This window comes from Triticum aestivum, chromosome 4D (genome assembly GCF_018294505.1).
Source record: "Triticum aestivum cultivar Chinese Spring chromosome 4D, IWGSC CS RefSeq v2.1, whole genome shotgun sequence".
NCBI classification, from domain to species: Eukaryota; Viridiplantae; Streptophyta; class Magnoliopsida; order Poales; family Poaceae; genus Triticum; species Triticum aestivum.
In genome coordinates this window covers 92,975,431-93,047,519 of record NC_057805.1, presented here as the reverse complement: position 1 = coordinate 93,047,519, position 72,089 = coordinate 92,975,431, and the positions used below count along the sequence as shown (strand labels likewise).

The window sequence follows — 72,089 nt, the reverse complement described above, 5'->3', positions numbered from 1 at the left end:
TAAATCATGATATACAAGACATAATAATGCATGAAGAATTGTATTCTGTCGACCATTTGTTTCGTCTTGCCTGTAAAGCTGAGCAAAAGTTAAGAGGATGTGTATACACGACGAACAAGCGTGCGATGGAATCCCCATCAAACAAGGTTACTTCCTCCGCTACACCACCAACTATGATTGCGCCACATGGAGTTTTTAAGTTATCGCCACCGATCGTTCTTGCTTCATATGCACGAGGACTACAAGGTAACAATGAGGGTACTGATTTGCTCACACCACCTATTCTAAATGATCATCTTGCTCATTTAAGTTTACCAGGTGAATCTACCATTCCACATGAGACTGTTGTATGTCATAACGAATTAAAAGCCCGTGTTCAGTTAAATGAAATGCCATCTGTTCTGATCACACCAGTTGTTATGGATAATTGTGTTGCTACCTTGGATAAATTGTGTGATCAAACAACCGAAACGCCTATTGTTTTGCGTGCATCAACTGCTAAAATTGATTCCCTCAGTGATTTTAGTGCACCCAATGAATTAAAGGCCACCTTTGTTGAACCATGTGATTTAATACTAAAATCTGATTTGGATTGCATACAATTGATTAAACATGATGAAGTAATTGCTAGAATTTCTCATGTTAATTCTTTGTATTCTCTTTTGATGGATCCACCTATGCATTTGTCACATGCAAGAACTAAAAGTGCTGAAATTTTTAACTTAGATGTTCAAACAGATGAATGTTATGCTCTTATTTGCAAAGAAGTTTTGTATTCGTTTGAGGATATGCCTCCTTCTTTGCCTCATGTTGTCGCTAACCTTTTGCAAGAGTATCATGATGTTTTCTCAAAGGAAGTACCACCCGGGCTACCACCTATGAGAGGAATAAAAACGAATGACATATACATATACCATGAATACACCTTCTCTCTTTTGTTCGTACATTTCCAGATTATCCAAAGTCGAGGACGGCTTTGTTTTCAAGAAAGGGAGGATGATGTGGACATGGCATCTGGATACGACCAAAAATAACGCAGAATTATGGTAAAAAATAATATATATTTTAAAGGTGATTTCTATTAACAATTTCATGAATTGTTTTATGGTCGAAAACAAAGATACAACACCTCTTTTTATTACATGCAGAATTATGGAGTATTTGTATAAGCCACAGAAAATATGCGAGATGAAGACACAGAAAATATGTGCGCGCACGCGGAAATTAAACCATCAGAAATAAAGACCGAAAGAGGCTTAATTAGAGATGGAAAATGAAGATACATGTTTAAATCTACAAGGAGTAGCACTTGCATGCATGTCCCCTGCCAGACCGTGCATCATGCATGCAACGTCCACAAGACCACAAGAGCAAAACCAGCCACGTACATGGGTCAGAACTTTTGATGGCCGAGGATTGCAACAATGGGCCAATAAATTAATGCGGCCAGGCCATGTACGCCTCCCGTACGGGCCGGCTCCTGATGGATATTTGCTTCGACCGTATCTGTCCAGATGGGACACGCCGAGGTGCAGCGAGGGCGGCGGCCGTACGCTAATAAATAGTTAGCTACTGTTAGGTTTAGACTTCGGGTTTTATTGTATTGTCTAGCCATCGCTACAATTCGCATCTACGAGACGTGTAGGACTACTGCCTTCTCAGATCCACAGTGAAACCCCAACTTTTCATCAGTTCGTGTACTCAATTTTTCATCCGCAGTTTCAGTTGCAATCCACCTTTGTTCTTGCTGGTTCTTCGGTTGCTTGCAGGAACTCGAACCTCGTTGTTCAGGTTGATCGTGCCTACGGCAAGGTCAATAACCATCGGAGATTGGTTTAGCAATTGTCGAGGCGTATCGTCGGGTACGGTATAGCCGGATCGTCAAGGTCAAAATCCACCAAATCGATAGTTATCCCCACTCTCATCGTCGGGCCGCCGTCACATCAGTATGTTGACTTTTGCGTAGACTCCCCGGCAACGGCGCCAGAAATGGCTCGTTGTCGGGAAATCAAATCTTGACTTGACTTGGAGCGAATCTCCCCGGCAACGGCGCCAGAAATCCTTCTTGCTACCTCTTGAGCACTGTGTTGGTTTTCCCTTGAAGAGGAAAGGGTGATGCAGTAAAGTAGCGTAAGTATTTCCCTCAGTTTTTGAGAACCAAGGTATCAATCCAATAGGAGGCCACGCTCAAGTCCCTCGCACCTACACGAACAAATAAAATCCTCGCAACCAACGCAATAAAGGGGTTGTCAATCCCTTCACGGTCACTTACGAAAGTGAGATCTGATAGATATGATAAGATAATATTTTTAAACGGTGCTAGCAATAGCTTGTTGTCGGGAGATTCATATGATGGAAAATAGACCCGGTGGCCATAGGTTTCACTAGTGGCTTCTCTCATGAGCATAAGTATTACGGTGGGTAAACAAATTACTATTGAGCAATTGATAGAATTGAGCATAGTTATGATAATATCTAGGTATGATCATGTATATAGGCATCACGTCCGCGACAAGTAGACCGACTCCTGCCTGCATCTACTACTATTACTCCACACATCGGCCGCTATCCAGCATGCATCTAGAGTATTAAGTTCAAAAGAACAGAGTAACGCTTTAAGTAAGATGACATGATCTAGAGGGATAAACTCATGCAATATGATATAAACCCCATCTTGTTATCCTCGATGGCAACAATACAATACATGCCTTGCTGCCCCTACTGTCACTGGGAAAGAACACCTCAAGATTGAACCCAAAGATAAGCACTTCTCCCATTTCAAGAAAGATCAATCTAGTAGGCCAAACCAAACTGATAATTCAAAGAGACTTGCAAAGATAACCAATCATACATAAAAGAATTCAGAGAAGATTCAAATATTGTTCATAGATAAACTTGATCATAAACCCACAATTCATCGGTCTCAACAAACACACCGCAAAAGAAGATTACATCAAATAGATCTCCACGAGAATCGTAGAGAACTTTTTATTGAGATCCAAAAAGAGAGAAGAAGCCATCTAGCTAATAACTATGGACCCGAAGGTCTGAGGTAAACTACTCACACATCATTGGAGAGGCTATGGTATTGATGTAGAAGCCCTCCGTGATCAATGCCCCCTCCGGCAGGACGCCGGAAAAGGCCCCAAGATGGGATCTCACGGGTACAGAAGGTTGCGGCGGTGGAATTAGGTTTTCGTGGATGCGTCTGTTGGTTTGGGGGTACGTAGGTATATATAGGACGAAGAAGTACGTCGGTGGAGCAACATGGGCCCCACGCGGGTGGAGGGCGCGCCCAGGGGGGTAGGCGCGTCCCCCCTACCTCGTGCCCTCCTGGTTGCTGTCTTGACGTAGGGTCCAAGTCCTCTGGATGACGTTCGTTCCGAAAATCACGTTCCCGAAGGTTTCATTCCGTTTGGACTCCGTTTGATATTCTTTTTCTGCGAAACTCTGAAATAGGCAAAAAACAGCAATTCTGGGCTGGGCCTCCGGTTAATAGGTTAGTCCCAAAATAATATAAAAGTGTATAACAAAGCCCATTAATCATCCAAAACAGAATATAATATACCATGAAGCAATAAAAAATTATAGATACGTTGGAGACGTATCAAGCCTCTCTGATGATGTGTGAGTAGTTTACTTCAGACCTTCGGGTCCATATTATTAGCTAGATGGCTTCTTCTCTCTGTTTGGATCTCAATACAAAGTTCTCCTCGATTTTGTTGGAGATCTATTCGATGTAATTCTTTTGCGGTGTGTTTGCCGAGATCCGATGAATTTTGGATTTATGATCAAGATTATCTATGAACAATATTTGATTCTTCTCTGAATTCTTATATGCATGATTTGATAGCTTTGCAAGTCTCTTCGAATTATCGGTTTAGTTTGGCCTACTAGATTGATCTTTCTTGCAATGGGAGAAGTGCTTAGCTTTGGGTTCAATCTTGCGGTGTCCTTTCCCAGTGATAGTAGGGGCAGCAAGGCACGTATTGTATTGTTGCCATCGAGGATAAAAAGATGGGGTTTATATCATATTGCTTGAGTTTATCCCTCTACATCATGTCATGCCTAATGCGTTACTCTGTTCTTATGAACTTAATACTCTAGATGCATGCTGGATAGCGGTCGATGTGTGGAGTAATAGTAGTAGATGCAGAATCGTTTCGGTCTACTTGACACGGACGTGATGCCTATGTTTATGATCATGCCTAGATATTCTCATAACTATGCGCTTTTCTATCAATTGCTTGACAGTAATTTGTTCACCCACTGTAATATATCCTATCTTGAGAGAAGCCACTAGTGAAACCTATGGCCCCGGGGTCTATTTTACATCATATTAGTTTTCCGTCAATTAGCTATTCATGTCGCCGTTTATTTTGCAATCTTTACTTTTCCAATCTATACAACAAAAATACCAAAAATATTATCTTATTATCTTTATCTGATCTCACTTTTGCAAGTGGCCGTGAAGGGATTGACAACCCCTTTATCGCATTGGTTGCAAGGTTCTTGATTGTTTGTGCAGGTACTAGGCGACTTGCGTGTAGTCTCCTACTGGATTGATATCTTGGTTCTCAAAAACTGAGGGAAATACTTACGCTACTTTGTCGCATCACCCTTTCCTCTTCAAGGGAAAACCAACGCATGCTCAAGAGGTAGCAAGAAGGATTTCTGGTGCCGTTGCTGGGGAGATCTACGCTCAAGTCAAGACATACCAAGTACCCATCACAAACTCTTCTCCCTCGCATTACATTATTTGCCATTCGCCTCTCGTTTTCCTCTCCCCCACTTCTACAACGATTTTCAAAAACCTTTGCCTTTTCTTCGCCCCCCTTCCGTTCGATCTTGTCTTACCATGTGCCTTCTTTTTGCTTGGATCTTCGCTTGCTAAAAGTTTATGGATCCTCACCCCCTTGCTAATATTTTTAAGAGATCCAATTATGATGAACCAATTTCTAGTGATTTGAGTGCACTAGATTATCTTTATGAGGCTTTGCTTGAAATTCATGAATCTGGAAATTGTGATGAAGAAATTTATGAAGAGATTCACGATAGCTCCTTGAATAAAAAGCATGATTGCAATGATTTTACTATAAATTCTCATGATGTCAATTGTGCTAATAATATGCAAAACCCTAAGCTTGGGGATGCTAGTTTTGCTATGTCTACTACTTGGTGCAATGATCATGATTGGGGTGATTCTTCTTATGATCTTGAAAATTTATTTAAGCCCCATGATGAATATGAGATTGATAATAGTGTTTGCAATAGTATTGAAAGTGGGTTTGGAAGAGTGTCAACTTTAGATCCCACATATTTGGAGAATTTTCAATCTTATGGTATTTTTGATAAAAGTGGGTTTGGAGAGGTCATGACTTTAGTTAATGATAATCCCACTATTTTGTAAGAGTGTCAACTTCGCATGCATGTGGATCGTGTTGAGAATATGTTATGTGATAGCTACTTTATTGAATTTTCCTATGATCCTACATGTAATTATTATGAGAGAGGAAAATATGGTTTTAGAAATTTTTATCTTACTAAATTACCTCTCGTCATGTTGAGATTGCTATCGTCTCTTTTTTCTTCCTTGCATATGCTAATTTTTGCTTGTTATGATAATTTGTTTGCTTATAAAATGCCTATGCACAGGAAGTATGTTAGACTTAGATGTGTTTATCACGTGTTCTATGATGCTCTCTTTGTGCTTCAATTCTTGTCTTTGATGTGAGCATATTAAAATTATCAATGCCTAGCTAGGGGCGTTAAACGATAGCTCTTGTTGGGAGGCAACCCAATTTTATTTTTTGTTCCTTGCTTTTTCTCCTGTTTAGTAATAAGTAATTCATATAGCCTCTGTTTAGATGTGGTTTTATGTTTTAAATTAGTGTTTGTGCCAAGTAGAACCTTCGGGGAGACTTGGGGGAAGTGTTTGCGATCTTGCTGTAAAAAATGACACTTTAGCGATCACGAGATTAGCTGCCATTTTTTACTGGAGAGTGCTTTTAGGTTGATTATTTTTTCAGATTATTAATAGATAAATTCCTCACGTCCACCAATTTATTTCAGAATTTTTGGAGTTCCATAAGTATTTATATGATCCATATTGCTACAGACTGTTATGTTTTTGACATATTCTGCTTTTCGTGTGTTGTTTACTTATTTTGATGAATCTATGGCTAGTATAGGGGGGTATGAACCATAGAGAATTTGGAATACAGTAGGTTTAACACCAATATAAATAAATAATGATTTCATTACAGTACCTTAAAGTGGTGGTTTGTTTTCTTATACTAACGGAGCTCGTGAGATTTTCTGTTGAGTTTTGTGTTGTGAAGTTTCAAGTTTTTGGGTAAAGATTTGATGGATTTTGGAACAAGGAATGGCAAGATCCTAAGCTTTGGGATTCCCAAGGTACCCCAAGGTAAAATTAAAGGACAACCAAAAGCCTAAGCTTGGGGATGCCCCGGAAGGCATCCCCTCTTTTGTCTTCGTCTATCGGTGAATTTACTTGAGGCTATATTTTTATTCACCACATGATATGTGTTTTGCTTGGAGCGTCTTGTATGATTTGAGTCTTTGCTTTTTAGTTTACCACAATCATCCTTTCTGTACACACCTTTTGGAGAGACACACATGAATCGGAATTTATTAGGATACTCTATGTGCTTCACTTATATCTTTTGAGCTAGATAATTTTGCTCTAGTGCTTCACTTATATCTTTTTAGAGCACGGTGGTGGTTTTATTTTGTAGAAATTATTGATCTCTCATGCTTCACTTATATTATTTTGAGAGTCTTTAAGAACAGCATGGTAATTTGCTTTGGCTATAAAATTAGTCCTAATATAATAGGCATCCAAGATGGGTATAATAAAAGCTTTCATATAAAGTGCATTGAATACTATGAGAAGTTTGATTCTTTATGATTGTTTTGAGATATGAAGATGGTGATATTAGAGTTATGCTAGTTGAGTAGTTGTGAATTCGAGAGATACTTGTGTTAAAGTTTGTGATTCCCGTAGCATGCACGTATGGTGAACCGTTATGTGATGAAGTCGGAGCATGATTTATTTATTGATTGTCTTCCTTATGAGTGGCGGTCGGGGACGAGCGATGGTCTTTTCCTACCAATCTATCCCCCTAGGAGCATGCGCATAGTACTTCGTTTCGGTAACTAATAGATTTTTGCAATAAGTATGTGAGTTCTTTATGACTAATGTTGAGTCCATGGATTATACGCACTCTCACCCTTCCACCATTGCTAGCCTCTCTAGTACCGCGCAACTTTCGCCGGTATCGAAAACCCACCATTTACCTTCCTCAAAACAGCCACCATACCTACCTATTATGGCATTTCCATAGCCATTCCGAGATATATTGCCATGCAACTTTCCACCGTTCCGTTTATTATGACACGCTCCATCATTGTCATATTGCTTTGCATGATCATGTAGTTGACATTGTATTTGTGGCAAAGCCACCTTCATAATTCTTTCATACATGTCACTCTTGATTGATTGCACATCTCGGTACACCGCCGGAGGCATTCACATAGAGTCATACTTTGTTCTAGACATCGAGTTGTAATATTGAGTTGTAAGTAAATAAAAGTGTGATGATTATCATTATTAGAGCATTGCCCAGTGAGGAAAGGATGATGGAAACTATGATTCCCCCACAAGTCGGGATGAGACTCCGGACTATAAAAAAATAGGCCAAAGAAGCCCAAATAAAAAAATGAGAGAATAAGAGAGAAGGGGCAATGCTACTATCCTTTTACCACACTTGTGCTTCAAAGTAGCACCATGACCTTCATGATAGAGAGTCTCCTATTTTGTCACTTTCATATACTAGTGGGAATTTTTCATTATAAAACTTGGCTTGTATATTCCAATGATGGGCTTCCTCAAAATGCCCTGGGTCTTCGTGAGCAAGCAAGTTTGATGCACACCCACTTAATTTCTTGTTGAGCTTTCATACACTTATAGCTCTAGTGCATCCGTTGCATGGCAATCCCTACTCACTCACATTGATATCTATTGATGGGCATCTCCATAGCCCGTTGATACGCCTAGTTGATGTGAGACTATCTTCTTCTTCTTGTCCTCTCCACAACCACCATTCTATTCCACCTATCGTGCTATGTCCATGGCTCACGCTCATGTATTGCGTGAAGATTGAAGAAGTTTGAGAACATCAAAAGTATGAAACAATTGCTTGGCTTGTCATCGGGGTTGTGCATGATTTAAATATTTTGTGTGATGAAGATAGAGCATAGCCAGACTATATGATTTTGTAGGGATAGCCTTACATAATTGCTTTATTAGTATGCTTGAAGTATTATTATTTTTATGTCAATATTAAACTTTTGTCTTGAATCTTTCGGATATGAGCATTCATGCCACAATAAAGAAAATTACATTGATGATTATGTTAGGTAGCCTTCTCCAACGTATCTATAATTTTTGATTGTTCCATGCTATTATATTATCTTTTTTGGATGTTTAATGGGCTTTAATATGCCATTTTATATTATTTTTGGGACTAACCTATTAACCGGAGGCCCAGTGCTAGTTGTTGTTTTTTGCCTATTTCAGTGTTCCGCAGAAAAGGAATATCAAATGGAATCCAAACGGAACGAAACCTTCGCGAGCATCTTTTTTGGAACAAACGCAATCCAGGAGACTTGGAGTGGACGTCAAGGAAGCAACGAGGCGGCCACGAGGTAGGAGGGCGCCCCCAGGGGGTAGGCGCGCCCCCACCCTCGTGGGCCCCTCGTGGCTCCACCGACCTACTTCTTTCGCCTATATATACTCTCATACCCTAAAAACAACCAGCGGAGCCACGAAACCACTTTTCCACCGCCGCAACCTTCTGTACCCATGAGATCCCATCTTGGGGCCTTTTCCAGCGATCTGCCGGAGGGGGATTCGATCATGGAGGGCTTCTACATCAACACCATAGCCTCTCCGATTATGTGTGAGTAGTTTACTTCAGACCTTCGGGTCCATAGTTATTAGCTAGATGGCTTCTTCTCTCTCTTCGGATCTCAATACAAAGTTCTCCTCAATTTTCTTGGAGATCTATTCGATGTAATTCTTTTGCAGTGTGTTTGCCGAGATCCGATGAATTGTGGGTTTATGATCAAGATTATCTATGAACAATATTTGATTCTTCTCTGAATTCTTATATGCATGATTTGATATCTTTGCAAGTCTCTTCGAATTATCAGTTTAGTTTGTCCTACTAGATTGATCTTTTTTGCAATGGGAGAAGTGCTTAGCTTTGGGTTCAATCTTGCGGTGTCCTTTCCCAATGACAGTAGGGGCAGCAAGGCACGTATTGTATTGTTGCCATCGAGGATAAAAAGATGGGGTTTATTATCATATTGCTGGAGTTTATCCCTCTACATCATGTCATCTTGCCTAATGCGTTACTCTGTTCTTATGAACTTAATACTCTAGATGCATGCTGGATAGCGGTTGATGTGTGGAGTAATAGTAGTAGATGCAGAATCGTTTCGGTCTACTTGACACGAACGTGATGCCTATGTTTATGATCATGCCTAGATATTCTCATAACTATGCGCTTTTCTATCAATTGCTTGACAGTAATTTGTTCACCCACCGTAATATATCCTATCTTGAGAGAAGCCACTAGTGAAACCTATGGCCCCGGGGTCTATTTTACATCATATTAGTTTTCCGTCAATTAGCTATTCCTGTCGCCGTTTATTTTGCAATCTTTACTTTTCCAATCTATACAACAAAAATACCAAAAATATTATCTTATTATCTTTATCTGATCTCACTTTTGCAAGTGGCCGTGAAGGGATTGACAACCCCTTTATCGCATTGGTTGCAAGGTTCTTGATTGTTTGTGCAGGTACTAGGCGACTTGCGTGTAGTCTCCTACTGGATTGATACCTTGGTTCTCAAAAACTGAGGGAAATACTTACGCTACTTTGTTGCATCACCCTTTCCTCTTCAAGGGAAAACCAACGCATGCTCAAGAGGTAGCAGTCACAAGCTCAATCGAGGGCGCCTCACGGAGACCAGGGGAGCGCGCACGCACGCACACCTGTCCAACCCCCTCGCGAGGCGTGCGAGGGAGAGCGTCGGGCAACTGCCGCCCTCCCTGGCGCAAAACAAAGAACCGAGGGAAGAACCAGAGACAAGAGGAAATTCAACCAAGCCATCAGGAAACGCCAGAACTTCAAATTCCATTAAAAGAGGGGTGCAAGCCAACTACAGAAAGCAAATGAACAGCCGCGTCCGGCACCTAGTCTAGTCTTCTCACTAGCGTGCAGCTAAGTGCTGCCACTAGGACCTGGGAGGGAGCCCCCGAGGCCCGAGGGCGGCACTCAGGAGACTCCGGGGCGTGTACAGCCCCACTCATTATTACGTGAGAGTGTCACGAGCGGAGACCTTCACTGGCACTGGGCCTTGCTTCATGGGTAGAACTTCCGGAGGTGCTGGATGTTCCAGGCGTTCTGGATGGGAATCCCGTCCTGCGTCTCCAGACGCGCGGCGCCAGGCCTGGAGACGTGGGCAATCCTAAACGGACCCTCCCACATGGGTGAGAGCTTATGCAGCCCTTCCCTGGAGAGCACCCGCCTCAGGATGAGATCGCCCACCTCGAGCGTCCTGGAGCAGACGCTGCGGCAGTGATACCATCGCGGCGCCTACTGGTATCTTGCCGCCCGAAGCGAGGCTTGACGGCGGCGCTCCTCCCCCAGCACGAGGTCCATCCCCCACATGGTGTCTTGACGCGCCTTGTCAAACGCCAGGACCCGCGCGGAGCGATGCTTGACCTCATGAGGGAGGACTGCTTCAGCTCCGTAGACGAGGAAGAATGGGGTCTCGCCTGTTGGCTTGGTGGCGGTGGTGCGGATGGACCACAGCACGGACTGGAGCCCGCCGTGCCAGCCCTTACCGCAGGCTTCGAGCTTCTTCTTGAAGGTCCTGGTCTTGAGGACCCTTAAGACCTCTGCGTTGGCGCGCTCGGCTTGGCCATTGCTCCTGGGGTGTGCCACCGAGGCGTAGCATATATGTGTTCCAAGGTTAGCACAATATGTCTTGAAGAGATTGCTAGTGAACTGCGAGCCGTTGTCGGTGATGATGCGGTTAGGGACCCCAAACCGGCTCATAAGGCCCTTGATGAACTTAACTGCGGACCCGGCTGGGATGGTGCGCGCGGCCTCCACCTCCGCCCATTTGGTGAACTTGTCGATGGCGACGTAGAGGTACGGTAGCCCCCGGGCGCTGGAGGGAACGGACCCAGGATATCCAGCCCCCAGACCACGAACGGCCACGAGAGTGGGATAGTCTGGAGGCCCTAAGCCGGCTGGTGGATTTGCTTGGCATGGAACTGGCAGGCCTCGCAAGACCTACCAGCTCGGTTGCGTCGTTGAGTGCCGTGGGCCAGTAGAACCCGCTGCAGAACGCCTTGCTGACCAGGGTACGCGATGACGAGTGATGCCCGCAGTCTCCGCCGTGTATGTCAGCTAGTAGCTCGCTCCCTTGCTTCCTGGAAATGCACCGCAAGGAAACATCATTTGGTCATTTCCTGTACAGCTCACCATCTTGGATGCAATACGCCGTAGCCTGCCGGGCCACGCGCTCCGCGTCCTCCTTTTCTGGCAGTGTTCCTTGCATCAAGTATGCCCTGAACTCCTCGGTCCAGCACCCCTCCTGAGGCTCAAGTGCAAGGAGCAGGCGAGCTCCTGAGGTCGGGCCACAGGCGGGGGCCCCTGAGGTTGGTGAAGTCAATGCACATGTGTTCCTTTCCGCCTTTCTTGGGCACGACAACAGGGTTCGCCAGCCACTCGGGGTATCGGACCTCGTGGGTGACGCCAGCCGCTTGTAGCTTGCGGGTCTCCTGGACGATGAAGGACTGCTTCTCCGTGGACTGCCATCGCGCCCTCTGCTTCACAGGGCGTACGTTGGGGCACACCCTTAAGTGATGCTCGATTACCCCCCTCGGGACCCCTACCAGCTGCTTGGGCTCCCAGGCGAATACTTCCTTGTTCACGCGCAGGAACTTCACCAGTGCCTCTTCTTGGCCCGGGTCGAGGTTGGCGCCTATGGTGAAGGTGGCTCCCGAGGCTCCGTCCTCCTCGACCGGCACTTGCTTCATTTCGGCCCGATCTTGGGTGAATAGCTACTTCTTTTTTGTCGGCGCGGCCCCCTTAGCCCATGGGGTAGCCTCGGCGGCTGGGCGTGCTACCTCGGCGGCCCTGAAGGTGAGCTTGAGAGCCGTCAGAGCCTCCTTGGTATCTCCCGCCACGGTGAGGACGCCATTACTCCCCAGCATCTTCATGAGGTTGTAGGCCGGATGGGTCGCTGCCATGAACTGAGCCAGGGCTGGGTACCCGAGGATGGCGTTGTATGGGAGGCCGATACGGGCGATGTCGAAGTCGATCTGCTCGGTGCGGTAGTTGTCCCGGGTACCGAAGGTGACCGGGAGGCGTATTTGCCCTAGGGGGCTGGTGGATCCGCCGCCGACTCCGGAGAAAGGCTCGGTGGGGCGGAGCCGGCCGTCCGGCACGTGAAGCAAACCGAAAGCCTCCGCGGAGAGCATGTTGAGGCCAGCTCCGCCGTCGATGAGGGTCTTGGTCACAGCGACATTGCAAATGGTGGGCGTGCAGAGCATTGGGAGCGCGCCCGAGCCAGCAGTGTTAGCGGGGTGGTTTTCTGAGTCGAAGGTGAGGTCGGCTTTGGGCGCCGCCCATCCTGGAGGGCCCCCCTGTTGCACAGAGGCGGCGCCGATCTGGCGGAAGAACTGCTTGACATGGCGGTCTGAGGCCTGTGCCTGTGAACCACCAAGGATGGCTGCGACGGCGACTGGCGCTGCCGCCGCGAAGCGTGTGACGAAAAGACCGCGCAGCTCCTCCCAAGAAGCCACAAAGGATCCTGACAGGTTGAGCAGCCAGGCGCGCGGCACACCAGTGAGGGCCATGGGGAACCAGTTGGCCATGACCTTGTCGTCGCCTCCAGCCTCGAGAACGGCCTCCTCGTACGCCAGCAGGAAGGCCGACGGATCCGCCGCGCCGTCATAGCGGGGCGGCATCTCTGGCCGGAACTCGGGCGGCCACTGCACCCGCCGTAAGGCGGGGGTGAGGACCCTGAGCCCCATGGCGCCGTCATGGGCGTCCGTCAGTCCAGTCGGAGGAGCGGCGCCGGCCATGGGGGTCGAACGAAGAGGTGAAGCCGACGGAGGAGCGGAGCTTCGGTGCACCCCTACCTGGCGCGCCAAATGTCGGATTCTGGGTTCCGGCAAACCCTTGAGGTTCGAACACTAGGGTGCGCATGAAGATCTCTCTCTCCCTAGCTCGCTCTCGCAACGATCTCAAGGCCTAGCTCGACGAACCCAACGAACAAGGGACACAAGAGTTTATACTAGTTCGGGCCACCGTTGTGGTGTAATACCCTACTCTACTGTGGTGTGGTGGATTGCCTTGCAGGCTGGGGATGAACAAGTACAAGGGAAGAACAACCTCCTGGAGTGAGGTGTTCTTGAGCTCGGTGAGCTTGTGTATGCGAGGATGATCTGAATCCCGGATCCCCCCATGGTGGTGGTAGTCCTATTTATAGAGGCCCTGGTCCTCTGCAAATGTAGGCGGGAAGGGATCCCACAACGGACAATTTTGAAGGGAGACAACTAGTACAAGCTATCCTGACAAAAGGTGGTCTTCGCCTACCAAAGGCGTAGCTGTGAGCTCTGCGATGACCTCCGTCCTGTTGGTCTTGGTCTTGTTGCACCAATATGGAAACCTTTACCTGATGCCTCGGGACTCCTCGCCTGCGCCTGCCTCTTTAGCACCAAAGAGGAAACGGGCACTCTGCGCCCGCCTGGCTTCGACCGTCATGGCTCACGTCATGTGAACCTCGCGAGGTGCCCCTCCGCCTTGATATTTCCGCTCCTCGTGAGCCAGCCTAGCGAGGCTGCCCCTGAGGAGGTCTTGTGTCGTCCGCCTCGCGAGACTTGGCCCCTCGTGAGGGTCTTGAGTGGTTGTTGATGAAGATGGGCCATACCTGGCCGCTGAGAGAGCCACACCATGGGCCGCAGGCAGGCAAGTCTGGGGACCCCTGTTCCCAGGACGCCGATAGTCTCGGGAGGCAAGGACCCTCATCGAAGATCTGGAGGAAACATTTGCCAGTCTGCGCAAGGTGGATCTGCGGCTTAACCCGGAGAAATGCGTGTTTGGCGTCCCCTCCGGCAAGCTGCTGGGTTTCTTGGTGTCACACAGAGGGATCGAGGCCAACCCAGAGAAAGTCAAGGCAATAGAAAGGATGAGCCCGCCACAAACCCTCAAGGAGATGCAGAAGCTGGGGGGCTGTGTGACCTCGCTGGGGCGCTTCATTTCCAAGTTGGGGGAGCATGCCCTCCCGTTCTTCAAGCTGATGGAAAAGAAGGGACCATTCGAGTGGACTCCGGAGGCTGACGAGGCTTTTCAAGACCTCAAGAGATACCTCACCAGCCCGCCGGTGATGGTAGCACCACATCCCCTTGAGCCCTTGGTGCACTACCTAGCTGCCACGCCTCACTCTGCCAGCGCGGCATTGGTGGCGGTAAGGGAAGAGCGCTCTACCAAGGGCCCACGGCGGGACGCCTCGTCACTAGACGGGGCGCCGCGGTCCCAGGATGGTGCTCCTGAGGCCCCGGCTACCCTGCCGGTCAACATCGCTCCTGAGCCCCAGCCGACCCCCTAGGCAGCGGGGCTCCTGAGGACGGTGCTCCTGAGGCCACGGCTGGCACGACAAATGACAAGACCCCTGAGGGCCAGCAGACTCAGGAGGTACAAGACCTCACCAATACCTCCTCCCTCGTCGAGCACCCGGTGTACTTCGTCAGCACGGTGCTACATGAGGTGCGGGCGCGCTATCCCATGCCGCAAAAGCTCTTGATCGCGCTCCTCGTCACCTACCGGAAGTTGCGCCACTACTTCCAAGGCCACCCCATCAAGGTTGTCTCAGCTTACCCGCTGGAGAGGGTGCTCCGGAGCCCCAATGCTGCGGGAAGGGTTGCAGAGTGGAACATTGAGCCACAGGCATTGCAACTGGAGTTCAGCACAACCAGGGTCATTAAGGGCGCGGCTCGTAGATTTCGTGGGAAGAATGGACTGACGTCCTGGCCGTGAAGTATGCGAGGACCGTTCTCTCCTTCCCGGAGACAAGGCGCCAGACAGATGGATCATGTACCTCGACGGCGTGTTCGCGCGCCAGGGCGCGGAGGCTGGAGCAGTGCACCCACCAAGGACAAGCTCTACTACGTCGTACAACTTTGCTTCCAGCAAGGCGAAAAGGTCTCCAACAACATTGCGGAATACGAAGGCCTAATTTCCGGCCTCAGGGCTGCGGCGGCGTTAGGGGTGAAGCGTCTCACCATCAGGGGCGACTCCCAGCTCCTCGTCAACTTCTCCAACAAAGAGTACACACCGAAGGACGAGCACATGGAAGCATACCTGGAGGAGGTACGCAAAATGGAAAAATGATTCTTGGGCTTGGAATTGCAGCATGTGCCACAAGGCACAAACAAGGAGGCAGACGACATCGCCAAGAGGGCGTCCCGGCGGCTGCCTCAGGAGCTAGGCGTCTTCGAGGAATGACTCTTCAAGCCGTCAGCAGCCCCCCCCCCCACCCGCCGTGGAATCAGCACCACCTCAGGAGGACCTCCCCCGAGCCCCTACGACAGGCGCCCCAGCTTGCCGCCCAACCTCGGGGGCCCGTTTGCTCCTCGCACTCGAGCCTCAGGAGGGGTGCTAGACCAAGGAGTTCAAGGTGTACTTGCTTCAGGGGACCTTGCCGGAGAAGGAGGAAGACGCGGAGCACGTGGCTCGCCAGGCCACTGCATACTGCATCCAGGACGGTGAGCTGTACCGTAAACGGCCCAACGATGTTTCCTTACGATGCATCTCCACGGAGCAGGGGCACGAGATGCTGACCGACATACATGGCGGGGACTGCGGGCATCACTCTTCATCGCGCACCCTCGTGGGCAAGGCGTTCCGCAATGGGTTCTACTAGCCCACGGCGCTTAATGATGCCACCGAGCCGGCGAGATCCTGTGAAGCCTGCCAATTCCATGCCAAGCAGATCCATCAGCCCGCTCAAGACCTCCAGACCATCCCGCTCACATGGACGTTCGCGGTCTGGGGGCTGGACATCTTGGGGCCATTCCCTCAAGCGCCTGGGGGCTACCGCTACCTCTACGTCGCCATCAACAAGTTCACCAAGTGGGCGGAGGTAGAAGCCGTCCGCACCATTCCGGCCAGCTCGGCCGTCAAGTTCATCAAGGGCCTCGTGAGCCGGTTCGGGGTTCCTAATCGCATCATCACTGACAATGGCTCACAGTTCACCAGCAACCTTTTCAAAACATATTGTCCAAACGTTGGAACGCAGATATGCTATGCTTTGGTGGCACACCCTAGGAGCAACGGCCAGGCCGAGCGTCCCAATGCAGAGGTCCTGAGAGGCCTCAAGGCAAGGACCTTCAAGAAGAAGCTCGAGGCCTGCGGCAGGGATTGGCTCGATGAGCTCTAGTCCATGTTGTGGTCCATCCGCACCACCGCAACCAAGCCGACCGGCGAGACCCTGTTCTTCCTAGTCTACGGAGCTGAAGCGGTTCTCCGTCACGAGGTCAAGCATCGCACCACGTGGGTCTTGGCGTTTGACGAGGCACGCCAGGATGCCACGCGGGGGATGGACCTTGTGCTGGGGGAGGAATGTCACCGTCAAGCCTCGCTCCAAGCGGCAAGGTACCAGCAGGTGCTGCGGCGGTACCACTGCCACAGCGTCCGCCCCAGGACGCTCGAGATGGGTGATCTCGTCCTAAGGCGGGTGCTCTCTAGGGAAGGGCTGCACAAGCTCTCACCCATGTGGGAGGGCCCGTTTAGGATCGCCCGTGTCTCCAGGCCTGGCGCCGCGCGCCTGGAGACACAGGACGGGATCCCCATCCAGAACGCCTGGAACATCCAGCACCTCCGGAAGTTCTACCCATGAAGCAAGGCCCCATGCCTGTGAAGATCTCCGCTCGTGACACTCTCACGTAATAATGAGTGGGGCTGTACACGCCCCGGAGTCTCCTGAGCGCCGCCCGCGGGCCTCACGGGGGCTCCCCCCCCACATCCTAGTGGCAGCACTTAGCTCCGCGCTGGTGAGAAGACTAGTCTAGGTGCCGGACGTGGCTGTTCTTTTGCTTACTTTCTGTAGCTGGTTTGCAACCTCTTAATGGAATTTGGAGTTTTCGTGTTTTTTCTTCGCCAGAGTTGGAATTTTTCTCCTCTTACTTCGCTCGCCTCTCCCTTGACCCAGGAAGAGCGGTAGTTGCTCGTCGCTCCTCCTCGTGCGTCCCGCGCGCGGGGCTAGGCAGGTGTGTGCGTTTGGGTTCGCCTGCACCGCAAACACACCTCGCCGAAGCCTCGGCTTCGTTAATCCTCGCGAGACGCTCTTGAATGAGCTCGTGGGCATGCGCACCCTCTTAAGTCCGTGCCTCCGGGCAGTGCGACGCGGTGTGCCTGCCTCAACCAACCCATGCTTGGGGGCTCGCACGAGGAAGAGTGAGACGCCTCGTCAAGCTTTCTAACAACTCTGCAGCTCTACAAACGCCTCCTGAGGCCCTACGGCTCCTGAGTCGTCAGGAAGGGAGCTTCGTCAGACGCTGCTGGAAGGGTGCGCCCTCGTGAGGCAGGAAACTGCCGCAAGCATATCAAGCTAAGTTACCTTAATCGCACCTACTTGGAACATGGATGTCATGGCACAATATCTGAATAACAAACATAGTAGAGTGGCATAAGTGCCATAGTTCATTACACACCCCATAGGGGCCCTCTACTTTTTTCAAATGCAGCTGAAAGGAAAGGTTAAACAAAAGCAGGCCGCACAGCTACGACGGCCCCCAAGGTCAGCCTCCGGCAATGCCCGACGCGGCGAGATGGCCCGTCGCCTTCCCCTATCCGAGCCCGGCGGCGGGGCGGCTGATCATAGCCGCCGCTGCTGGTGCTCTCACCGGAGGAGCAGCCGCCACCGTTGGGGGAGGCGCGGCCGTCGGCAAGGGCAAGCTCACCCTCGTCGTCGTCACGGCCGTCATCAAGGCCAAGCTCATCGTCGCTGCTGCCATCCTCGAGGCAGCACCCCGCATGGCGGTCGTCCTTCCTGAACACCCGCACGTAGAGGGACACGAGGCCGTCTTACCTGAAGTGGAGGGTGCACCTTCCGCTCAGGCCTCGTGCGCGGGCAAACGCTTGCCAACCGCAAGTCAAGGCCACGTTACCTGCGGTGGTGACCTCGACCCCAGCCCACGAGGCCCTACTGCAGCAGCCGTCAGCCTGCAGCCAGAGGCCGTCGAGCCCTGTGGCCGGCAGCTCGCCGGCGAAGAAGCGTGGAAGCTGGAGCTAGGTGCTGGCGGGCCTCTCCGACCACACGACAAACTCCGGGATCACATCCGCCGAGTGGAAGCATGGCCAAGGAGGCCGGGCGACCACGGCGCGCCTCCCCTCATCGCAGGGGCTGCCCCATCCTCGGTGGCCCCCACCACGAGAAGAAGCACCGCCGCGGCTGCCAAAAGAGACGCCGGCCCCCGAAGAAGTGCGCCCGTGCACCCGAGGAGCTACCGCCGGGGTCGCAGCATGCTTGCAGGGACGGCTGCGGCCTCTCTTGGGCGGCGGCGAACCCGGCCCCTCCTTGGGGGCCTTTCCCTTCTCGGCGGCGAAGAACCTCCTCGTCGGTGCCATGGACACTACAGCAAGACGGGGAGATGATGAAGAAGAAGGAGTAGGCAGCAAGAAGATGGAGATGAGAAAGGGGGCTCTGCCCTCCCCTCATTTATAGCCGGAGGAAGCCCAACCGCCGGCCTCCACGATCCCACGCAATGATGATTTCTCTCTGCATGCAGTAGGGACTCGTCAAGTCGAACGGTTGCTGAGGCCGCATGGGGAAGCGGAGACGCCCACGTCCCATCAATCACCACACGTCGGCCAAGGCCGCAGACGGTTAGGGCCCGCAGCGCTCCGCACTTGCCCTTTGGCTTCGCCTCGAAGCCAAGTCCGAGCGCGCCTTGGGCCCGGGGGCTACTGTCGGTGTTTTGGGAATGGGGGTACCCATACTTGCCTGCCTGCAGCCCACGACGTGGCTCCATCGATGACCTGGTACAGCCCAGCTTCGACATCGACAACTCAAGACCCTCGCGAGGCGAGCGACACCAAGACCTCCACGAGAAGCGGCCTCCTCAGGCTGGCTCCTGAGGAGCGGAGATCTCTATGCAAGCCTCACCTCGTGAGGTTCGGGTGCCGTGAGCCATGACGATCAAGGCTAGGCGGGCGCCAGCGGGCGCAGTGCAGCAGTTTCCTCTTTGGTGCTAAAGAAGCAAGCGCAGGCGCGGAGTCCCGAGGAATCAGCCAAAGGTTTCCATTCCCGTGCAACAAGACCAAGACCACCAGGACGGCAGGACGGAGGTCATCACCGAGGCCACCACGGCGTCACGACCAGAGGCTTTTGCAGGCGAAGACTACTTTTGTCAGGATAAGATGTACCAGTTGTCTCCCTTCGAATTTGGCCGTTGTGGGATCCCTTCCTGCCTTCATTTGGGAAGAGGACCAAGGTCACTATAAATAGGACGTAGCCACCACCATAGAGGGGGATCGGATCCATTCCACCCAGACCAGTTCACCAGCTCACTTGAGCTCAAGAACACACCTCTGAGGTGGTTCTTCCACTGTACTAGTTCATTCTCAGCCCCTCGAGGCCAATCCACCACAAAGCAGGAGTAGGGTTTTACACTGCAAGGTGGCCCGAACCTGTGTAAATTGTTGTGTCTTCTTTCCTTTGAGTTCGTCGAGCTAGGCCGTGAGATTGGCGAGTAGGCAGACTGGGGAGGGTGAGTTCTTCGCACGCACCCCAGAGTTCGAACCTCTCAAGGGTTTGCGGAACCCGAAATCCGGCACACATCATAAGAAGCCAACAAGCAAAGTGACTAATGAGTTAGTTATAGGATGATGTATTACGGAACGAGTAAAGAGACTTTCTGGTAACGAGATTAAACTAGGTATGAAGATATCGACGATCGAATCTCGGGCAAGTAGCATACCGATGGACAAAGGGAATTACGTATGTTGTCATAACGGTTCGACCGATAAAGATCTTTGTAGAATATGTAGGAGCCAATATGGGCATCCAGGTTCCGCTATTGGTTATTGACCGGAGAAGTGCCTCGGTCATGTCTACATAGTTCTTGAACCCGTAGGGTCCGCACGCTTAACGTTCGTTGACGATATAGTTATATGAGTTATATGTTTTGGTGACCGAATGTTCTTCGGATTCTCGGATGAGATTACGAACATGACGAGGAGTCTTGAAATGGTCGAGAGGTAAATATTGATATATAGGACGATGGTATTCGGACACCGGAATAGTTTCGGAGTGCATCTATATATATGTGGGGTGCCACTTGGGGGAAGACCTCAAGTAGGATTCGACCTACTTGGGGGCACCTCCTGGCTGCTCCCTCCACCCCCCACACCTATATATATGTGGGAGGAGGGCGCCTACCACACCAGAACATTATCTTAGCCGTGTGCGGCGCCCCCTCCATCGTTTACACGCCCGGTCATATTTTCGTAGTGCTTAGGCGAAGCCCTGCGGAGATAGCTTCACCATCACTGTCACCATGCCGTCGTGTTGTGGGAACTCATCTACTACCTCGTCGTCTTGCTAGATCAAGAATGCGGAGGACGTCACCGAGCTGAACGTGTGCTGAACGCAGAGGTGCCGTATGTTCGGTACTTGATCGGTTGGAGCGCGAAGAAGTTCGACTACATCAACCACATTGTTAAACGCTTCTGCTTAGGGTCTACTAGGTTACGTAGACACACTCTTCCCTCTCGTCGTTGTGCATCTCCATGGATAGATCATGCATGTGTGTAGAATTTTTTTTCTTTTCCAGCAACATTTTCCAACGAACTCTAGATTCACGAGGATGAAATTTAAACTCTTTAGTAAATGATTCTGTGAGACTGAGGTATTGATTGCACTTACCTTCAATGTAGGGGCCGAGCTTAGCATTGTGAACATATTGATCAAATTCTTCTTTAATACCAGCACTCACCATAAAATCATCGCACGGCCATAGGCAGGATTTGGTAGCAGCTTCCCTTATTGAACTTGCGCTTGGTTCAACATAAGATTGACGGGTTGAGCCACTACTAGAAGATGCATCCGAGGACCTCCGCCTCGAAGAACTCCTTCCAAAGAACTTCGTCATATCTACGTACAATTTTCTAAAAAAAATTGGGTCACAAAAATTTTGTCAACAAAACTTTGCAAGATTGATACCAACTACTCATAGAGATGTATAGAGGCCATATTGAGCATTCAAACTACATAGAACTCTAAGAATTCAACATGCAAGCTTATCTATAGCAGCACCAAGAGTAGCTAATGATTCAAAATATAATCCACTAAAGCAAAAACTAATTGGACAAATGGAGGAGTCACATACCAAGTAGCAATCCCCCAAAATAGTTCCGGAAACGGAGCTTCGAGCAAACAGATCAAAATCCGCGGGTTTGAGAGCAAGACCACGAGAGAGAGAGTGCAATGGTGATTTTTTTCTGGAGGTAGGTGGTGACATGGGCTAAAGAGATAAGTGAGGGGGGCACGTGGGGACGACAACCCACCAGGGCGCGCCTGGGGATGTTGGCGTGCCCAGGTGGGTTGTGCCCACCTCGTGCACCCCCCTCTGATGTTATTTGCATCAAAAATTCATAAATATTCAGAAAAAATGTATTAAATTTTCAGGGCATTCTAAAAACTTTTATTTTTCGGTCATTTTTTATTGCACGGGAAATTCAGAAAATAGGATGGACATGGCATTTTTATTTTATTTAACTAAGAAAAACAGTAAATAAAAGTTGGGAGTAGAAGGTTGTGCTTACTAAATTCATCAACCTCATACCTCTCAAAAATGATCCATTAATAAGGTTGATCAAGTCTTATTAACAACCACTTCCGATTGGCATGAAACCGAAGAACTTTCGTAAAACACTAAGTTACCTCAACGGGGATATGCATGTCCCCAACAATAAGCATGTTGTATTTCTTCTTGGTAGTATGTAGAGGTAATTGAAAACTTCCAATAGTGAGTGTCGGAGAATTTTCAATAACATTAATACCATTCACTTGGAATTGTTTCTTCGAAAAGTGACCCGTATGCTCATTACCATTGATATGAAAAGTGACCTTGCTTTTATTGCAATCAATAACAGCCCCTGCAGTATTCAAGAAGGGTATACCAAGGATAATCGACATGTTCTCGTTCTCGGACATCTCAAGTATAACAAAGTCAGTTAAGATAGTAACATTTGCAACAACAATGGGCACATCCTCAGAAATACCGATAGGTATGGCAGTTGATTTGTCAGCATTTGCAAAGATATTTCAGTAGGTGTGAGTTTATTCAAATAAAGTCTTTTATATAAGGAGAAAGGCATAACACTAACACCAGCTCCTAAATCACACAAAGCAGTTTTGATATAATTTGTTTTTATGGAGCAAGGTATAGTTGGTATTCCCGGATCTCCAAGTTTTTTAGGTACTCCATCCTTAAAAGAATAATTAGCAAGCATAGTGGAGATTTCATCTTCCGGTATTTTTCTTTTATATAGAGATGATGTCTTTCATATATTTTGCATAAGGGGCCATCTTTACTATATCAGTCAAATGAGTGCGCAAAAAGACTGGCCTAAGCATTTCAGCAAAGCGTTCAAATTCTTCATCATCTTTCTTCTTAGTTGATTTAGGTGGAAAGGGTATGGGTTTTTGAACCCATGGTTCTATTTCTTTTCCATGTTTTCTTGCAACAAAGTCTCTTTTATCATATCTTCTATTTTTAGGTTGTGGGTTATCAAGATCAACAACAGGTTCTATCTCAACATCATTATCTGGTTGTTTATCATTGTCTGGTTGAGTGTCTTCATGAACATCATCATTATATTTTTCATTATCACTAGGTGAATGTTCATTACTAGATTGAGTTTCAACATCAGAGTTAAAAACATCATTATCATTATTAGGAGGTTTTTCTATTTCAGGTTCACTAGAGGCATGCAACGTCCTATCATTTTTCTTTTTCTTCTTATTTTTAGACGGACTAGGTGCATCAGTGTTAATTCTTTGAGAGTTTTGTTCAATTCTTTTAGGGTGACCCTTAGGATAGAGTGGTTCCTGAGTCATTCTACCTCCTCTCGTTACTACTCTAATAGCATGATCATTGATATTATTATTCATTTCCTAAAGCAATTCTCTTTGAGATCTAGCAACTTGTTCTAGTTGAGTTTGAACCATAGAGGCATGTTTTCCTACACCTCTAACATCATTGGAGATTCTAAATAACAAGTCACTCAAGCGAGCAATCATATCAGAATTATATTTCAATTATTTCATAACATTTTCATTGAAGTGATCTTGCTTCCTAATGTAATTATCAAACTCATAAAGGCATTGACTAGGATGCATATTATAAGGATTGTCCCTTTCATTGAACTTCATTAAAGAATTTACCTCTACCACCTTGGGTGGTGGTGTGTCAAGTCCATGTATCTCTTCAATAGGAGGTAAAATTTTAACATCCTCTGCTTTAATACCTTTTTCCTTCGTAGATTTTTTGCCTCTTGCATATCTTTCGGACTGAGATATAAGATACCCCTCTTCTTTGGAGTGAGTTTATGCGGTGGTTTAGGAAGAGTCCAATCATCATAATTTTTCAATATATTATTCAATAATTCCTCGGCTTGTTCAATAGTTCGTTCCCTGAAAACACAACTAGCACAACTATCTAGGAAGTCCCTAGAAGCATCGGTTAGTCCATTATAGAAGATATCAAGTATTTCATTTTTCTTAAAAGGATGATCAGGCAAAGCATTAAGCAATTGGAGAAGCCTCTCGCAAGCTTGTGGGAGACTCTCTTCTTCAATTTGCACAAAGTTAAATATTTCCTGTAAGGCGGGTTATTTCTTATGAGGAAATATTTTTCAGAGAAGTAGTAAATCATATCCTGGGGACTACGCACACAACCAGGAGCAAGAGTATTGTACCATATCTTAGCATCACCCTTTAATCAGAATGGGAATAGTTTGATAATATAATAGTAGTGGATCTTCTCATTATGAGCAAATAGGGTAGCTATATCATTTAATTTAGTAAGGTGTGCCACAACAGTTTTAGTTTCATAACCATGGAAAGGATCAGATTCGACCAAACTAATCAACTCTGGGTCGGCAGAGAATTCATAATCCTTATTGTCAACAAAGATAGGTGAAGTAGCAAATTTAGGATCACATTTCATTCTAGCATTCAAAGATTTCTCTTTCATTTTGCATAATAATTTATTAAGATCATCTCTATCATTACAAGCAAGAAAATCTCTAGTTGTCTCCTCATCCATAACATAACTTTTAGGTACCTTAGGCAATTCATATCTAGGAGGGCTAGGTCTAATAGGTGTTTCAAGATTTTCAGTTTCAGGCATTTCATCAGTTTCAACAATTTCATCAGTTTCAGCATTCTCAATATATTTAGCTCTAGCAATTTTTTCATCAAGAAAATCACCTAGTGGCACACCATCATCAAGCAAGGTACTAGCATCATCATGAGTAGCATTCATAGAAGTAGCAACATCAATAACTTGTCACATATCAGGATTAAGAGCATGTGGTGGTGTTGCAAGTCTACTCAAAATAGAGGGTGAATCAAGTGTAGAGTGTGATGGCAGTTCCTTACCTCCCCTTGTCCTAGAGAGAATGATCTTGGTTTTTGTATCCTTCAGATTCTTCATGGTGATAAATTGATAATAATCCCAAGTAACTCAACAAATATGGCTATGCTCCCCGGCAACGGCGCCAGAAAAAGGTCTTGATAACCCACAAGTATAGGGGATCGCAACAGTTTTCGAGGGTAGAGTATTGAACCCAAATTTATAGATTCGACACAAGGGGAGCCAAAGAATATTTGCAAGTATTAGCAGCTGAGTTGTCAATTCAAACACACCTAGAGATTAATTATCTGCAGCAATATGATTAGTAGCACAGTAATATGATAGTCTTGATAGTAGTAGTAACAGTAGTAGTATCGGTAACGGTGATAGCAATGATTTTGTAGCAGTTGTAACAGCAGTAATAGCAATAGTAACTTAGTAGAAACAATATATAGAAATTCGTAGGCATTGGATCGGTGAATTTGTTGGATGATATTCATCATATAACAGTCATAACCTAGGGCAATGCGGCACTAGCTCCAGTTCATAAATATAATGTAGGCATGTATTTCGTAAATAGTCATACGTGCTTATGGAAAGAACTTGCATGACATCTTTTGTCCTACCCTCCCGTGGCAGCGGGGTCCATAAGGAAACTAAGGGATATTAAGGCCTCCTTTTAATAGAGAACCGGAACAAAGCATTAGCACATAGTGAATACATGAACTCCTCACACTATGGTCATCACCGGAAAGTATCATGAATACTGTCACTCCGGGGTTTACGGATCATAACACGTAATAGGTGACTATAACTTGCAAGATCGGATCTAGAACATAGATATAATGGTGATAAAAAACGGTTCAGATCTGAAATCATGGCACCCAGGCCCAAATGACAAGCATTAAGCATAGCAAAGTCATAGCAACATCAATCTCAGAACATAATGGATACTAGGGATCATGCCCTAACAAAACTAACTCAATTACATGATGAATCTCATCCAACTCCCTCACCGACCAGCAAGCCTACGAAGGCATTACTCACTCCCAGTGGGGAGCATCATGGAATTGGCGATGGAGAAGGGTTGGTGCTGACGAAGATCGAAGATCCCCCTCTCCGGAGCCCCAAACGGACTCCAGATCTGGCCTCCCGGTGAAGAACAGGAGGTGGCGGCGGCTCCGTCTCGTGAAACGCGATAATTCTTCCTCCCTGATTTTTTCTCCGAAAATAGGATTTTATAGCGTCGAAGATAGGGACAGCGGGGCCACCAGGTGGGCACAACCCACCTAGGCGCGCCAGGAGGGGGGCGCCCTGGTGGGTTGTGCTCACCCAGGGGGGCCCCTCCGGTGGTTCTTGGCTCCAATATTTTTCTTTTATTCCATAAAAATTCTCTAAAAAGTTTCGTTCCATTCCGAGAACCTTTGTTTTTGCACAAAAACAACACCATGGTAGTTCTGCTGAAAACAGCGTCAGTCCGGGTTAGTTTCATTCAAATCATGCAAATTAGAGTCTAAAACAAGAGTAAAAGGGTTAGGAAAAGTAGATACGACGGAGACGTATCACCCCCTTGGGCGCCTTGCCTTCCAAGCAAAGGGGGCCGGCTGCCCTAGGGGGGGCGCCACCTCCCTGGCCGAGTGGGCTACGGTGCAGGGAGCCGCCCAACCCCTTGTGGGCTGGTGCACCTCCTCCCCTGGCCCATGAGGGCCCCCTTCCCGAACACTTGTCGCCTCCCCCCCCCCCCCGCGCGAAACCCTTTTCGGCTCTCCTCACGATAACCCGGTACCCCCGGAACACTTCCGGACTCCGATACCCTTCACCCTATATATCAATCTTCACCTCCGGACCATTCCGTACGTCCTCGTCATGTCCGGGATCTCATCCGGGTCTCTGAACAACCTTTGGTCACCAACAGAATAACTCAATCATACTCATGTCGTCACCAAACGTTAAGTGTGTAGACCCTGCGGGTTCGAGAACTATGTAGACAACCGAGACATCTCTACGGTCAATAACCAATAGCGGGACATGGATGTCCATATTGGTTCCCACATATTCTACGAAGATATTTATCGGTCGAACCTCGATGTCAAGGATTCAGCTAATCCCATATGCAGTTCCCTTTCTCCATCAGTATGTTATTTGCCCGAGATTTGATCGTCGGTATCTCCATACCTAGTTCAATCTCGTTATCGGCAAGTCTCTTTACTCATTCCGTAATACAAGATCCCGTGGCTAACTCATTAGTCACATTGCTTGCAAGCTCATTATGATGTTGTATTACCAAGTGGGCCCTGAGATACCTCTCCGACATACGGAGTGACAAATCCCAGTCTTAATCCGTGTCAACTCAACAGACACCCTTAGAGATATCTGTAGAGCACCTTTATAGTCACCCAGTTACATTGTGATGTTTGATACACACAAGGTACTCCTCTGGTGTCAGTGAGTTGCATGATCTCATGGTCATAGGAACATATACTTGACATGCAGGAAACGATAGCAATAAACTTGATACGATCATATGCTACCTTTATAGTTTGGGTCTTGTCCATCACATCATTCTCCTAATGATGTGATCCCGTTATCAAATGACAACTCATGTCCATGGCTAGGAAACCACATCCATCTTTGATCACGAGCTAGTCTGGTGGAGGCTCACTAGGGACATGTTGTTATCTATGTATCCACACACGTATCTGAGTTTCCAGTCAATACAATTATAGCATGGATAATAAACGATTATCATGAACAAGGAAATATAATAATAACCACTTTATTATAGCCTCTAGGGCATATTTCCAACACTAAATACATGAGAAACATATACTCTCCCCTCTTGTAGCTATGCATCTACATGGATAGATCTTGTGTGTGCATAATTTTTTTTTTCAATGCAATGTTCCCCAACGGTTACTACCTCCGTCCTGGTTTATTGGTCCTCTTTGTATTTTCTTCCAAACTTTGACCTCAGATTTAACTAATAAAATTTTAATGTATATTATAAAAAATAATATCATTGAAAACTATGTTCAAAAGTGAATCCAACGATATAATTTTTTGTGACATGCACTAACATTTTGTTAGTTAAATCTATGGTCAAAATTTGGCACAAAATACGAAGGGGAGAAATAAACCAGGACAGAGGTAGTAGTACCAATGGCGGGTGGAATTTTTGGCTCGCCACTCGTATCTGTCTAAATTACCAATGGCAGTATCCACAACATGCCCGCCACTAGTATTACTGTTGGGGAACGTAGTAATTTCAAAAAAAAATCCTACGCACACACAGGATCATGGTGATGCATAGCAACGAGAGGGGAGAGTGTTGTCCACATACCCTCGTAGACCGAAAGCGGAAGCGTTAGCACAACGCGGTTGATGTAGTCGTACGTCTTCACGATCCGACCGATCAAGTACCGAACGCACGGCACCTCCGAGTTCAGCACACGTTCAGCTCGATGACGTCCCTCGAACTCCGATCAAGCCGAGCTTTGAGGGAGAGTTCCGTCAGCACGACGGCGTGGTGACGATGATGATGTTCTACCAACGCAGGGCTTCGCCTAAGCACCGCTACGATATTATCGAGGTGTATTATGGTGGAGGGGGGCACCGCACACGGCTAAGAGATCAAGAGATCAATTTTTGTGTCTATGGGGTGCCCCCCTTCTCCGTATATAAAGGGGGGAGGAGGAGAGGGCCGGCCAAGGGCAGGAGGCGCGCCCAAGGGGGGCAATCCTACTCCAAGTAGGATTCCCCCCTCTTTCCTAGTCCAAGTAGGAGAGGGGAAGGAAGGGAAGGAGAAAGAGAAGGAAGGAGAGGGAGGAAAAGGAGGAAAGGGGGCCGGCCCCCTAGTCCAATTCGGTTTGGGCTAGGGGGGGGCGCGCGCCCTGCCTCCTCTCTTCCACCACTTGGCCCATGAGGCCCATTGCTTCTTCCTCGTATTCCCGTAACTCCCCGGTACCCCCGAAAATACCCGAATCACTCGGAACCTTTCCGATGTCCGAATATAGTCGTCCAATATATCGATCTTTACATCTCGACCATTTCGAGACTCCTCGTCATGTCCCATATCTCTTCCGGGACTCCGAATTACCTTCGGTACATCAAATCACATAAACTCATAATATAATCGTCATCGAACTTTAAGCGTGCGGACCCTACGGGTTCGAGAACTATGTAGACATGACCGAGACACGTCTCCGGTTAATAACCAATAGCGGAACCTGGATGCTCATATTGGCTCCCACATATTCTACGAAGATCTTTATCGGTCAGACCGCATAACAACATACGTTGTCCCCTTTGTCATCGGTATGTTACTTGCCCGAGATTCGATCGTCGGTATCTCAATAGCTAGTTCAATCTCGTTACCGGCAAGTCTCTTTACTCGTTCTGTAATACATCATCCCACAACTAACTCATTAGTTGCAATGCTTGCAAGGCTTATAGTGATGTGCATTACCGAGTGGGCCCAGAGATACCTCTCCGACAATCGGAGTGACAAATCCTAATCTCGAATACGCCAACCCAACAAGTACCTTCGGAGACACCTGTAGGGCACCTTTATAATCACCGAGTTACGTTGTGACGTTTGGTAGCACACAAAGTGTTCCTCCGGTAAACGGGAGTTGCATAATCTCATAGTCATAGGAACATGTATAAGTCATGAAGAAAGCAATAGCAGAATACTAAACGATCGTGTGCTAAGCTAACGGAATGGGTCAAGTCAATCACATCATTCTCCTAATGATGTGATCCCGTTAATCAAATGACAACTCATGTCAATGGCTAGGAAACATAACCATCTTTGATCAACGAGCCAGTCAAGTAGAGGCATACTAGTGACACTCTGTTTGTCTATGTATTCACACAAGTATTATGTTTCCGGTTAATACAATTCTAGCATGAATAATAAACATTTATCATGATATAAGGAAATAAATAATAACTTTATTATTGCCTCTAGGGCATATTTCCTTCAATTACTCCACCTATAATCACTTTCCCGGTAGTGTTTTTGTACAGGGTCTGCCTTTGCCATAGTATGCAATTGAGGTATGGAATGCATTTCAGGACTAACCGTGTGTGATGAGGGTGTTAGTAGGCATGTTCTTCAGTAGTGTGAACCATTGATATTCATGCCTTGGTCACTCTTCCTCTACAAGTGTGGATCCACTAACTTCAGGAAAGTATGGCAACTCTCCACCTCCGGGCTCAGCCAACTCCGTGAGTGGAGCTAGGCTGAATGGGGTAAGTTTGTGGAGTCAGATTGTGGAGTTGGGAAATCCTGAATCCAAGAAAGTTGGTGGGCATGAATTTTCCACAATTACCCATGTTGCCACCACCAAGTGACCAAGTGACCTCCCAAAATATCGATTTGAGCCTCTCTCTCTCTCTCTCTAATTTTCATCTGAACCCTAGTGTAGCCACGTGTCGTGCCCCGACTTCACAGTCACCACGCTGCCCCTAGGCATGTCCCTCTCAACTAGCAATTTCTTCCTCCCTCTTAGTTGTAACCCTTGTGCAACTCGTCAATCCCTCCAACCCTAGCACCGTTATGGGACGCGCACGGCCCCCCTTTTCCAAACTACCATTACATCCTCCGGCCACCCATCATCTCTGAATTGGGCCTCTTCCTAGCCTTCCTTCCCTTTGAGTTGGGCCAAATCCTGTGTCATATGGGATGTAAGTGAAGGAAATATGCCCTAGAGGCAATGATAAAGTTGTTATTTTATATTTCCTTATTCATGATAAGGGTTTATTATTCATGCTAGAATTGTATTGACTGGAAACTGAAATACATGTGTGGATACATAAAGAAATATCGTGTCCCTAGTGAGCCTCTACTTGACTAGTTCATTGATCAATGATGGTTAAGGTTTCCTAGCCATATACATGTGTTATCACTTTTGATAACGGGATCACATCATTAGGAGAATGATGTGATGGACAAGACCCATCAGTTAGCATAGCATTTGATCGTTCAAGTTTATTGCTATTGCTTTCTTAATGTCAAATACATATTCCTTTGACTATGAGATTATGCAACTCCTGGATACCGTAGGAATACCTTGTGTGCTATCAAACGTCATAGCGTAACTAGGTGATCATAAAGATGCTCTACAGGTATCTCCGAAGGTGTTTGTTGAGTTGGCATAGATCGAGATTAGGATTTCTCACTCCGTGTAATGGAGAGGTATCTCTGGGCCCACTCGGTAATACACATCATAATAAGCTTGCAAGCAAATGACTAAGGAGTTAGTCACGAGATGATGTATTACGGAATGACACTACTAGGGAAAACCTTATACACAGAACATTAGCAGTAGCACTGGATAAAATGAGGCGCTACTGCTACTTAGCAGTAGTGCGTGGCAATAGAAGGCGCTACTTCTATGTACATAGCAGTAGCGCGGCTGGGGCAAAGGGCGCTACTACTAAAATTGCCCCACCGTTGCCGCCACGCTAAGTATAGTAGTAGCGCTTTCCCTTGAAATTCTCTACTGCTAGGTAGTTTAGCAGTAGCGCTTTCCCCTAACACGCGCTACTGCAAAGTAGTTTATCTTCTCCACACTATCCGTCCCTCACTCTACCCCACTCCCACTCTCACTCTCCCACGCACCCCGTCGTCCACCGCCGCCGACGTTCGGCCCTCCTCCCACCGCCCTCCTCCCTCCTCCTCCCACCGCGCCCTCCTCCCTCCTCCTCCGGCCGCACCCCTCTCCCTCCTCCGGCCATGACCCTCCTCCCTCCTCCTCCGGCCAAGCCCTCCGCCGACAACCCTCCTCCCACCGCCCTCCTCCCCCTCCTCCTCTCTCCTCCCTCCTCCTCCTCCCTCCTCCCACCCCCTCCTGCCTCCCCCTCCTCCCTCCTGCCTCCCTCCATCTCTCCTCACTGATCTGTTCTTGTATAATGTAGTTTTTTTACTGTTTTTTAGTAAGTGTTTAATAGAAATAGTTTATTTAGTAAGTGGTTAATAGAACTAGTTTATTTATAGTAAGTGCTTAATAGAAATAGTTTATTTAGTAAGTGGTTAATAGAACTAGTTTATTTAGTAAGTACTTAATAGAACTAGTTTATTTAGTAAGTGTTTAATAGAACTAGTTTAGAGAGAGAGACCTATATTGGCAAATTTAGTTATGTTAGGATTATATATAAGATATTTTGAAATGTTTTTGTTCATATTTTCAACCATTGAAATGCAATGACCATCAAGTTTGAATGTTCATATGATGTAGATATAAACATGTATATCTAGTGTTTCTCAAATAGGGTATGTGCTTGCCCAAGTGGCCATGTTTGCAGGGAACACCTCCGAGTGGCCTATGTTTTGCCGGAGTGTTGATTAATTTCTGCTCCGGCAAATTTCAGGCGCTCGATCTATCCTTTTTTAGCAAAGGTCATGCCGGATTTTTCCGTGAATTTTGGCATGACTTGTGCTAGAATATGTAGGAAATATCGAGTGGCCCGGATTTTCTGGAAAGATAATTAAACGACATTTCGGGTTGACTTTAAGTCTGTCGAGACTCCACCATATATGAGAGAAGAAGAATCCCGACTGTTGTCGTGGGGGTAGCTTCTCCTTCGTTCCCATGTGCTAGACAATTTGCTGTAATGCACTCGGGAACGAAGGGAGGAGCTACCATCACCGACGGTCGAATATATACACCACGTGAGCTTAGAGTTTTCAAGAAAATACAGACAGACCGATAGTCAACCAGTGATGAATAATAATGATCTAATTTAGTTTTTGTAGTACATATATTTAATTTTAGAAGTTTAATCTTTGAATTATGAACATAGGAAATGTCGTCCGATGACGATAGGCTCCCGGAGTGCGACTGGTGCGGCGACGACCGGGGTCTGTGCGACAGGCCTCACCTGGTAGAAGGTCGGCGCTTCGGTATTAAGCTCCAGGAGACCTTCGATGTTGAAACGGTATGCAACGACGACAAGTGTTTTTTCGTAATTAAGCACGACTTCTGCTTCTTCAACGTGTAATTTCCGTCTTTTACAATTCGACTAGCTTATCCCATGCCATGCAAGACACTATGTCTTGGAGAAGCTGGATTTTGAAGATCATGAGAATATGGAGACCAAGATAGTTCACCTAAGGACCCATCATGGTTATGATTTTGCTGTAAATCTATACAATTCTGAGAGCGTATCCCATTTTGGTTGCCTGAATTGGGAAGCACTTTGCAAGACGTATGATTTTCATGAGGGTATGCTTGTCACATTGGATCTTGGTGATCCTGACATCGACGAAGAGAATATGGACATTTGGGTCCTTGTTGATACGCTTCCAATTCTACCGCTATGTGAGTTTCTCAAACATATTTATTAAGTAATTTATATTGTTTATTTCAAAATAGTTGACAGCTTATTTCCATTGATAGCTTATTTTCATTCTTCAAAAAATGTACGGAAGATGGTAGACAGAACCTACTACACCAATGGCGCAGAATTAACTTATCAGGAGAAAGATCATCTTATCTCATTTATTATTGATGTTGAGAATTACAATATCAATTATCAAACTCCTGCACATTATGGTCAATACGTGCCACTAGTGCACGTGTTGAACTACGGTAACATCTATGGAGATGGCATGGTAAGATTTTTTACTATTACGACATCCGTGCATCTTTTGCATAAATTCTTGTAAAGCTAAACTACATTGCTAACTACGACGTTATTACTATGTTTTTCAACAGAAAATCCCGAAGGATTGTGTGCCTCATCTGATGTTTCTGAAAGGTCGCCTTGATGTTATTAGCTTACGGCCAGGTCATCCTAGGCTTCACTGCTGTTCATACCGGATTTCTAAAACCGATGAAGACATGACAATCAAAGCATGGAAAAAATGTATGGACAATCGTAGGGAGCTACTTGGAACCAACATTGTGCGAAGCGCGAGAATTGGAGACTTACCTTAGAGAGGGTAGTAGGTCCTATGAGAGAGGAGTAGGTCCTAGGTACAATGTGTTAGAGTTGATGATGAGGAGGAGGAGGAGGACGAGTTGTGATTATGACTAGTGACCAAGTTGTTATATGATGTCTCATGGACGAAAATGATGATCATGAGGAGTTGTTATATGACAATGATGTATTATGATGATAAGTTGTTAATGATATGATGATGATGATGATGACGACGACGATGACGATGATGATGATGAGTTATTGTATCATTGGGTGAAAGAACCGCGGACTAGTTTCAAGTGGATGGATCCTAAGTGATCAAGTCATGGATTATCATGATAATCCATGACTTGGTCACTTAGGATCCATCCACTTGAAACTAATCCACAGTTCTTTCACCCAGTGATTTAATAACTCATTATGATGTAAAAACAATCTCTAAATTGCTACTGTATGAAAACTTGTATAATGGTGAATACGACATAAAATAAAATAAAGAAATAGAATACGGAATAATAGTAGTAGCACGGGCAGAGAGGCGCGCTACTAGTAATTACCACTAGCGCTTTCTACAAGAAGTGCTACTACTAAGTAGCTACTGCTAACCTTTAGCTGTAGCGCTGTAGCAGTAGCGTGATCCCCCGCGCTACTGCTAGGCCAAAAACCAGCGCTACTGCTAGGCTTTTCCCTAGTAGTGTGAGTAAAGAGACTTGCCGGTAACGAGATTGAACTAGGTATGAAGATACCGATGATCGAATCTCGGGCAAGTAACATACCGATGGACAAAGGGAATTACGTATGTTGTCATAAGGTTCGACCGATAAAGATCTTTGTAGAATATGTAGGAGGCAATATGGGCATCCAGGTTCCGCTATTGGTTATTGACCAGAGAGGTGTCTCGGTCATGTCTACATAGTTCTTGAACCCGTAGGGTCCGCACACTTAACGTTCGTTGATGATATAGTGTTATATGAGTTATATGATTTGGTGACCGAATGTTGTTCGGAGTCCCGGATGAGATCACGGACATGACGAGGAGCTCCAGAATGGTCCGGAGGTAAAGATTGATATATAGGACGATACTATTCGGACACCGGAAGAGTTTCGGGGGGTACCGGGTGGTCATTGGATCGCCGGAAGGGGTTCCGGACACCCCGGGAGGTATATGGGCCTAATGGGCCAAGGGGAGAGATACACCAGCCCACAAGAGGGCTGGCGCGCCTCTTTCCGTGGCCGCCAGCCCTAGGGAAGGAAAGGGTAGGGCTAGCCCCTCCTGCCTTCCCCTTCTCATGGGAGAAAGGAAAGGGGGGCGCCACCCTCCCCTCCCTTTCCCCGCTCACCTAAAAAGGCAAGGGTGGGCGCGGATAGGGGCAGGACCCCAAGTGGGATTCGGCCCCACTTCGGGCGCCTCTTGGCTGCCTCCCCCCTCATGTGAGAGGGGGCGCCACACAAAGACACGACAATCTCTTAGCCGTGTGCAGCGCCCTCCTCCACAGTTTCGTCCCTCGGTCATATTTTCATAGTGCCTAGGAGAAGCCCTGCGGATATATCTTCACCATCACCGTCACCACGCCGTCGTGCTTCTGGAACTCATCCACTACCTTGCCGTCTTGCTGGTTCAAGAAGGCGAGGACATCACCGAGTTGAACGTGTGCTGAACGCGGAGGTGTTGTACGTTCGGTACTCGATCGGTTGGATCGCGAAGAAGTTCGACTACATCAACCACGTTACTAAACGCTTCCGCTTATGGTCTACGAGGGTACGTAGACATACTCTCCCCTCTCGTTGCTATGCATCTTCATGGATAGATCTTGCGTGTGCGTAGAATTTATTTTTTCCATGCAACGTTTCCCAACAGTAAGTTGGTTGGCCAGTGACTGGATTTCTGGAGCGGTTGCGCCTAACGGATTTCAGATGTGCACGTCTATTTCTTACATATTAGAGCATCTCCAATAGATGGTCCAAATGTAAAAATAACTAACTTTTGGACCGTCTGAGGCTAAAAACGCAGCTCCAACACACGGTCCATATGTAAAAAAAATTGGACCGCGGCCTCCTCGTGGTGTAAAATACAACACCTCGCGATGTAAATATACATCACGAGATGCATCTGGTCCAAAACTAGCCGCCGCCCGCGAACGCCCAACCGCCACTTCATTTCCTTTCCCGCCCGCCCGCCCGCGACCTCCCGCCCGTCCGCCGCTGCCACACCCCGCCGCCGCCCCGCCACACGCCGCCCGCATCAGATCCGTCGCCGCCCCGCCCCCCGCCGCTGTTTCCATGCCGCCCCGCCGCCCGCCCGCCCGCCGTAGCTCCGTCCGCCACCACCCCGCACGCCGCCGCCCCGTAGATCCGTCGGGCACCGCCCCGCCCGGCTCCGACCGCCACCGCCCCGCACGCCGCCGCCGCCCCGCAGCTCCGCCCCGCCCGGCTCCATCCGCCACCGCCCCGCCCGGCCGCCGCCGCCGCTCCACCGCTCTCCGATGGCGCCGAAGAAGACGCCGAAGGGCAAGTCGGGCTTCTTCGGCGTGAGGCAGAAGCCCTCCGGTAACTGGGGTGTGGAGTTCTCCGACGCCGGAAGGTGTTGGTGGATCGGCACGTACCCCTCCGCCCACGAGGCCGCGCGTGCCTACGACGTGGCGGTGTGACGTGCCGAGAGGCCTCAGTCGCACCTCAACTTCCCAGAGATTGAGACTCGGGCGGAAGCGGAGATGCTTGTGCCGCAGGGCATCAACATGAAGGAGATCACGACGAAGAAGAAGAAGACGAAGAAGCCGTCGGTTGTCGTCAGTGCTGGCGAGACCGACGAGGAGGCGATGGCGAGGTTTGCTCGGGAGCATCCGGAGTACGTCCAGGCCGAGCTGGAGTACTACTGGAAGCGTGAGGCAGAGCAGAAGAAGAAGGGGCCGAAGAAGGAGGACGAGGCCGGTCCCTCGACGGTGATCCCCATCGAGTCCTCTTCCTAGGAGGACTGGGCAAACTTCTCGGATGAGGAGGAGAAGGAGGAGGGGTGCGACGACCCGACGAAGGAGGAGTTCTGGGCGCAGTTCCGCAGCTCTGACGATGAGGAGTAGTTTATCTAGTACTTTGAATAAGTAGTAGTTGAAGTTCATGTATGAAACTATGTTGAATTTGATGTTTGAACTATGTTGAATGAACTAGTAGTATGTCGTTTTAAAAAATTTACATCTTCATTTTGGACCATCTATTGGAGTTGCTCTTTTGGACCATCTGTTGGAGTTGAGCTTTTTTCGGAGCTCCAAAATGTACTTTTTGGCGGTCCAAATTTTACATCTCCGGTTTTGGACCGCCAAATTTTGGACCATCTATTGGAGATGCTCTTAGGAGGGCTATGCCAGCTTCGCCTGCTGCATCCTCGTAAATGTGTGAGGCCCCTCGCGGGACAGGAACGTCAGCAGCGCCGTATATGCACATACGTTTTCCTTTTATTTTTTCCACCTTCTGTTTTTATTGTTTATTTTTGTCAATGTTTTAAAAAAAATTAGTGTATTAAGGTTAAAATATGAGGATAAGTTTATAAAAAAATCACATGTTTAAATGTTCATAAACTGTAAAACATTGTCCTTGCAACTTTTTTTAAAAGTCCACGCCGGTGAAAAAAAATGCTTGTGACACTTTAAAAAATTACTTGCTTAAAATTATGGTCATAACATTAAAAAAATGGTCCTGAACGTATAAATTTGATCATCTAATTCTTAGAAAATATTTATTCTAGTCGATATAATGTTCCTGGTATTTTTATAATGTTACATGTTTTAGTAAATATTGATAAAAATGTAAAATAATGTTCACATAATCTTGAACAACAAATATTCATGTTGTTGTAAAAAATGTTCACTCATTTTTTACAATAAAAACATGATTTTTTTCTAAAGGGAAAAAGAAATGGGAATATAAAAAGTAAAAGGAAACCAGGGGAAAATAAATAAATGAAAAGTAAAAATGGGACAAATACACTAAAACCAGGTAGAATGAAAAAAAACAGAAAAGGAAGAAAGAAAAACCGGAAAGAAAACCCACGCATACAGAAAAACCTAGGCGGAAAAAACATTTTTCACGTTAAAAGCACGGAGTTATTCTTTGGGGCGGGCAAGAGATCTCCTCGGGCGGAAAGTGTCTCGCCAATTGGAAGCTGGTATGACGGCCAACTGATTTCGGCGGCCTCGGTGTCCTTGACCTAACTAAGCAGAGTGTGGCCCTACGTGTGCGATGGTTGTGGCAATTATGATCTAATTCAAACAAGTTGTGGCTTGGAATTGAACTCGCGGTTGATCCTAGGGTAAGGACCATGTTCAATGTGGGAGTCATCTTCCACCTTGGGGATGGGGCATGCTTATCCTTTTGAAGGGAGCCATGGCATGATGGGGTGAGCTTCCAAGTGCGTTTCCCCTCCCTTTTCGGTGAATGCACCAGGAAGAACCTCACTGCCGTGCAAGCTTTGAATGGTGGTAGATGGATCACGTATCTCAAGCGAAATCTCTCTCCCGAGGCCACAAGGGAGTTCGCAAGGCTTTGGACAGAAACAAATCTGACTGTGCTTGGGACGGAACCGGATTCTGTTTCGTGGAGGTGGAAGGCTGGCGGTGTCTACAACTCAAAATCGGCGTACCACATCCAATTCGAGGGGAGTTGCCACACCAGTTTCGACAAGTTCATTTGGAAATCTGATGCCCCTGGGAAGTGCGAGGTTTTGAGATGGTTGGCGATCCTTGGGTGTTGCAACACAGCCGACATGCTCGCCAAAAGGGGTGGCCGCACGACCCACCTATGCTCTTTGTGCTAGCCCGATGGAGGACGCCCCGTACCTGCTTGCTTCGTGCCCGTTCTCTATCGCCATCGGGCAGGGCGTTATTCCACGGTGCAATCTTCCGGTCAGTCTTGTGCCCTCGGCTACCACCACCTCCCTGCTGGAATGGTCCAATCACACCACTGGCACGTTCCCGACGAAGGGTAGGAAAGCATGGAGCTCCCTGGTGCAGCTCGTATGGTGGATCACTTGGAACGAACGGAATGCGAGAATATTCAAAAATCTTCGCACTCCAGCCACGATATTGATTTGCAGGATCGTCGAGGAAGCTAGAGTATGGAATAGTGCGGGGCAGGCGGAGGGCCATCTCGCTGATGAGTAGACCTAGAGAACCGGAATAAGCTAATGTTGTTGAGACAGTGGCAAACCCTAATAGTAGCGCGGGTTTTGAGGCTATCAGCAGCGCGGGTAGCTGCGCTACTACTACGGCGCTACACCTAATTGTTAGTAGTAGCGCGGCGCGCTACTACTATTGACTATATCAGCAGCGCTTTTCTGGAACGCGCTATTATTACTTAGCTGTAGCGCATTCCTAACCCCACGCTACTGCTGTATCTTTCATCATTTTCCCCCCGCTTCCTACCCCGTTCAGTTTCACTAAACTGCAATTTCCAGATACTAAGTACTACTAGATACAATTTCATAAAGCATTATAGGTACTAGGTAGTACTAGATAACAATTTCATATATAGTCAACATGCATCCTCAAGCAGTACTAGGTAGTCTTACAGCCACACATATATAGCAGTTCTACTAGGTATATATAGTCATACAGCCACACACATATGTAGTTCTAGATGATATCGACGACGATCATCATCCTCAAGCCTGGGCGGTGGGTGTTCCTGATAGTAATTAGGATGGCATGTCCAACACGAAGATTCTTGCCAACGAGGAATCTCTTCCACCCAACCGAGTTTAAGTGTGTGCGACCGTCCGTGTCCATGCGGTAAGTACAAGTGGTGACGGAGCCCCTTGTGGTAAGGCGTAGTCCAGCTGAGCCTTCTTCATCAGGCTCGATACCACAACTCACAGATAGGCTCTTCGGCAATTTCTGAATAAGAAAAACATACCAATTAATAAATAGCCTCGCACATACTCTTGCAAATATATTTCTATTAAGTATAAATTTCTACACTATCAAAAGACACAGTACTACACATTTGTACTAAGCATGAATTCTACTAATAAATATATATGGATTATCTACACTATTAATAGTTCCTTGAATTCTACACTAATAAGCATGTGATGGGACTCTACACTAAAGCATATCATCGACTAGATTCCACACAGCACATCATTGGACTCTACACTAAGCATATCATCAGATAATTTGCATTTGTAAGTATAACAATAAAGCATATATATATCATCAAATTACTACAGTTAGTATAACATACCATATCATGCCGATCGGCCATGGTACTTGTCAGGCGGGTCACGAATGGCACCCCAACAAAGTCATCACGTGGCGGAATTATGTCCCATAGGTTGCACACCTCCTCCTCGCTCAGCCTCATTCTTTGAGCTACGATGGCTTCATGAAGTGGGTCCTCATCATCTTCCGCCAGGTTGATATAAATGACAGCCAGCTTGGGTCTTTCCACTCTGAAGAAGAAGCTGATCAACTCACCACCAGTAAGACGCATGCGGGTGAGGAAACGGGCCCATGCATCTCCTCCAATCTGCGACATATTGCGTCCTTTCTCGACCTCCATAGTGTAGGGCCCCCGGGAGCCTCAAATGTCACAATGTCTCCTGTCAGCTTGTTGAATTTCAACCTCACATTGCATGGGACGATATGTGTAAAAAAAGCAAAATGACACAATGCAGTAATGCCAACACTAAAAATAAAATAGTTGTTACATTTCATATAATTACTTACCGCCGCATGATGAAAACTCGGCTGGAAGTAGATGTCGAACAGCTTGCCAGTTGCAAGGCTGCTAGCGCACCTTGACTTGCACAGTCGACATGGTGGTGGTGGTGGTGGCGCCATTTTCCTAAAGCAATATGAGCAAAGGATTAACGATCCACTTCACAGGAAAGAAAAACAGTAGCATGTGATATTAACGATCCATTTTCCTAAAGCAATATGAGCAAAGGATTAACTAAATTGGCACCTACATTTTGCCAAAAAATAACTTATTACAGAAAAACAAAAGCATCTAGCTATCCATGTACAGAAAAAATAACAATAAAAGGGTGCATTTCTTTCCAAGCATCTAGCTAGGTCGTGCCAAATCTTCAGAGCTATCAACTAGCGTACTAAATCAACTAAATCAAAATGTTCTAAATCAACTAAATCAACTAGCCTACTAAATCAACTAAATCAAAATGTTCTAAATCAACTAGCCTACTAAATCAACTAAATCAAAATGTTGCATAGGAACTAGCCTACTAAATCAAAATGTAGCAGGGGGAGGGGTTGTGGATGGAGGAGGGAGGGGGAGAAGGAGGGGCGACTGGAGGAGGGAGGAGAGAGTAGGACGGAGGAGGAAGGTGGAGCGAGGAGGGGCCGGCCGGCGGGGAACGGAGGAGTGGAGGGAGGACGAAGGAGGAGGGCGGCCGGCGAAGGATTACCGAGTCCAGCGAGGAGGAGGAGGAGGAGGTGACGGCGGCGCAGAGGGAGGAGGGGTAGGCGACGGCGGCCGGCGGGGGAGGACCGGCGCGGGGGGTTGAGGGGGAGATCGAGTGAGTGTGAGTGTGAGTGTGAGTGTGAGTGGATCAGAGAGAGGAGAGTGAGGGGTGGAAGATAGAGTGGCTTAGCAGTAGCGCCGCGCGCTACTGCTAAACGACCTAGCAGTAGCGCCTTTCAGTCAGAACACGCTACTGCTATGTGTCAGCATGTAAAAATAAACATCAAAAATACATTGATCATCAATGATATTTTTGTGTACAATCTGATTTGTCAACATGAGTCCTCACCGGTTTACGAACCGGTGAAGACTCATATTGCGGCCACAAATTCTACACATAGAGTTCAATGAAGACCAAGTGCTTGTGATAGTTTGAGAAGTAACATATTTAAGGTGGTAGAAACCCTCTTCGCGGAGTGAGGTGGGACTAAATTTTTGTAGTAAACTTAGTAGTAGCGGGTATTGTAGGAATGCGCTACTGCTATGATCTGTAGCAGTAGCGCTCTTCGTATTGACGCGCTGCTACTAGAATTAGCTTCACGGCGGGGTCGTGGAAATTATAACAGTAGCGCGGCTTACAGGCGCGCTACTGCTACATTTATTTCAAAAGCGAGTTCTGTAGGAGCGCGCTACTGCTACGTAGCAGCAGCGCCTTATTTTAAAACGCGCTGCTGATAAGATTCTGTGTATAGACTTTTCCTTAGTAGTGTGTAGTTGTCCAGCGGTGGTTTTCCGCATGTAAATTCTTCGCCAAAAAGGGGTGGCCGCATGACCCAGCCTATGCCCTTTGTGCTGGCCCGATGGAGGACGCCCCGCACCTGCTTGCTTCGTGCCCGTTCTCTATTGCCATCGGGCAGGGCGTTATTCCACGGTGCAATCTTCCGATCAGTCTTGTGCCCTCGGCTACCACCACCTCCCTACTGGAATGGTCCAATCACATCACTGGCATGTTCCCGATGAAGGGTGGGAAAGCATGGAGCCCCCTGGTGCAGCTCGTATGGTGGATCACTTGAAACGACCGGAATGCGAGAATATTCAAAAATCTTTGCACTCCGGCCACGATATTGATCATGCGGGCAGGAGGGCCATCTCGCTGATTGGCAGTGGCCTGTAGTTGTCCAGTGGTGGTTTTCCGCATTTAAATTCTTTGTGTTTGTCAACTTTTTCATCAAAAACCCACGGAGTTAAAGGAAAATACGGCACCGCAAAGAAAAGCTGCTCCCGTCCTAGCTACTGGGCCACAGCCCACGTCGGAAGCTCCTGAGGCTACTCTCCAATAATAAGCAACAAATAGCATTTGCGATTTTCTCCACCCCTCAAATCTTTTTTTTTTCGATTTTCTCTTCAAAAAAATGCATTTGCGATTTTCGATCGCTTGATTGGGCATGGGGAGCGGAGTACCGGAGCTGGAACAGTAGTTGAGTTCTGGGATCTGGAGAGTTATACATGGTCACATGGATGCAAAACATTAACGTCTCATGCACACGAGTGCTGTAGTGCTAGTACAGCTATAGTACTTCTCATTAAGCAGCCCAACGATCTCCCTGTTGGTTTAGTTGGGGAGTGAATTGAAACCAAGAGATTTCAACCTACGCGCACTCGATCGTGTCAAATCAATAAATACAAGATAGGTGGACGTGACAAGATAAGGTTATGTTGTCCTTTCATGTCTTGCTCCAAACAAATTAATTATACTTTTCGTTGTCGATCGATCAATCGATTGATCGATCTAGCTGCAGCAGGAGGTCAATTAGCATGATGCTGCAATTATTAAGCGAGTCACTATAAGTCACTGAACTAGTTTTCTTGGGGAGTTTGAACAAGCTTGTATCCGTTGTTGTTGGAAATATCAGATCGGTGGCCCTCCTTCTCTATCTCCTCTATTTCGCCGCCCCTATGTATCTCCACAGCTTCGTCCCCTCTTCTAGTCTAGGTTTCATTGGGGGAGGGGCAGCAATGCCACAGGCCCGCGGTGGGATATGAGAGGAAGTAGGGCTGAAAGAGATACACCCCAACTACTCCCTCCTCCGTTTCTAAATATAAGAATTTTTGAAAATTTCAATGCGGGCAACATATACGGATATATACATGTATTTTAGAGTGTGGATTCACTCACTTTGCTTCGTATGTAGTTTATATTAAAATTCTAAAAAGGCTTATATTAAGAAACGCAGGGAGTATTTGCCAAGAAAAATGTTATTATACCCCAGGCTGAAGTCCCCAGGTGCCGGGTGCTTGTCTCCGATGGCACCGTTTTTCAGACCCAACCGCGGATCCCTACACAAATGGAGCCGAGGAAAATGTTGTGTGCATCTGTTGATATAAAAAACTGTAAAAGGTCAAAATATCAAAGAGTGAAGATATTTTTTTGGTTTCTAAACAGCTGTGATTTTTACTAGACCTAAGAGAAGTTAAGAGATGAGAGCATTTTTAACATTTAAAGGAAGACAATATTTTCCACTAGAGTAGACGTTAACTCTTAGTGACAAGTTTACTTACCTAATTTTAATCACCACACATATTCTTTATGTTTTTATGCAATCGTTGGCTGGTGGACATAACAATCTATATTACATGTCAGCACGAGTTAATCAACTCTGATATACAAGCAAATTAATCGCTATCCAAACAGGACAGTGACCTCCAGATTAAGGTGCCTGACTGAAAGCACCAAAACGAGGGGGACATGCGTCCCAAAATAGCGTATTGGATGTGCTCTATTGCAGGACATGCATGTATACATCTGCCAACCGTGGCTGCGTGCAGAGCTATCATCAGTCACACAGTCGAGTTATACCATCAAAATTGAAGCTAATATTCTTAGACGGGAACAACATGCACTGCCTCTATCTCTGTCCATCAAGATCATCGCCATGCATCCTCTCCAGCAGCACGTTCTCCAGCTGTTGATTGTACGTACTATTGAGGCACACGATCGACGTTACAGCAGTAGATTAAAAGCTTGGACTGAAAAAAATTTTGAAAGAAGGATATACCTCGGCCTCTGCATCTGAACGATGCATGCAGTCATTTTATTAATTATTCACAAAGATCATACAAACTAATACATCAATAAGCCTGAAACCACCATCTAGGCAAACACTTGTTGTTACTCCTATCCCTTTGATGAAGGAGTGCCAAATGTCCGAGCCAAATACCAAACAGACATCGCATCAAAGCCTAACATCTAAAGCCGGATGCCCAGTCCAGCCACATACCAAGACTGGGTCACACACCGAACCGACGCACTCTCAGAGGCTACCGCCGCCATCTTCCACCGGCCCATCTCCAGAGCAGGAACTGACGCATCGACCTCGCCTGGCCTGACGTCGACGCCAGACAACCCCACCACCCTGCATGTGTCCGTCCACACGCGTCTGTCACCGAACCTCCGCAGCGCCATGCCGCCGGGATCCACCGTCGGCCTTGCGGTAGATGTAACACCGCTCCTCCTCTTGTCCCCTCCAGCCATCACTTGCTCCAAAACGATGCCCCCAGGAGGGAAAGCGATACTGCGAAGGCCATCATCGTCCCATACGGTAGACCCAAATCTAGGGTTTCCCCCGGAGCATCCCGAGCTTGATGACGCAAACTACAACGACGTTGCCTCGAGAAGGGAACGACGTCACAGACGCTGCCATCGTCCGCCATGACCGTAGTCGGCATGATTTTCACCGGCAGTCGCGACACCAGGCATGCGCCGCCGGCATCATTGGTCCCTTTAGCCGGAGCAAACTCCAATACGATGCCCTGAAGAGGGACTATGACGCAAAAGCAACGCCATCGCTTGATCCCAAGGAGACATAGGGTTTCCCCCGAAGTTGCCCGTGTTGTCATGGACCAGACAAGGGTAGAATCCTGGTGGATCCGCCCAGCTGCCGACGTGTCGCACCCGCCACCGCGCCGACCGCAGTCCACTGACCATGGCCCATGCTTGGGCCCAGATCCGGCCGCGCCGCCGCCGTCCCTGATGACCGCAATGCACTAAACCGCGGAGCCGCCTGCCGCAGAGGAACAGAATCACCGGAGCGCCGCCACCACCCGCCGTGACGTCCGGCCCGCGCCAGTCCCACACGAGTGGGAGGACCCCGAGTCCCCGCCGCCGCCGGCGACGGCAAGGCTTCGCCTAGCCGCGCCCCTGGGCGGCGGCGAGGGAGGAGGAGGAGGAGAAGAGGGGGAGTCCAGCCGACGAGATCTGGGGGCCTCCCAGCCGCCACGCGGGGGGCGACTCGGGCTGTTGTTGGTTTTTCTTTTCTGGTCTTCTCTTGGACTGAAAAACTTAACCAGCAGTTTTAGTCAGCCCCTGACACAATTCAGCATGCAAATCATGACATGGGACAGGAGAGGAGAGATCATGTCACAGTGCATGCTAGAGACGGTGGTGTGACATGACCCTCTATTTCAAATACAAAGAGCACAGGCATAGCTAGAGACAGTGCACGAGCTGTTGTTTCCCGTCCATGTCCATCTAATGCATTGCATCCAAACCGACAGACCCATCGGCATTCACCCCATACGTCAACCATTGATCAAATAGATGGGAGGGGGGCATGGCCGTCACGTAGGACACCTGTGTATCCCACTACACTAATTAATCAACTGTGATTATATGTCCTTGCAGAGAAAGAAATCAGTGCATGTAGATGTAGTATAACTAGTCTGCGCTGTTTGGGCGATCTCTTCACTGTTTGATCCCCATCATTCATCATCATCTTGGAACTCGTCGAATCCACTTCGTGCGTGCGTGCGTGCGTGATCTTCGTATATCTGTTGTGGGACAGTGTCAGGCTGTCGGGATGCCTCTCGGATCAGTTGTCTCCAGTGTTTCCCGTTCGGGTTTACAAGCACTAGGTCAAACGTCCTAAAAGTCGAATAGGCTTTCCCGTTTCAACATAGGCATGCATTGTTCCGTCTGTGACTCCTGTAAATTTTGGATTCATTTTTCACTGCGTATGTGATGTTTGGCCCTTAATTAGTCAAACATCCCATATGACTTTGAAATGAAACCACATGCGGTAATTAAATCACACTGTCACAAGGGTTTCGTGCAGTGGCGGAGGAAGGGGTGGCCCTGGCCCAGGCCAACATGCAGTATTTTACATTAGAGTGGTGATTAGTTGCTGCTAAATCTGGGTATTATGATGGTTTGTCCCTCCCAACTTTGTTTAGAGCACTTGGCCCTACCTATTAACTTTTCCTAGCTCCGCCACTGGTTTCGTGTCATAGCATGGCAAGTGTGGTAAAAACTTAGTGTTAAGACATCTTAGCACCGACTCTAGTTGGTGCTAACCATTGTAGAGTGAGGTGGTACTAAAGGCATCTTCAAGGCGGACCCTCAAACCTCCTGCAAGTGTCAGGATCATGATGTCCGGATTTCGGACGCAGTTTGTCATCCAAGGCGATCCTGTATCGATCCGTCGAGCGATCTGGACCATGTTTTTCCGGCAAACTGAAACCAAATGTGAAGGGTTTTGTGGGAGTCCGAACATTCATCAGGTCAATCAAAAGGCACCACGTACCGTCTCTACTCTGCCTCTACTCTGCGTCCATTTAGAATGGCTAGCATTTGGGAGAAAACTTTGTGCTAATTGCATTACATTTAGCGAAAGGTAGTGGAAGACGTTTGTGCATTTGGCGGAAGGTGCTAATTATGCTTGATTAGGTGGCCATTGCTAGATTAGGCGAAGCTTAGTAGCTTCATTTGGTGAAAAGCTCTACTGCCAAATGCTTACGAGTTTGGCGGAAACTAGTAGCTTAGCTATAAAACAAATTATATATCATAGTTGCTATTTTTTTAAGGTGAACATTTGCGGTATAGGGTTGGATGGATGGCTCCCGTATCCGTGTCCGGACACCAGTCCGGACTGGTTTTCGAACAAATGTCGTGTCCTTTTGCGGGTCAGCGTTGGAGATGCCCTAAGAAAAAAAAGGCTGGAATTGTGAGAGTTTTCTTTTTGTTTGGTTTTTGGAATTGTAAGAGTTGATTATATGTGTGTTCCAAGTTAACTCACATTGTTCCCCTCAAAAACAAAGTTAGCTCAAATTGTGAGAGGAAGGTAGATGATAAAGAATATAGGATCTGGTACGTGCAGAAATACCCGGTGGGTCCCGGGTCCCAATGGACCTGAATTGGAAAAATAATTTAGAAAACTCAAAAAACGTCAAAAATTCCTGAAACTTTTTGGAATCAAACATGATCAGGTATTACACTCGTGTGAAATGCTTCGAGAAAGAATGGCTTCATTTGCGAAAAAAATTCACACAAGTGTAATGCTTGATCATGTTTGATTCCAAAAAGGTTTAGAATTTTTGACTCTTTTTTAATTACTCCCTCCGTCCGAAAATACTTGTCATCAAAAAGAATAAAAAGTGATGTATCTAGATGTATTTTAGTTTTAGATACATTCCTTTTCATCCATTTTGATGACAAGTATTTTGAGACGGAGAGAGTACTAAATTATTTTTCCAATTCGGGTGCATCGCCACCCTAGACCCAAGATCTGCGTCGCTGATACGTGGGGCTGAAAAAAAAGGTGCTATTCTTTTGCGAAGGATTATAATACATCTGATACATTTTTGCCAAAAAGGGAAATTTCAGTTTTGTAGAATCGGGTTGTAACGATTTTCTTAGAGCCAACGATATTGCTCATGCTCTGAGTATGCCAGGCCGGTCTGAATATATTTCTTCCTGGACTGCGACTTTTTAGCCGTCATGAGAGACTACCGTCCAGAATAGGACTTGTGAGCCGGTTTGGGACAAGGCTTTCTCACAGCGGTGCATGCACGTCCTGTAGATTTGCGATATGGCTCGAGATTCCGTTGCCGGCCAAGTCAGTCAGATGGAGCGCAAAGTGCTGGCTGGGAGGATCGACGCTCCAAGACAAGTGTCCGCGGACAATGACGCCAGGTGGTGCGTCATCTTTCCGGTGCATGAATTGAGATCTTTTCCTCTTTGCGCTTTTCGTGGCAATGGAGAGTAATTAGGACACCTAGCAACTACCCGTTAACTCCTAAGCTGCTGCTACTTGCCCTACTACTAGTAAAGAGAAGTCAAGTGTTGTCGTTTCATGTGGCCGAAAAGACTTGGACAATGACGTCGTACAGCTCATGTCTTGTCTCTTTTTTTCTTTCTTTTTTCTTTTCGGAAAGATCTGGAGCTCGTACTAAGAATCGGGATATCTCATCGTCTAGGCTACTAGGCTATAGGGTAGGCATAGACTTGTTGTTTCTGGGCCCACAGAGCACTGTTAGTTTTAGATATATCGGAATTAATATCGTCGAAATGACACTAGTTCTTGATCGGTGGATATATGCATGCTAGGTAGGATTAGATTAGATAGCCAGCTACGTACTATAGATGAGAACACTGATCCCGCAAAAAAAACACTGAGCTGAGAAGAGGCTGGTGAGATGAGAGAGCGAGAGCGACGGGGCAACCACCGCCCCAATCGTGCTTTACGATTCGGGAACAGTGCGATCTGACCCCAGATCGAGCACCGGCAGGCATACGAGTCGAATCAACTTTTAGCTCGCACCAGTGCACCTTTCCATACCTGACCTGACAGTCGCCATTCATTCTCCTTTTCGAATTCTTCCAATATTTTCGTCTTAAGGAATCGTAATTTTTCGGTGCTAATAAACGTCTCATCAACAACGGATCCGCCTCAGCTGAACGCACATGCATCTGTTGGCTTGGGGACGGCAAGATAAGGGCAGGGCAGGGGGGAGAAGACATCCGTGGACAAAACTCAATCTTTGTTTCATGTGCAGTCTTTCCTCGTTCGCTTTCAAGGAGCAACTGGTAGCTTATCTCCAGGTAGGGGGTATCGCCAGGATACATGGGTCGAGTTAGTTAACCAAGGATGGAAAGAAAGTTCATGGAATTTAGGAAGGCAAGAAGACAACGGTGCATGTCCATGTCCGTCGGATGAAAGCTTCGATCTGTCCAAAGCAGTGACGATAGGTACTAGTACAGTTTTCACGTCAATTTTCCAACCCAAGTCATCATTCAACTGCACATACATACCAGACACGTCCGGAACACAGGAACAGATCTCCATTTCCTGCGGCAGCCAAAGAGCTACACACCAGTAAAATTCATGCGTTCCAAACGGGCCGAACATTCTCAGTCACAGAGATACACCAAGGCAAAGTTCACGATGCTCCATTGGATTTGGATGCTCATCTCCAGAGAATGGTCTGATTTCCTCAAAAGAACACAACATGCGGCAAAATGGTACAGCTATACAATTGAATCTCTGCACAACTTACAAGCCTCGGTCTAAGCGAATAACTTACGGCCTAGGCAGAAAGAAAAATAGAATAAAGAATGATGTGGTACAATACTATTCCTAGTAGTACAACTCTGAACTCAAAACTCCTCGCTCTAGATTGCATCAGGGTGCCTAATTTACATACCTCCTCCTGATATACAGCTGTACATATTTTAAGTGGGGCACCAACCAATCCCTGGATCCAGCTCTGCTGTCAAAATCCATTCGGGCAATACGTCACCGACGCAGGCTTAGAATTTAAAAGGTGTATCAAGATGGTCTCTCACCATTTCAGTCAAAGTTGGTAAATGAACGAGGCTTGCTCCTTGCGACCCTTCTCATGGATGCCTTCTATGAGCTTATGAAGCTCAGGGAAAAGTGTCACAAGCACCTGTTCTATCATCGCGTAAGTGAGCTGCTTCACGCACACGGTGGACTGCAGCACAGCATGAGAATCATGGAAATCAGAATGACATCGCACCATATCGCTGTTTTGATGCTAGGTTTTGGATTTTTACTTACCTGCAGGAAGTAGTAGATGTCCCTTGCACTGCGCTGGTACTGCTTGTACCCAATTATGCTGACTAATGTAGATGGAGTCCCACCTGGACAGGACATCGAGAATTAGGTTAGTTGGACCACATGTACTGACCAGAATTTTGCGTATTTGTTGCTTCTATCACATATCTGAATTTCCATGCAAACACCGCCCAATGTTTGCAGCGTAGATTCAGAAATAGAAAAATTACAAAAGCAATGCGATAAAATATGTCAATAGACTCACCTAAAAGAAGTTTCTTAACTTCACTGGCATTTCTAGATGCCTCCAGTTGAAGCTCAAAAGAGCTCGTGTTGCTCTTTCTGTTGCCAATAGTCTCATCGGCACTCCCCGATGGGTGCTTGTCAAATTGACTGCTACCTGCATTTCCTTGATATCCATCCAACTTGGTGAAGAATACACCATTAGGCCAGAGGGTCTGTAGGATGGTAAATTTGTTAATTACACAAATGGAAGACCAGAGTAGTTGTCCATTAGGTACAACTATCTAAAGCGCTCTTAGTTCTGGCATGCACCTACATTGGGACACAATATGGTCCATATGACAGTAGTAACATTTTATATTTGACCCTAGCATATAAGAATAATTTGCTAATTACTCCCTCCGTCCGGAAATACTTGTCATCAAAATGGATAAAAGGGGATGTATTTAGACGTATTTTAGTTCTAGATACATCTCTTTCTATCCATTTTGAACAAGTATTTCCGGACGGAGGGAGTACCTTGGTATTTATGTTATGCCATCGTTTAGCCAAAAAGTGATTTGGTACCAAGTACTCCCTACCCAAAATCTTGGGCTTTTTGCATGCAATCCCATAATCTAAGGTGCACGTACCTTCTTCTCCCATTCACTTACAGCCATAACGAACTATCGCTATTTTTCTGGAAAGGAAAACATATCGCTGGCTGGGTCTCTCGTGAGGTCAGCTCACAGCGCCTTCCTAGTATGAGATTGGATCACTCAACTAAACCTGCCGCAATTTTCGTGCTGAAACTAATACGCCTAAAATTATGGAAAGGAGGGAGTACCAAGTAACAATTTGGATCATATGGAACTTTTTTTCTAGTTGGAACAACTTTTTAACATGGTTTCATGCAGATAATACAGCAAATTTTAGTCTGGCAGCGGAAAGGGTATTAGAACACTTCAGTTCAGACAAAAATATACAGTGCCTCCTTACATCTTGAATCCAACGGATTCCTTGTATAATGACCTCATCTCGTCGGAGCCAATTGATCTGTCTTAAAATCCAATCATCAATCGCATCTTCCATGACTAACTGCAAGATTTGTTTTGATATCCAGAAAACTTGTTTTCTGCAGATAACATAAGTAACACAAGTCAAACATAATGTTCTGCAATTGAAAGCTAGAAACAATTGGATTGTAGAAGTATTGTGAACCCAATCATGGATGGTGAAAATATATCTGACTTGCGCAGAAATATCAAACAATCCCTGAATAAACAATGGCATATCTGCACAAACTTCCCTCTCGGATTCCATAATGATGTTAATTATCATCATCCAGTATACTGCCATAATATGTGAAGTGACAAGTATCAATGATATCTAGCAATCGGCCCAAGCAGCTCCTATCGCGATCCTCATGGTGTCTACAGTACTGCATTTACTTCACTCATGGCTACATAACAACAGTAGAAAACTAGCAGGCAAATTATATAGAGGCACTAGAAAAAGTTTATGAAAAAGAAATAGCAAACCTTATCCAACCCCGTCGCTTCAGTTGGAACACTTTGTCTACAAGATTCAATAGAGGCACACTGACATTTGTTGGCACCCACTGCCAAATGAAAAGAGAAGTTTTAGGGCAAAATGGAAAAGCTTTTAGAACAGAAATTCCCTGCAATTTGACTTAATATAGCTACATAGTGGAAATACATACCTCGGGAGGAATTCCTGATGGATCCTCAAATGGTTTTACAGATGACATGTTTGTAGAATCCGAATTTGCCCTTGCAGGTTTTTCTATTTGTTGGTTTACTTGTACATCACAACCAGTTGCTTCATTGTGCTTAATATCACTTGAAATGTACCCTCCATTGCTCAATTCATTGTCCGAGTGGCATGCACTATTTACAGATGAGGGGCGATCTTCACAGTTACTATCACCATCAGAGAGACTATGTGAACTTCCCAAATTTCTATTCTGCGGATTCTGATTATCTGTCTCTTCCTGGTTCCAAGATAGAGACATCCTATTATCTGTCAAGTGTGAATACGGCGCGCTAGGGGACGATGTGCCGACTGCGCGTTTTAGACCATCTGAAACTCCTTTAACATGTCGAACGATGTCATCCATGGCATCATCAACGTTAACTAGTGATGCAAAATAAATAGATAAATATCTTGAGTGAGAAAATATTAAATACACGAGTTCATAATTGTGAAAAAAATATAGAATGAGAAGAGGTACATACCAGCCAAGGTTTTGATAACAGAGGTGGACTTTCCAGCTGAGTAATTCTACAAAATGGAAAAAAGAAATGAAGCATATAGAATCACAGGAAAGTAACACAAAATTATGTGTTCATCTTTCTCTTGCTAAGGAGAAGGCACAAAGAATTTTTGTTGGCTTCATACACACCTTTGAGGACTCACTAAGAAAATCCCAAACTTCATGCTGTTCTGCGATATTAGCGATCGACAAGAGATCCTATTGGACAGAACAGATTATTATAACCAAATTTGAAGTAAAAAAGCTGGATGAATGCTAGAGGACAAAAGCATACTTGAAGATATCTGTCCAGTAGAATGCATCGTTGGTGCACAAGGTAATCATCAATACTAGACGAAAGGAAACTCTTTGGAGGCAAGTGCAGTGAGTAATTTGGTATTTCCTTCAGTTGTCTATGAAGACGCTCAAAATTCCGGTATCTACAAACAGAAGTTGAAAGTCAGCAGCATATATTATAAGTAGTGATACTGAGCTATTTCAAAGCTGTTCAGAAACACATGCCTTCTTTTCACAAACCAGGCCTTGTTATCTGCACCAGTCACAGCAATAGAATAAACTGCAAAAGATTTTGAACCAAGTTTCTCGAAATATGCACCCACTACCTGCAAAGAAAAATAAAAAACCACAACTTGAGTAACCCGATGGTCGGCGTGCTTTTTATCTCACAAAAATTAGATCCAATTTTTGTTCAGAAATTCCGTCAGTTGGTGGTATTTCAAGTAAACACCCCCCACCCGATTTAAAATTTTAAATCCGGTAGCCAATTCTCATTGGACAGCTAATGCTAAGAAGTAACAGAACCACAGAAAACCAGATGCTATTCTTTATAGATGTTAAATAGAAAAAGAAAGCAACTGACATAACAATGGTTACTTAGGTAATGATGCAAAATACAACATATGAAGTAAAACACGAACCTCACACCCATAACAATTCTATTAGTAATAGCTACTCCCTCTGTCTCAAAATGTAAGACAGAGGGAGTAGAAAATTACCAGGGGCTTTCAAAACAAAAAACAGCGATTAGCATGTGATTGTTATCAATGTCTGAAACTATCTCAGAACAGATTGTGCTTACTATTATAACTATTATAGCAGCCTTCAATACAGAAATAGTTTAGTCATTGGTGAGTGCTAATTACACAATAGTATTATATGGTTTAAATTCATTTATTCAGTAGTACCAACCAATCATATAATTCTCAATTTCTGAAGAAAAAAGGATATTGAAAAGAGTGGCTGTGATGGGATCAGCAAAACTTACCCGACACCTTATCTTTGGAGCATACATTAGTACCTCACCATGCGAGGAAGGAACAGAACCTTTGTCCTCTTGAATGGTCCTTGCATTTAAGCTTTCACTGGATAGCGCGGTTTGATTACTTTTGGCCAAATGTCTTTTCTCCATATCAGGACTACTATTAGACCGCTTTAGCTGAGCTTTTGTGTTCTTGACAGCTTCAGGGTGCTCTGACTTTACTTCATCTGTATTTTGCGAAACAAGTGGGTGACTGCCTGTGACAAAAGTGGACTGAGCATTCCTATTTGAACCTTGCATCAAATTAACCATGTATTTGTCATCAACCGATGTAACTCTCTCGTTGAAGTTAGGGGATAACTCTTTTCCGGCCACTACTGCATTTCGAACGCTATCTACCGCTCCAGCACCTTTTCCTTTTGATGGACGTTCCACTTTCACCATATTCTTTTGGTAGTTTCTCCCAATAGCCCACATGTTCTCAAGATTCTCCGGAGCAAGAACCTGAGACCGCCTTTTAGTAGCTGCATCTAATACCAGTGCCCAATCTGCCTGACGAGGCTGGACGGTCTTCCCATGGTCATCCACTAACACTTTTGATTTATCACCCTCAAGGGAAGTCATCCCGGAGCTACTTGCTAGTACTGAGCCACTTGATTCTGCAGACAACTTTTGTGATTCCATTTGACGACCCTGCGAACCTCCTTTATAAGATGAATGATCATTTGTTACTGCGACTACAGTACTAGTCTTGTTTACGCTGCCTCCAATGTTTGTGTCTTTGTTGTTTAGAAAGTAGATAATTAGCTCGTTCACATAACTAGGAAAAGAAAGAAGATAAATTAGGAATTGGTTTAGTGCAGGTTAGAGAAAAAAACAAGGTTACATCTAGTTAACCAATCAATCCTAACAATTTGAAACAACAGCTTATTAGACGTACTGAATACTGATTGCATGCGGCACTTTGTGAATAACTGAATATTAAGACGGTGGTGAAAATAACCAGGAAGAACTTGAGAAACAAAATGCACTGATTTTCTTCTGAACATGTCATGACCTCATGAACAGAAGCATGTAGTAGAGCTCAATAAAAAAACGAAAACAGAGTGAAGAATTAAGAGCTTACATAGGACTTGCGAAGTTCATCACTGGCTGCAAGACTAAGCAAGTCAGAAGTTCCCTGGAGAAGCAGCGAACCAATGGACTCTGTGCATCTTGTGGTCTCAACACTAGGGCCATAATGCCCCCAACTAGTTCTTGAAGAACCTATAACCCACTTTAAATATTATTTGTTGGATAAATGGACTAGAATGAAGCTAAAAGTATTAGCACTCACCTTGTATTCGTGCTCCGAAGATAACAATGCAGGGTGAAGTTCCTGTGAAACTATTAGGTGTTGTTTCAGTCGCTCATCTCTTTCCTCGGAAGACAATGTTCCCATGACATCAACACCAATTTCAGACTGGTTTTTTCGGAACATATCCACATGTTTTCCAATCAAATCAGACATATCCCTGCAATAGAGAAAAATGAGAACACTTTCATTCTCAACGGAGATAATTATTACTAAATAAGTACACCCCAGATAGTAGATCCATTATTCACTCACCTTGTTAGCAAGTCAACTAGGTTCATCTCCTTCGCCCTGCCTGATACTTCACCAAGGGCATGGAGTATTAAGCCACGTATCAGTTCTGGGGCCTCTCTATCAGGAGTAATATCAGAATACCACAAGTCCATGACAAAGTCCCGGAGAACATTATCAATGAAACTTTCAAAAGCAGCCTCAACAGCAGGCGAATCAACTTTCCTTCTCCATCTTGAAACTGGTGGCACAGTTGAAATCCGATGATCGTTAGCAGACAACTGCCGTTTTGACGCTTGAGACAAATATGTCTGCTTAGATACAGGCTGACTTCTCCAACGGAACTCCACTTTGAAGGAGACGTAACGGAGAAATGCAAGTATAAGAATCGACATGGGGACATTTGTCCACATTGATTTACTTGTATCTATTTCAAAGAAAGAAGATGATAAATGTTAGCAAGCCCGTATATGCGCAAGATGGGAGCTACAGACGATGTAGAAATCAATAGTTGCATGAAAATGCGAGAACAAACCATAAACAATTTATGCTAGAGATCTCTTGCTTGTCAATAAAATAGACTGAGAAAATATGTTGCACATAATTCACACATTGTCTACTCATAGGAAATGCTAGAAGCCTATCTTGCCTCATTCATCACGAACAGATTGTTGTATATAGGTTTGATTGGCCTCATCTACTGATCCAAAACAAACACCGTAAAATTAGAAGATCAGCAAAGAAGGCATCATTTGTACACCAACCACTACTTCCATTCTAGCGCATTTAGAGATTCATCAAACGACTTGCAAAAATACAGTATCGCACAAATTTAAGATTTTTTTTTAAGAGTTTTGATATATCCGGGCAAATTTCCTTGCTGATGATCTCAAGTTCTCAACTCTACCGCTAAAAGCAGTAACCAAATCAAGGGCAAGCAGAAACTAGCAGCTTAAAAGCCCCCACGTAATAGCGGTCAAAACTCCTAGCTGTCAGATGCATCGCGTAGCAAATGTACACACAAGTTCTAGTTATCCGGGTAGCAAAATTGTCTAGATTTCAGACGCATTATCCGCCGAATTCCCTCACAATTCCGACACATGCATCCAACAGCAGCAGCCACCCAAATTCTCTCCCGAATACATCCTCGTGTAGCAATAATCTCCGGTGCGTAGCTCGGAAAAGCATGAAACGACATGACGATCCAATTCCAGACAGAGAAATCCAATCCCGCATCGAGGTGGCGCTCGGCAATTGCCGCGTACTTTGCGAAAATCGAGGGTAGCATACGTGGAAGGGGAGCGGAGCGTAGCTTACGTGTGAGGAAGTAGGAGATGGCGAAGATGCCGAGAGCCCAGGCCACGGTGCGCACCTTGGCCTCCTCGATCAGATCGTCCACGCTCCCCATCGCCTTCCGCATCTCTGCCCGCCGCGAGGCGCGGGGGGGCGCGCGGCGCAGAAGACGGCGGTGGCGGGGGATCGGCGTACGCTGGGATCACGCAGGGGCTCCCAACCCTAGGGTTTTGCCGCCGCCGCCGTCGCCGGAGAAGAACTCGGCGGCGTTTTATTTTTTATTTTTGTCTCCTTCCTGTTTCGGAGGCGTACCCGAGTTGAACCCGCGTCGCTGCGTGCGGCCCGGACGGAGCTTGTCTGCGGCGCGCGCCTGGCTGGCATGTGGACCAAGTATGTCAGTGGGAGCGGGGAGTGTGACGGTTTTAGTTGGGGGGCCCGCGTGTCATCCGGTCTGATGCCTGGACAGGTTGGCTTAACGGTTGATATCTTGTATATAACGATATAATTGTGGCGGTTGGTGTCACTGACATGCTGGGTCCCCTTGGGGCCAACGTACTTGCCATCACCACGAACAGAGACAGCTAGATTGCGATGTTAGATTCGCATCATTTCGAGCAAGGGTTTCTGAATATATATTTTTTAACCCCACCCATATACGTATTAATTAACTAGCAATATTCTTACAATTGAGCATTAGAAGGTTTGCCACGCAGGGCAGAACACTATTACAATAAGCACCATCAAATCTGGTGTCAAAACTAAATTTCACAATCTCATGCGCCACCCTATTGGCCTGCCTATCAATTTTCATGATTTTGAAACCCTCGATGAACTTAGGACGATTTGCGCCTCCTTTTTCAGATCCACCAGAGGAGACCTATTAATGGGTTCCTTTGCCAGAAAATAAGCAGCAAAAGAACAGTCAGTTTCCAAAATAAATAGATTGTGAAGTGTAATACCAATATATAACCTGGCGAGACACGCCCGAAATTTCGCTTCATCCATGCAGGTACACGGACGGATGAAATCACATGAAGAAAACAAAACTTCCCCCAGATGATTTCTGGCGATAACCCCAACACTAACAGATCTCATGCTTCCACAAAGCTAGCATCCATGTTTATTTTAATATACTCAGGATCCGGCGGCTTCCAAAGAGCACGACTATTCGAGGGCGGGGTAACGCACCTCCAATTATCCGCCACCCCCTTGTCCTTGTTGCTTAAGTACAATTGTACAGAAGTGTTAGCTACCGATAAGGTTTTTCAATAATTTTCCACATAAATAGTAGATGCGGACAAAGATTCTTTTGCCTTTCCAAAAATCAAATCGTTCCTCAGATGCCAGGCTCTTCAGAACATGAATAACACTTGTTCACGTACCAGTGACCCTAGTTGGTCCAGCAGAATGAGGAACCAGTCAAGCCCCGTAAATCCATAAAACTCCTCACCTGGAATGCTCCACACTTCCCTCATGGTAAAACGAAAAGCGCATGCCTTCGGGCACGTCACAAGGGCATGAACAATACTTTCATCCTCAACACCACAGATAGAACACATCTCTGACATTGTTTGATGATGAGATACTCTATTTATTTGTACCACCAAACTGTTTGACGCAGCACACCGTGCAAAAATTCTTACTTTTTACGAAACTTTGGCCTTCCAAATAACATCCAACAACCTCCTTTCCTCATTAATGACACTGCTAGACATTTCATTCTCGCCCTTGCCATCTTTTAGACTTAAGGCTAGTCTGTATGCACTTTTAACGGAAAAACACGCCGTTTTTCTCAAAGTGCCAAGCAATTAGATCACCCTCTCCAATAGGCCGAATACATAAGTTTAGGATCTCCTCAGCATCATGGTGATAGAACAAGTCCCTAATCAAATTTTCATCCCAACATCTTGTTCCGCTCAAAAATAATTCTGAAACCCATTTCAGTCTAGATCGTTTTTTTTTCAATAACTTTTAGGCCCAAATTCCTAGGAAGCCAGTTATCTCTCCAGATATTAATATTGTTACCATCGAACACTCTCCAGATGACCCCTTCCTTTAGCAGGTCCAGGCCATGCATAACACCTTGCCAATTCATCGACGTGGACTGCGGGAATACCATACCCAAGATGTGACCGCTGGGATAATACTTTGCCTTAAGAGAGTCCGGGTACACCAATAATCTCCACGCCTGCTTAGCCAAGAGTGCTTGATTAAATAACCAGAGATCTCAGAAACCCATGCCTGTTGAGAAACGTAGCATGCAATTTCAAAAAAAATCCTATGCTCACGCAAGATCTACCTAGTAGATGCATAGCAACGGAGGGGGAGAGTGTGTCCACGTACCCTCGTAGACCGAAAGCGAAAGCGTTTGACAATGCGGTTGATGTAGTCGAACTTCTTCTCGTTTCGACCGATCAAGCACCGAACGTACACCACCTCTGAGTTCTGCACACGTTCAGCTCGATGACGTCCCTCGAACTCTTGATCCAGCAAAGTATCGAGGGAGAGTTTCGTCAGCACGACAGCGTGGTGACGGTGATGGTGAAGTGATCCGCGCAGGGCTTCGCCTAAGCACTACGTGAATATGACCGGAGGCGTAAACTGTGGAGGGAGACGCCGCACACGGCTAACAGATGTTGTTGTTTCTATTAGGCGCCTCCCCCCCTCATATATATAGGTGGGAGGGAGAGGGGGCAGCCAAGGGGGCGCCCAAGTAGGAGGAATCCTACTTGGGGCCCTAATCCTATTCGCCCCCCCCCCCCACCATATTTCCCGAAGGGAGAAGGAAGGAGGAGGGAAGAGAGAAGGAAGGGAGAGGCTGAATCCCTCCCCTTCCTTTCTCTCTTCTCCTCTTTCCTCCCCCCTCTATTTCGGCCTACATGGGGCGCACCAGCCCCATAAGGGCTGGTCTGTCCCCTTCTTGGCCCATTAGGCCCATGTAGTTGCCGGGGGGATGCCCGGAACCCCTTCCGGTGACCCGATATGTACCCGGTACCCCCGGAACACTTCCGGTGTCCGAATACCATCGTCCTATATATCAATCTTTACCTCTCGACCATTTTGAGACTCCTCGTCATGTCCGTGGTCTCATCCGGGACTCCGAACAACATTCGGTCACCAAATCACATAACTCATATAATACAAAATCGTCACTGAACGTTAAGCGTGCAGACCCTACGGGTTCGAGAACTATGTAGACATGACCGAGACACCTCTCCGATCAATAACCAACAGAGGAACCTGGATGCTCATATTGGTTCCCACATATTCTATGAAGATCTTTATCAGTCGTACCGTAATGACAACATACGTTATTCCCTTTGTCATCGGCATGTTACTTGCCCGAGATTCGATCGTCGGTATCTTCATACCTAGTTCAATCTCGTTACCGGCAAGTCTCTTTACTCGTTCCGTAATGCATCATCCCGCAACTAACTCATTAGTCACATTGCTTGCAAGGCTTATTATGATGTGCATTACCGAGAGGGCCTGGAGATACATCTCCGATACTCGGAGTGACAAATCCTAATCTCGATCTATGCCAACCCAACAAAAACCTTCGAAGATACCTGTAGAGCATCTTTATAAGCACCCAGTTACGCTGTGATGTTTGATAGCACACAAGGTATTCCTCCGGTATCCGAGAGTTGCATAATCTCTAGTCAAAGGAATATGTATATAACATGAAGAAAGCAATAGCAATAAAACTTAACGATCAATATGCTAAGCTAACAGATGGGTCTTGTCCATCACATCATTCTCCTAATGATGTGGTCCCGTTCATCAAATGACAACACATGTCCATGGTTAGGAAACTTAACCATCTTTGATTAACGAGCTAGTCTAGTAGACACTACTACAGGATGCTGCTAACGCGACACTACGATCGGAGACCCTTCGAAAAACTGTGTGCGATGAAATAATCGCAAACGGTGGTGTATGAAAACCGTCAAGAATGTATAAAACGTTTGCGATGACGGATGCATCAAACACGGTTCAGATTTTAGTTGCGTATGCGATGAAGGGCATACGGTTCAGTTCAGTTAACTATTTGTGATGAGGAGGAACAAAAGAAACGGGCAGCCAGATGAAGGCGTGTGCGATACACAGCAACGGTTCACTCGGATGAATTGTTTGTGATTAGACAACACAAAAGAAACGGGCAGCCAGATGAAGGTGTGTGCGATGTACAGCATACGGTTCACTTGGATGAACTGTTTGTGATTACGCAATACAAAAGAAACGGTCAGCCAGATCAAGGTGTGCGCGATATACGCATGCGATTCACTCGGCCTTTTCGTCAGCGTGTGACCTCTGTGGCAACCGTTCGCTCCCCACTAGCCTCTTCTTGTACCGTGGCAACCGTCCACCGCCTCTTCGCCTTTCCCTCTCGATTTGGAACTGCTGTCGCACGCTCTTCCTCCCTCCATTTGCCTTCACCCTTCCTTCTGCCATTGTTCGATCATCTTCTCCATGAAGGGAACAGGCCGGAAACGACCCCGTTATTCTTGCCCCGATCTGAAAGATGGCGCGATGGAGGAACTCATTGATCGATGCGACGTCATCACCTCGGCTAGCATGGCAGGTTCGTTCAAGACCATTCGCGACTCAACTAATAACATCATTACAAGCAACGCAAGGGTCCAGGAGCGGTTTGACCTCCCCTATCTTCTTCGCCGTGCCCCTGCTGACTGGCGCGGGGACGAGGGAAGCCTCGCCTTGTGCAAGTTGATGCCGCTTGATAATGATACGTATGATGTTAAGATGCCATCGCTTGAGGGCAAGGCTTGGGCGGGCGCAAATGGAGATTGGGTTGTTTATATTGGGTACAACTGCGAGTGGGAACTTGTGAATGTGTACACTCGTCACCGGGTTCCACTTCCAAAAATCTCAGACTGCCCAGAGGTTGAGTACACCGGTATTCTACGTGAGTTCAAATACGATCATGGTGACTGTCGTCTACGGAAGATAGCAATTTTTCGAGTTCCCAACCGCTCTTGGGATTACACGAACTATGAAGTTGTTGCTATCTTCGACAAGCTTGTTGCCGTCCTTACTTCCACGCCTCGATGGATATTGCTCAAAAATCAATTTCTGTACACGGATGAGTATTATGATGCAATTCAATACGAGGGTCTTGTGTTTGCTACCGCCACTCGTGGCACTGTTTTTGCATGGAATCCTGATGCTTTCGGTGCGTTTGTCTTCCACCGTAATTATAATTGTTTCATCCACATGCATGCGGGTTAGCTAGTTTCCCTTTACTAATTAACCTTCTTGTGTTTCCAAGGTCCTGTGAACATTCCACCACCTATACTTGAAACTTTTTATAACCAAGGGGGAGATGACGATGCTGATGATCACGAGCATGAGGACGAGCAGGACCCATATACTCAGTGGCGCCTGGCAACTTATTCCGATGGATCACCTCTTCTTGTCTGTATATAGGGCACTGCTGATGTTACTAAGGAAGCAGGTGTTCTCGCATGGTCGCACTCTCCGGACCTATTACAACATCCATTGCAGGGTATTCAGGATGGATACTAGTGTACTAGCACCAACACCTTCTCCCTGGTTCAGTATTCAAAGTCTTTGAGGAAACTCGCTCTTCCTTGGACAAAACTATCCAATGATGGTGGAAGGCGATCCAGCTGCTGTTGACACAACGTTACTACCATTTATGAGAAGCAACTATATATATACCTCGGACATTGCTATGCTTCCCTACCGTCCCAATATGGGTCCTGACATAGGCCGCTTCAGCCTGGATGATCAGCCCTGCTTTGGTCTCGAGATTGACAGTAGCTGGCCCTTCCCAGAGAATCACTTCTGGTTCAAAGCAAGCGTTTCCAACGCCGACGAGTGGTTGAGCTGAAGTTCATTTCATTGCTTTGTTATTTGTTGTGTGAGAAAAACTTTACTTTACTAGAATGTTTTGTTGGAACTGATCTATAATCCAACGTGTATCCTCGTTGTCGTTGTGGGTTGATGACTTATTGTATGTAATCGATGGTACATTTGCATATGCGTCCATCAACTCACGCCTGCTAGTGGTGTCCATATGAATAGTGCTAGTAATTTTAGTTGCAAAAATTAGATAGTGCTAGTGTTTTGTAGCTGCATATTTTGACAAATCGCATGTTACAAGGTTGACCAATGGCAATGTTACTAGATAAACAAATGTCAATCTTTCCAGTTTGACAAATGGCAACATACCCAAAATGACAGATATGCAAATCTTACCCAATTGTTTTTACGTGGTTGCACACGGGTCATGCAAAACAACCGTTTGTGTTGAAGGGATGCACAAATCCTGCACTGCGCGAGGGAAGACCATAGCTCTCACTTTGCATACGGGTGTTCTATCTAAAACGTTTGCGATCAAGGGATGCAGAAATCCTGCTCGACACATTTTACCTGGGCTTCCTGGGGAAGCTGTCGGTTTGCATACGGGTGTTCTAACTAAAACGTGTGCGATGAGTGTTTTATATTTAAAAACCATTGACGTTTTTTTCAAAAGAAAATCGTTTGATGTCTGTACATTAAGAGAGAAAAACGCAAGTTCGTTCAAACCATATCTTTCATTCAGTCACACTGCGAATTTATATTCATATAATCGAGAATTCAAGATACATTATTAAACCCCAAAAAACTATTTCCGGCGGCGGCGGAGGCGGTGTGCCGCGCCGTCGTTGTCGTCCTCCGGGACGCCGTTGTTGAAGTCTTCAAGGCAACACAAAATGTTCTTCACTTGTAAATCAAACATCATGTCGTCGCGCGATCGACGGGCGGGGCGCGGGAGGACGACAACTGGCGCCACTGAGAGGTAGCGGTCGACGGCAGCCTCCCATGCCGCTGAGGGGGCGCGCGCACGGGCACGGGCACGGGCGCGGCTAGTGAAGCCAAACGCACGAGGACCGGCGCCATGGTGGGTGGAGGGGCCCGCAGGGCAGGGGCACGGGCGCGGCGGGTGCAACCAAACGCACGGGGGCCGGCGCCACGGTGGGTGGAGGGGCGCGCACGGGCACGGGCACTGGCGCTGGCATGTAGACGAGCTCGTGCGGGTCCGCGGAGACCTCGCTGGTCCCAGTGAGCCTGCGCAGCGGACAGCTTGCATGCTTCCCGGTGAGCCTGCGCATTCGAGGACAGCTTGCATGCCTCCCGGTCAGCCTGCGCACCGGACTGCGCTCGCACGCCTCCCGTTCAGTCAAGGTCAAGCAGTTGTCTGCACGGCACCTCCTACAACCATTAAAACCAAGACACATGGCGTCACGTGAATGGTTAACAGAACACACACGGTTTGAATTATACAAACGTTTGAGATATTAAAGTGGCAGCTATTTTTTCAAAATGCCTTTGTTGGCTGTCATTATTCGAGTGCGCCTTCTCTCAAAATGGACACGAAAAATACCACAGCATGTCGAGTGCCATTCCATGATAGCATGCCAAGTTTCATGAATTTCAGACGAGTTTTGGATTTACTAGAATTTAAAACCAGGTATCTCAACGTTTTGCTGGCAATCAACGGTGCACTGGTGATTGAAATTCATTACCATTTATTGCATGGGACCTAAGCATGCACCCAAGGAAACAGATTTGATTTTCAACCAATTAATATGCACTGAAGCATGTGCATGTTGTTCAAATTTAAATTATGCACATAAATGCATTGAAAACTCAGTTAATGCATAAAATGTCCAAACGAACCCCGAAAAATCACAAAAATTGACACAACACTCCTGTTGTTCTATGTTGACACGAGAAAAAATTTGAAAGCAATAAGAGGCAATGGATATCGTTTCGTCCCCAAAGGTGGGACGTTCCCTACCGAAACCATCATGCTTGTTGTGAGAAGCTCTGGTTTGTGAGAAGCATATACCCAAACCTGCCCCAAATGGGAAAAAAAATTACCACGACATGTTGATGCCGCTCCATGATAGCATGCCAAGTTTCATGAATTTCAGACGAGTTTTGAATTTACTAGAATTTAAAAACCAGGTATCTCAATGTTTTGCCTGCAATCAACGGTGCCCTGGTGATTGAAATTCATTACCATTTATTGCATGGGACCTAAGCATGCACCCAAGGAAACAGATTTGATTTTTCAACCAATTTATATGCACTGGAGCATGTGCATGTAGTTCAAATTTGAATTATGCACATAAATGCATTGAAAACTCAGTTAATGCATAAAAAATGTCCAAACGAACCCCAAAAATTCACAAAAATTGACACAACACACCTGTTGTTCTATGTTGACACGAGAAATTTTTTGAAAGCAATAAGAGGCAATGGATATTGTTTCGTCCCCAAAGATGGGACGTTCCCTATCGAAACCATCATGCTTGTTGTGAGAAGCTCTGGTTTGTGAGAAGTTTATACCCAAACCTGCCCCAAATGGGACAAATTTTTTACCACGGCATGTTGATGCCGCTCCATGATAGCATGCCAAGTTTCATGAATTTTAGACGATTTTTGGATTTACTAGAATTTAAAAACCAGGCACCTCAACGTTTTGCCGGCAATCAACAGTGCCCTGGTGTTTGAATTTCATTCCCATCTCTTGCATGGGACCTAGAAATTCACCCAAGGACACACATGTGATTTTTCAACCAACTTTAGTGCACTGGAGCATGTGCTTGTGGTTCAAATTTGAATTATGCACATAAAATGCCTAGAAAACCCAGTTAATGTATTAAAAAGGCCAAACGGACCCCGAAAAATTCCAAGACTAAACACAACACTCCTGTTGTTCTATGTTGACACTAGAAATTTTTTGAAAGCAATAAGAGGCAACAAATATCGTCCCGTCCCCAAAGGTGGTACGTTCCCTACTGAAACCATCATGCTTGTTGTGAGAAGCTCTTGTTTGTGAGAAGCTTATACCCAAACCTGCCCCAAATGGGACAAAATTTTCACCACGGCATGTTGATGCCGCTCCATGATAGCATGCCAAGTTTCATGAATTTCAGACGAGTTTTGGATTTACTAGAATTTGAAAACCAGGTATCTCAATGTTTTGTCGGCAATCAACAGTGCCCTGGTGTTTGAAATTCATTCCCATCTCTTGCATGGGACCTAAGCATGCACCCAAGGACACACATGTGATTTTTGAACCAACTTTGGTGTACTGGAGCATGTGCTCGTAGTTCAAATTTGAATTATGCACATAAAATGCCTAGAAAACCCAGTTAATGTATAAAAAAGGCCAAACGAACCCCGAAAAATTCATTACCATTTCTTGCATGGGACCTAAGCATGAACTGAAGGACACATATTTGATTTTTCAACCAATTTATATGCACCGGAGGATGTGCATGCAGTTTAATTTTGAATTGTGCACCTGAAATGGCTAGAATGCCAGTTTAATGTATAAAATGTCCAAACGAACCCTGAATAATTCCAATTCTTTTACGACACACATATAGTTACATGTTCACTGCAGATAAAAGGTCTAGCAATTTAAACAACGTCCATTGCCGCTGTGACCCCATTATGTAATTCAAATCAAGTAGATCCCACACAGTTTATTATCACCAACCGTGTGAGATGTAGTACAAATTATCTTGGAGCACCGTTGGTGTATAGTACGCCTATGGCTTACGCGAGAAGGTGTGTCGACTACAGTCCACAACTGGCGTGTCAAGCACACTGGCTCGCTCCCCAAAAACTCTCGCCTCTACATCCCTCGCAATATAAAAAATATTACTACCTCGTAATCTTGAAAATATCTACCGCCTGGAAGGTTTTAACGTTTGATAGCACATGATTAGTATGTGCGAACCGTGTGCGATGTCTGTTACTCCCGCTCTGCTTCAGTCCCTTGATTAAAAGTTTTAGTAGCCCCGGCATTTTACTCTCTGCATCCCTCGCAATCTCAAAAATATCTGCTCGCCCCTGATCCAAATTTTCAGTAGCCCCGCCTTGTTACTCCCGCCTAGTAAAATTTTCAGTTGCGGCAGTATTTCCTCAAACACAACCTTGCCCCCCCGCCCCCCTCCACACACACCCCAAAACCTTCGCTCACATAGACACACACAACCCTCGAAACCATTGGTAGGTCGCTGATACATCTCCAACGTATATATAATTTTTTGATTGTTCCATGCTGTTTTATATCAATCTTGGATGTTTTATGATCCTTTTATAGTCATTTTATATCATTTTTTGGTACTAACCTATTGACATAGTGCCAAGTGCCAGTTGCTGTTTTTTCCATGTTTAACATCGCAGGAAATCAATATCAAACGAAGTCCAAATGCCACGAAACTCCACGATGATTTTTTATGGGCCAGAAGGAATACATTGGGCCCTGGTTGCACCTGGGGGAGTCCCGAAGAGGGGACAACCCACAAGGGCGCGCCCTGGTGGGTTGTGCCCACCTCGGGTGCCCCCCGGACCGCCTCTTTGCTCTATAAATACCCCAAAATACCAGAACCCTAGGGGAGTCGACGAAATATTCATCCAGCCGCCGCAGAGTCCAGAACCACCGGATCCTATCTAGTCGCCATCTCGGATGGTGTTCACCACCTCCATTGGTGCCTCTCCGATGATGCGTGAGTAGTTCTTTGTAGACCTTCGGGTCCGTAGTTAGTATCTAGATGGCTTTCTCTCTCTCGCTGAATTCTCAATACAATGGTCTCTTGGAGATCCATATGATGTAACTCTTTTTGCGGTGTGTTTGTTGGGATCTGATGAACTTCGAGTTTATGATCAGTTATATCTTTTTATATCCATGAAAGTTATTTGAGTTTCTTTGATCTCTTATATGCATGATCTCTTATGGCCTCGTATTTCTTCTCCGATATTTGGGTTTTGTTTGGCCAACTTGATCTATTTATCTTGCAATGGGAAGAGGTGCCCGATAGTGGGTTCGATCTTACGGTGCTTGATCCCAGTGACAGAAAGGGAACCGACACGTATGTATCGTTGCTACTAAGGGTAAAAAGATGGGATCTATATCTACGCAATAGATAAACGGATCTTGTCTACATCATGTCATCGTTCTTATTGCATCACTCCGTTTTTCCATGAACTTAATACACTAGATGCATGCAGGATAGCGGTCGATGTGTGGAGTAATAGTAGTAGATGCAGGCAGGAGTCGGTCTACTAATCTTGGACGTGATGCCTATGTAATGATCATTGCCTGGATATCGTCATAATTATTTAAAGTTCTATCAATTGCCCAGCAGTAATTTGTTTACCCACCGTTTACTATCTTTCACGAGAGAAGCCACTAGTGAAACCTAAGGCCCTCGGGTCTTCTTTCTCATATATTTGCTTGCGATCTACTTTTCCTTTGCATTTTTAGATCTATTAAACAAAAAATACTTTGCTGCACTTTATTTTATTTGTGATCAATTATTTCAATCTACTACCAATTTCTGGCATCGTTCCCCCAAAGGGATTGACAACCCCTTTAACACGTCAGGTTGCGAGGTGTTGTTATTTGTGTGCAGGTGATGTCTACGTTGTGTTGCTTGGTTCTCCTACTGGTTCGATAACCTTGGTTTCTTTACTGAGGGAAATAACTACCGTCGTTGTGCTGCATCATCCCTTCCTCTTTGGGGAAATACCGACGTAGTCCTAGCAGACATGAGCTTTTCTGGCGCTATAGTCAAAGAGCGATCAAAAGGAATTTCTGGCGCCCTTTCCGGGGAGGATCTTCAACATAACCAAGTTCCTAATAACAAATCTCATCTCCTCGCAATTTACATTATTTTCCATTTGCTTCTTGTTTTCCTCTCCCCCACTTCACAAAAATTTGCCGTTTTATTCACCTCTCTTTTTCCTTTCGTCGTTTTCTCGCCAGATCTGTTTTTGAGTGCAATCTTGTTGTGTAGTCATCATGACTCAAGAGAACACCAAGTTATGCGATTTCTCAAATACCAACAACAATGATTTAATTGGCACTCCGCTTGCTCCTCCCGCCACTAGTGCGGAGACTTGTGATATTAATACTGCTTTGCTGAATCTTGTTATGAAAGACCAATTTTCCGGTACTCCTAATGAGGATGCCGCTTCCCATCTTAATACCTTCGTGGAATTATGCGATATGCAAAAGAAAAAAGATGTGGACAATGATCTGTTTTCTTTGCGTGATTCTGCAAAAATTTGGTTCTCTTCTTTGCCTCGCAATAGTATCGATTCTTGGAATAAGTGCAAAGATGCTTTTATCACTAAGTATTTTCCTCCCGCAAAATTTATTTCCCTTAGAACCCAGATCATGAATTTCAAGCAACTTGAACATGAGCATGTTGCACAATCTTGGGAAAGGATGAAAATGATGCTAAGGAATTGCCCAACTCATGGGTTAAATCTTTGGATGATCATACAAATTTTTTATGCGGGGTTGAATTTTGTTTCTCGTAATCTTTTAGATTCCGCCGCGGGTGGAACTTTTATGGAAATTACTTTGGGTGAAGCCACCAAATTGCTTGATAATATCATGGCAAATTATTCACAATGGCATACCGAAAGAGCTCCTACTAGTAAAAAGGTTAATTCGGTTTGAAGAAATTTCTTCTTTGAGTGAAAAAGTTGATGCTCTTATGAAATTGGTTGCTAGTAAAAGTGCTCATATTGATTTTAATGATATGCCTTTGTCTAATTTGATTGAGCAAAATAGTGATGCCATTGATGTGAATTTTATCTCTCGAAACAATTTCAACAACAATGCTTATAGAGGTAATTTTAATCCTAGGCCTTTTCCTAGTAATTCCTCTAATAATTATGGTAATTCCTATGGAAATCAATCTTATAATAATAATAGGAATACCTCTGATCTTGAGAATAATATTAAAGAATTTATCAACATGCAAAAAGTTTTCAACACTTCCATAAAAGAAAAGTTGAATAAGATTGATGATTTGTCTAGAAGTGTTGATAGAATTGCTCATGATGTGGAAAAATCTCAAGATGAAAATCTTTGTGCCTAAGGTAGATGAATCAATTAAATCTCTTTATGTTTCTATGGATGAAAGTAAGAAAAGAACTGCTATGCTTAGAGCTTAAGAGAATTCTTAGAGAAAGCTTTTCCTAGTGATTATTCTTGCAAAAATGATGAAGATCTTAAAATGATTGGTGTTTCTTCTATTGATTCCTTGTTTAGTAAAGATAAGATTGATGAAAATGGGACTAGAGAAGAGTCAACTTCAGGTAGAAGGCGTCCCAATATTTCGGAGGGTGAAAATCTTGTTGAGAAAAGTGATGAAAGTGGGTTTGGAGAGGTCAAAACTTTAGTTAGTGATGCACTGATACGTCTCCAACGTATCTATAATTTATGAAGTATTCATGCTATTATATTATCCATCTTGGATGTTTAATGGGCTTTACTATGCACTTTTATATTATTTTTGGGACTAACCTATTAACCCAGAGCCCAGTGCTAGTTTCTGTTTTTCCCTTGTTTCAGTGTTTCGTAGAAAAGGAATATCAAACGGAGTCCAAACGGAATGAAACCTTCGGGAGCGTGATTTTTGGAACGAACGTGATCCAGGAGACTTGGAGTTGAAGTCAGGGAAGCTTCGAGGTGGCCACGAGGCAGGGAGGCGCGCTTGCCCCCCTGGCGCGCCCCCCACCCTCGTGGGCCCATCGTGGCTCCCCTTACCGACTTCTTTTGCCTATATATATCCATATACCCTACAAACATCGGGGGGCACAATAGATCGGGAGTTCCGCCGCCGCAAGCCTCTGTAGCCACCAAAAACCAACCGGGACCCCGTTCCGGCACCCTGCCGGAGGGGGGATCCCTCACCGATGGCCATCTTCATCATCCCGGCGCTCTCCATGACGAGGAGGGAGTAGTTCACCCTTGGGGCTGAGGGTATGTACCAGTAGCTATGTGTTTGATCTCTCTCTCTCTCGTGTTCTTGATTTGGCACGATCTTGATGTATCGCGAGCTTTGCTATTATAGTTGGATCTTATGATGTTTCTCCCCCTCTACTCTCTTGTAATGGATTGAGTTTTCCCTTTGAAGTTATCTTATCAGATTGAGTATTTAAGGATATGAGAGCACTTGATGTATGTCTTGCATGTGCTTATCTGTGGTGACAATGGGATATTCACGTGATCTACTTGATGTATGTTTTGGTGATCAACTTGCGGGTTCAGTGACCTTTTGAACTTATGCATAGGGGTTGACACACGTTTTCGTCTTGACTCTGTGGTAGAAACTTTGGGGCACTCTTTGAAGTTCTTTGTGTTGGTTGAATAGATGAATCTGAGATTGTGTGATGCATATCGTATAATCATACCCGCGGATACTTGAGGTGACATTGGAGTATCTAGGTGACATTAGGGTTTTGGTTGATTTGTGTCTTAAGGTGTTATTCTAGTACGAACTCTAGGATAGATTGAACAGAAAGAATAGCTTCGTGTTATTTTACTACGGACTCTTGAATAGATCGATCAGAAAGAATAACTTTGAGGTGGTTTTGTACCCTACCATAATCTCTTCGTTTGTTCTCCGCTATTAGTGACTTTGGAGTGACTCTTTGTTGCATGTTGAGGGATAGTTATATGATCCAATTATGTTATTATTGTTGAGAGAACTTGCACTAGTGAAAGTATGAACCCTAGGCCTTGTTTCCTAGCATTGCAATACCGTTTACACTCACTTTTACCACTTTCTACCTTGCTGTTTTTATATTTTCAGATTACAAAAACCTATATCTACCATCCATATTGCACTTGTATCACCATCTCTTCGCCGAACTAGTGCACCTATATAATTTACCATTGTATTGGGTGTGTTGGGGACACAAGAGATTCTTTGTTATTTGGTTGCAGGGTTGTTTGAGAGAGACCATCTTCAACCTACGCCTCCCACGGATTGATAAACCTTAGGTCATCCGCTTGAGGGAAATTTGCTACTGTCCTACAAACCTCTGCACTTGGAGGCCCAACAATGTCTGCAAGAAGAAGGTTGCGTAGTAGACATCAAGCTCTTTTCTGGCGCCGTTGCCGGGGAGGTGAGTGCTTGAAGGTATATCTTTAGATCTTGCAATCAAATCTTTTTGTTTCTTGTTTTATCACTAGTTTAGTTTATAAAAGAAAACTACAAAAAATGGAATTGAGGGTACCTCATATGCTTCATCTTTTTAATATCTTTCGTGAAAATAAGGATTCTGATAATTATGCTCAATTGCTAGAAGAAGAATGCATTAGAATGTTTGGCACTAAATCTTTGTATGATGAGCATGATTGCAATGTTGTTAGTATGAATTCTTTGAATACCCATGATGCTAATGATATGCAAAGCCACAAGCTTGGGGAAGCTATGTTTGATGAAGATGATATTTTTTGTCCCCCAAGTTTTGATGAGAAAATTTATTATGATGAAAGAATGCCTCCTATTTATGATGATTATATTGATGAAAGTGGATTTGGAGAGGTCATGACTTTATTTAGTGATGAATCCACTATTTCAGAAGAGGTTCCAATTGATTATGAGAATAAAGTTGCTATCTATGATGATTATTGTGATGA

At 45.9% G+C, this 72,089-nt stretch overlaps 1 protein-coding gene and 1 pseudogene across 4 annotated transcripts; one reads left to right on the top strand and one right to left on the bottom strand.

Moving 5' to 3' along the window:
* Window positions 1-36,163: 36,163 nt before the first annotated feature.
* Window positions 36,164-36,754, top strand: LOC123100042 (ethylene-responsive transcription factor ERF113-like; annotated as a pseudogene).
* Window positions 36,755-49,288: 12,534 nt separating this feature from the next.
* Window positions 49,289-56,934, bottom strand: LOC123096432 (uncharacterized). Of its 4 annotated transcripts, none has more exons than XM_044518177.1 (16): window positions 56,621-56,934; window positions 55,328-55,730; window positions 55,055-55,232; window positions 54,845-54,984; window positions 53,725-54,538; window positions 52,962-53,062; window positions 52,735-52,879; window positions 52,590-52,658; window positions 52,423-52,468; window positions 51,888-52,321; window positions 51,706-51,785; window positions 51,164-51,299; window positions 50,208-50,400; window positions 49,946-50,028; window positions 49,711-49,859; window positions 49,289-49,634 (listed from the first exon to the last, which is right to left on the bottom strand). In XM_044518177.1, exons 1-15 carry the CDS (start codon window positions 56,721-56,723, stop codon window positions 49,719-49,721), a joined length of 3,066 nt encoding a protein of 1,021 aa, XP_044374112.1. In that variant the 5' UTR covers window positions 56,724-56,934; the 3' UTR covers window positions 49,289-49,634; window positions 49,711-49,718. The 4 variants fall into 4 exon arrangements, with proteins under 4 accessions (XP_044374112.1, XP_044374111.1, XP_044374113.1 ...); XM_044518176.1 differs by having other exon boundaries at window positions 49,289-49,631; XM_044518178.1 differs by having other exon boundaries at window positions 49,289-49,619.
* Between the last annotated feature and the right edge of the window lie 15,155 nt (window positions 56,935-72,089).

Bases quoted from the DNA above. Each gene is read 5' to 3' on its own strand.
- LOC123096432 (XM_044518175.1), bottom strand. From the start codon at position 56,723: ATGCGGAAGGCGATGGGGAGCGTGGACGATCTGATCGAGGAGGCCAAG. The intron at 53,063-53,724 runs GTAAGTTTTGCT...TTTTCTTTGCAG, and splicing joins CTCCAAAGATAAGGTGTCGG to GTAGTGGGTGCATATTTCGA. The intron at 52,322-52,422 runs GTATGTACCTCT...TTGCATCACTAG, and splicing joins TGTTATCAAAACCTTGGCTG to TTAACGTTGATGATGCCATG.